At 32.5% G+C, this 72,089-nt stretch overlaps 1 protein-coding gene and 2 long non-coding RNA genes across 5 annotated transcripts; all 3 read left to right on the top strand.

Moving 5' to 3' along the window:
* The first annotated feature begins 4,059 nt into the window (after window positions 1-4,059).
* Window positions 4,060-7,128, top strand: LOC148610042 (uncharacterized). Its single transcript, XR_015914743.1, has 3 exons — window positions 4,060-4,353; window positions 4,745-4,818; window positions 7,018-7,128. It is a non-coding gene; the product is annotated as an uncharacterized LOC148610042 (long non-coding RNA).
* A 27,579-nt stretch (window positions 7,129-34,707) lies between these two features.
* On the top strand, window positions 34,708-47,343 carry LOC148610041 (uncharacterized). 2 transcript variants are annotated; one of them, XM_088541968.1, is made up of 6 exons: window positions 34,708-34,834; window positions 35,665-35,724; window positions 38,248-38,550; window positions 38,844-39,050; window positions 43,802-43,895; window positions 46,556-47,343. In XM_088541968.1, the coding sequence occupies exons 1-6, from the start codon at window positions 34,771-34,773 to the stop codon at window positions 47,088-47,090; spliced, it is 1,263 nt and encodes a 420-aa protein (XP_088398094.1). In that variant the 5' UTR covers window positions 34,708-34,770; the 3' UTR covers window positions 47,091-47,343. The 2 variants fall into 2 exon arrangements, with proteins under 2 accessions (XP_088398094.1, XP_088398093.1); XM_088541967.1 differs by having other exon boundaries at window positions 38,203-38,550.
* A 20,060-nt stretch (window positions 47,344-67,403) lies between these two features.
* LOC148610040 (uncharacterized) lies at window positions 67,404-71,050 on the top strand. 2 transcript variants are annotated; one of them, XR_015914610.1, is made up of 3 exons: window positions 67,404-67,748; window positions 68,738-68,811; window positions 70,935-71,050. It is a non-coding gene; the product is annotated as an uncharacterized LOC148610040 (long non-coding RNA). The 2 variants fall into 2 exon arrangements; XR_015914609.1 differs by having other exon boundaries at window positions 68,735-68,811.
* Window positions 71,051-72,089: the final 1,039 nt, after the last annotated feature.

The raw sequence follows: 72,089 nt of genomic DNA, 5'->3' as shown, positions 1-72,089 counted from the left end.
TAGTGAAAGAGTAGGCGGAGTAATGTATTATATGCTGTCAATGACTGTTTATCATCAATGATTATGCCAAACAAGTTAAAAGTTCCACTTTCTTATTGGATAAAATGTGGTCATTTGTCATTCTTAATTATGCAGTAACATTTCCACCAGTCATTGTCACGTTCTGATAATGACCAAAAAGACGGCCATTACTGCAGATTTGGATATTTTCGCCGTAGTTTTTGTTTATTTGGCGGCTGTCGTAAAAGTGCCAAAATAGCAGAATGAATTCAGCAAGAATTCTTCTCATCATTTTAACTGTCAGTTTAAATTATTTATTTTAACGACAAGCGCAAACTGTTTGTTTGTTTGTTTGTTGGAGTTTAACGTCCGAGCAGCAATATTTCAGCTATATTCAGACGATGAACATGGAATTGATGATAAAATGAACATTAAATAATGATGAAATGAAAAAGGGAGAGGACACAAGGACAATGGAGTCGACAAATTGTGATTGCCACTGGAAATAGGGAGAGGTGGGCAGGGTCGGGCAATTTAGCCTCCTGTGGCGGAGCCCTATGGTTCCTACTCCGGGAGAATACCACAGTATGGTTCTTTAACGTGCGAGGAACGTGGCATCTTTCCCAACACGGTGCATCACTATGGTTTGCGGTCAGGTTTTCCGTATTATAGCCTGACAACCCCAGCATGTAACACGCCAGGGGTACCCCATTCCACCTCCTGGGGCACACATTCCAGCTGCTCTGTGGGCAGAGCGCCCTAGCCCCTGACTAGGGTTCTGAGCACTATTTAGTCGCCTTTTACGACAAGCTTAGCGCTGCTGCAAGCCTATGAAAACAAAAGTCATTAATATTCACAATCTAGTACTAGTTGCTTTATTATTATTTAGGCTTATCTTTAATGGCTATAACAACACTCTTAGCGATAATATTATTGTTACAGATATCATAAGATTGCTTTCATTGTTATAAAACTATAGTAATTGTCAGACTTATGTCATGTGTTATTTATCCATTGAATGTTCATCAACCGAGAAATAAGAGCAAATCAATTACCGTAACTCTCCAATGACTGATTTACGATGTCTACATAGTAGTTAAATGGTGCAATTGACAAACTGTTCAATATCGTGATAAAGACTGCCCAGAGGACAGCTATATTGTCTTAAGGAGTCAACGGCTCGGTCAGTATCGCTATCTTAGTCAATATCACTGTGTTTTGAACAGTCTATATATCACGAATGTTGACTTTGTCAATGCATTAAGATTGCTTAGATAAAACAATTGCAGTATAAAATAAATTAAGCATCTTTTTACATAACAATATTTATAATATTCAAATAAAAAAACGTTCAGTAATAAAAAGGAACTTTCTGTTTTCATAAAGAAATGCAAACCAAAATGCTCTCCATGATATATTTTTAACAATGTTTTTTTACATCCATGCAATAATTTATTGCACGCATATGAATATACAAATGTACGGTCTGAATACATATGCAAACCATTTTCGTCCTCACTGAACGTCGGTAAAATACCTTTAAACTTTGGAACAAAATATGAAAACAATAGTATTTTTTACAGTTTCAAAATATACTAGTTTTTTTTATAAGAATAAACACATAATAACGTGGACCCATATTATACAAGGTACTGCTTTAGTTTACTATTTGGTTAGTTGAATAGCTGATCACATGTATAAAATGAAATTCGTCAATACGAAATTCACTATTCCTGACCATGTTAATGTATATCTACAAACACAATTTTGAGGAGAGGAAATAAGGTTAAATGTTTCTTATCATACCATGATATCATTCATTGCAATAAACCCTTCTTGATTAATAACTTTATACTAATGAGCTCGTGTTTGATTAATACAAAATACACCACACAACGGATTCAATGTTTTAAATTCTTTCAGAATATGGAATATGTAATGTGTCGTAAACCCAAAAATTAAGAGAACGGAATGTCACGTAAATATGACGTTTGGGACGACAGTTCACGAAAGAAACGCCATATGTTTTCAAGTCACAAGCGTTGTTAAATGTCAGCTCGACTGCTGCATATATTGTATAAAATTGATCATAACAAACTTCTTAAAGTTTACAAAACGAAGTAAGAGACAAAATGCCTTCCTCTATCTATGATTGTCATAGACCATAAGCTTTCAGCCAAGTTATAAAAACATATGGTTGATGATCATGATTATATATTGATATTAACTGGTATTACAATGAGCATAACTGTGGTCCTTTCGTCTTCTTACTTGAACCAATACTTTCAGGTGAAGGTAATATGATGTCAATTAAATGCCACAAAACAAACGTGGATGAGAGTACTTCGACAACCGATGAACGCAAGTTACCAGACACCACTTCAACACAAACTTTAGAATCTACAATGGACTTCCATGAAACAACTAGAATCACTATTCTACTGCAGAAAGATACTTATTTGTCGACCTCAAAGGGCATTATTGAGCATGAGAAAGAATGTAAAGTCATTTGTGCATATGTGTATGTGGTTTACATTTATATTAAGACTGATAGCAAGCAGTTACATTTAAATTTATTATAAAGAGTTTTCGCTAAATCGACACATGCTGCATGTAAATGTGTCAATACCGTCTTATCAACACCGGTTATATACTCGAGTTTCAATGCACAAAATCGTTATATTTCTCATTAAAGTGATTCCGACTTACACTATTAAAAATACGGTTTTTTTTTAATTATTTTAGCGTTCCCATATTTGTGCATGTTTTCTTTTTAATGTCTGGTTGATCGGCATTGAGTTCAATGAAATGCTGATTTTGTAATACAAGTGTTGCTATCGTTGTTGACATAATCAGGGCAGAATAAGAATCCAAATAAAATCCTACCACTCTTTTATTCAATCCTATTTTTGTCCAATTATTTGTGATTCGATGCGCAATTCTTGAACACAGATATTTAAGTATGCTTTTCATCACTTTGAGAAAATACAACTTAATCTGGTTTTGAAGACACTTTCTTTACGGCTAAAAGACATTCCAGATTTTAAACATTAAACCATAAAAAATTAAAAGCATATATGGACATGGATTTTTTCAATGAATCAATGTAAAACTATATGATAATGTCTGTAGTACAAAGTGTATTGTGTTTTTGTGCTAAAGTTCATGAAAAATACTAAATCAATTTAAGCTAACCAAGCCAAATTAAGAAGCAATGTGTAATTCATACGTCATTATCAAGATCAAGTTTTATGATAAACAGAAACACTCACACACGTACTAAATAACAAAACCAACAAAACAGCAAAGAAAAAAACAAAAACATTTTTCTATTACTGTCACTTTCACGGATAAAGTGTAATTAAATAGCTGAGCAACATACCTTGATACTTGTTTCGCGCGCGCGTGTGTGTGTGTGTGTGTGTGTGTGCGTTGGTCCCAGTATGTCATTGAGGACTCGGATAAGTATACACACCTTCATTTGAGGACTCCACTTACAACTGAGGACGTCCTCAGTTTGATTCTACAGAAAACATCATAAAATCATTTATATTCCTACAAAACATAAAAAACTAAAAAAATAACAGGGTCTCACTTGCAGTCCGTCATCTGTCAATGTACAACGAAGGTGTACGTGTCTACCATATTTTGCCATTTCCCGCAACAAAAACTTTTACACAAAATCTTATTGCGCATGCGTTGATTTTGAAAAAAGATGGCGACAGTCATGTCGTCGAGAGAAAAAGAGTTGTACGTATAATATTCCAGATGTTGTTTCACAAAACACCAGCAGTCTTTCACGTCATATGGCCATACGTGCCTATTATGTCTGCCTCCGCAGGGGCGGGTCCAAGGATTTTCAAAGAGGGGGTGAAATGATCATGAGAAAAATCATCTAAAAATGTGTTATTTTACGTTTTTTTCTGCAGTTTCCGAAAAAAAAAATTAATTTTGTGTTAAATAAATAAAAATTTTTACTTTAAAGTTGAGGCGTACGCCCATTACTTCCCTAGGTGGACCCGTCTATACCCATGCTCCGAATTTGGAAAAAAGTTCCATCTGTCATCTGAACCTTTCATATAAAATGGTCGTTATTTTGACCCTATTTTCTCTATGTGTACTGACAAAACAACAAATAGAACATCCAAATAAACCATAGCAGGACTTAACATTTACAAGTTTGCTATCGATGAAATTATTCTAATATGACACCCTTCAGACGCTTTGAAATCAAAGCCTTGTTTGAATTACGATAAAATATATTCCATACCTGCGTATTTTTTATTCATTTGACAATGTGAATAACAATTCAAAATCAACGTTTTCTACGCACGTGGAGGATATTTGACATTTGTGAGTAATTTTCTTCGTATATATTCAAGTAGATTCTTTTTTTTTGTTCACTAAATATAAAAATAATTAATTTGTTTTCATGTTATTTAAAAAAAAACAGAAGGGTCGCTCCAAGACTTGAAACTTGAATATAATGGCTGTCAGGCTCCGCTTCAGACCTAAAAAATATGTTTTTTTTGTCCTATTAGAATCGAAATAATTTATGTCTGTCATTTTTATTGGTATTTAAACATGGGTAGGTAATATATTCATGAGATTTAACGCCCTCGCTACCGCTCGGGATTAAATATTTATAAAATATGACAGACATAAATTGTTTCTTAAATAATATGCTGCATAATGAGATGACCTTTGTAATCAATAATTAGATATTTTTTTTTTCTTCTAATAGATTGTAGAAGCACATGACTGAACTACATTTTGTGAATTTCAGAGATGTCAGCCCTCTCAAGAGGAAAACACGCTGTAAGTATAGACAACAATGCATTTCTGACATTGTTAGATTGCCTTAACAAAGTTGATGTTGAACTATTGGAGTACCCTTGTCATTCCCATGTTAACTGTTGGGTCCGAGCTCGGATCTCACCAACTATAAGTGGCGTAGCATGTTGCATACCTGTTAACCCTCCCACCTTAAGAGGGAGACTTCCTCTTAGCAGTCATTTCTCCCCTTAGAGTAAGTCTCCCACGAGGGAGACATACATCTCCCTCTTACACATATTTCTTCCCCAAAATCTCCCTCTAACTTATCTTTTACCAATAACTTCCAATTTACAGACATAATCCAGTGAATTGTCTTCTTGGTACAACCCTTAATTAAGTCAAATATAGTGTAATAGGTAATTTAACTGAAATTGTGTACATTATATGGATTAATCGATTTTAAATGCTCATCTAATTCAATTATTTAATTAAATTATATTAGCATTTAAAATCTATTCTTAAAAAAGGTTAACTTACCTTATTTCATAATACATGTACTGATATGGTTATTTCTATATAACATGAAAAGTTTTGACGAAAAAGGGTCGCTACGCAAAATCTTCCTCATAGATGAATGACAAAGTGGGAGATCTCCCTCTTACATGCTTCCAGAGGTTAACAGATGTGATGTTGTAACCTTGTATGTTGAAGTATCTTGGAGAGTAAATCATCATCCATGCAAAAGTAGGTCACTCTGACATACATTTGACTATCAGTGAACTTGGTTTAGTTTTAGATCTGAGCTCGTAGTGTATCTCACGACTATAAATGGTAAGATGTTGAAACTTTGTATAATGATGCACCTTGGTCCTTGCAGAGTAAGCCAGAATAATCCAGCATTCAAGCATAAAGTACGTTGTTGTAACCTTGTACATGTACACATATTATGTCTCTGTTAAAGTTTTGTGTTAAGATTTACATGTGGGAAGTACTACAAGGTTCATCAGTAATAATAAGGTCACTTTGACCAACTTTTTCCACTTGAGCCACTCCGTTTAGCACCATTTCTCAAGTACTAGTGAAAGACAGTGGTTGTGCTAGGTATGAAAAATTGTGCATTTGAAAAACGTAACAGCAATGTTTTTTTTTTGCATGCCAGTGATTGAAATTTGCATGAAGTCTCCTGAAGTGCCTATTTGCCGCTGATGCTACTGTATTGTTGTAGATTGAAGTTTAGTAATAAACAATTCTTGCAAATCTGTGTTATATTTATAACCCCCCTCCCCCTCAAAGCTGGTAAGTTAATGTTTTTGTCTCATCTGAAGAAATTAAACATAGCCTACATGTATAGTTTTATGGTTGGTTGGCTCATTCGTTCATGAAAGATTTACCTTTTGACATGTTTGAAAAACCTTCATTTTAAGTAGATTTCTCAGAAACAGTACCGATAAGTCCAATCTATTAATAATATTTTGTACACTTACATGTGTATTTATCATCATATTGACTACAGATTATAGTGTCTCTGAGATGTTCTTGTCTAATGTTATTGAAATTTTCACAATTTCAACAGAAAGTGTTCAATGTCTTCGACATTAAAATAGACATAAGGTTGAAACGAGATTTCGCTATTTTTTCAATATGCTAATAACCAATGCTTATAACATGCATGACATGTATAACTTATCTAAATAAATACATTTGTGTACATGTGTGATGTATGAAAGGATGATATTGACAAGCCTGAAGAATTCTAGGTGAGATTATTTGTTCGCATTTTTGTTTGAAAATGCAGCGCCCTATAGTATTCACTTTGTCCGTCTGTCCACAATTTCATGTGAACACTAAAACTAAAAAAACTATGCAAAGTACAGCATCCAGTTGTACAAAACTCTAATGACTTCATCAATTTGTCATTAACTCATCATTAGCCAATCAGATGTAACAATTTTGTCATTAATGAGTCCTTAAATTTTTTATAAGTTCCGTACAACCCAGTGCAGAGCTGAAACTCTACACAGTCACTAAGTACCATTTGAAGATTTGCATATTAAAAATTTGTGCAAATCCATCAAATATTTTGGGTTAAAACTTGGACTTTTTACGAACGGGGCCTTCCCGACTTCGTCCGATTTCTAGGTTTTTTTTCAGTTATTACATGTAAATTGTATATCTAGGTATGGTATGCTGAGTTGAATCATGGTTATTTCAGATCTTCTTTTCTATGCATTTTTAATATAGATCAGTAGAAGACATGGAAGAACAAGTCCGGATAGTGACGCACAATTTTGGTGTGAGATGGGGCTCGACAAAGACGGATTTGAAAAAAAAATTAGAAGTAAGTGTATAGGTAAGTAAGTTGTAGTACATGTAATCATCTTCCATGAACAAATGGTACATCCTCCAACAGTCTGTAGAGTTCAGTTGTATTTGCTTGTGTTGTCCCAATGATCGATTATAATTGAAAATCAATTGCTTTGATGATAGATGAGAGGAATGTGTAATGGAATAATTGGATGCAATATTTGGGAATGTCAAAACATTCTATTTTCAATACTTGAGTAGTCGATAGCAATGCTTGAATATATTCGAGGACCCTGTGAAATTTTGGTATTGGGACTGGGATTGCCTTGTTTCAGGCAACACAACAAAGACAACTTGTATTTTATCTATTCATTATAATTCCGTATCTTACCAACATGTGGACCAAGATTCTAGATAAATTTTACATTTTTCAGTGGAATTTTGTTAAATCATGATCAAATACTTCGCATGCTTTGTGCAAACCATATTTTCTAAAAATATTGGGAGTCAAAGATTGTTAACGCCCCGCCCACAGAAAATTTTAGGGGCCAAATGCTAGTGGACGAGTGGTAATTTCAAACCCTGATGCTGTCGCACATCTACTTCTTGTTTTACGACTTAGTCATTTTTATCCCATTTATAGTCATTTATAGAGTTTGGTTTGTGTGTACATATGTGAGTAATGGTCAGGTTAAAGTTTCGGTTAAGGTCCATATCTCAGCAACTAAAAGTAGTAGAGGGATGATATTTGATTAGTGGATGCATCTTGGGTAGTAACCAACATCCATACCGAATTAGGTCACCTTGGCCTACATTTTATGCATGAGTGACTTGGGTTAAAGTTTTGGTTAATGCCCATATCTCAGCAAGTACATGTGTAAAGGAATGATAATTGGATAGTGGATACATCTTGGGTAATAACCAACATCTCTTCTAAAGTTAATATATTCACCTTGATCTAGATTTCACATTTTAGGGAATAATATTGCTCTCAAAATAATATAATCAAAAATGGGTGAGGGGATTTGCTCTCCGGGCAACTGCTCCATTTTTCTTCCATAGGGTCAATGGAAAATTTTCGTAATAGTTTTCTCAGAAGCTAATTGTTGGCTTCTACAATTTTGTATGCAGCCTCAAGTAGGGGTCCCATTGGTTGGGATTCTTTTTTTGGGTCTGTCGGACATCTTTTTGTTTAATGAGCCGGCTTAGATTTTTTTTCATCTGGCAGGGGTCCTAGAATCTGTTCTTGTTAACACTTGTTTTTTTAGATATTATACTTTAAAACAGGCGTTTGTCTTATCTTTTGTGTTTTTTTTTCTAGGTGTTGGTGTTTTTACAACAAGATCTTTCTTAAAAGGACAGTTTTTGCTGGAATATTTCGGAGGTAGAAAAAGACAGGAAGAACTCACCGCAAAAGACTGGAAAAAGCATAACTTTCTATTCGGATAGGTTTATAATAACAAATCATACTGGTGAGTATAAAAACCTAGTCTACATCAGCATGATCAGGCATAAACAATTTTCCTAGAAATTTTTCACATTTAATGTATAGGAAAATAGTTTAGTTGCTGCACTGCTTGAAATTATACTACAGCAGTCTATAGTACTTAATCTATTATACATGTGGTATTGTATCGTGTAAAACAGTTTTATGCTCCTTTATCATCTACTTCCTGTTTGTAAAAGTTTTAGCTGCAGATATATATGCTATACCTCTGGATTTCACCATCTAGTTTTCAGGTCTGCTGTTCCTACCCACCAATACAATTTCGTGTCCTTTAGAGCCAATACTGAAAATGTTTGTTAAAAGTTTTTGAAGCAACTACCTACCACAGCATCTTGATATAATTTGGTATGCAGATTTACCTATTTTGGGTCTGTCAGTCGTCTTCCTGTTTTTCGACAATATTGTAGCAATTAGGACCAATATATTGAAATTTTTTGTAACAATTTCATCAACAGCTTTTTATGTTTCATATGCTGCATCCATACATTTTGTCCATATTAGGTCCCATATCATGGATTTTATTTTCAGGTCTGTTGGTTATCTACTTTCAGATTACATACTTATTGCCTTTAGCCAATTTTTCTCATGATAATACAAGACAGAGGGGGTGTCGCTAGTCCTGCCAGTGACTCTTTCACAGATTTATTGTTGTAAAATTAAAGATCCTTTTTTCTAGGATTGATGGATCAGAATCCAACCATTTATGTAAATTCGTGAATGATGCTGAAAATAGCACTTCCATGTGCAATACCAAGATGAAATTAAAGATATTTAACCAGTATCCTAGGTTGTGCCTGTTTGCCAGCAGGGATATACCCTTAGGGGAAGAACTGCGATATGACTACGGGGATGACCCAGACATACTGTTTTGGGACATCAGGTACTATTAAATTTATACCCCTGCCATCAAAGTTTGGTGGTATATAGGAATCACTTTGTCCATCCGTCCATCTGCAAAATTTGTGTCCGGTCTATAACCTTGCAGTGACTTCACCAATCTTAATGAAACTTGTTTTTTTTTAGTTTGTCTCAACGAAGTTGTAGGAGAACTATTGGCGAACCCCCTGTGTCTACGTCCGTGTGCAATTTCCGCTATATAGATGACATATTATCTTTAAACAATCCTAATTTTGGGGATTTGATACATAGCATCTACCCAAACGAATTTGAGATAAAGGATACTACAGACACTGTGAAGTCAGCCTCATATCTTCACCTACACTTAGAAATCGATGGTAAAGAAAAACTATTGACCAAACGTGATGACTTTTCTTTCATCTGTGACAACTTCCCCTCAGCACCTGCGTTTTGAGTGTTCATATCACAACTCATACGTAATGCCAGATCTTGCCGAAACTACTTTTTATATCGCGCTATAATTCCAACAAATAGGCTTATGGAACAGGTTATGTTGCTACAAGATTAAAGTTTTATGGTCGTCATCACATTAACTCGTGGATCGTTATGGTGTATCCATCTGCACCATGAAAACTGACTTGTTCAACGTGTCATAGTTTTGCTTTCCCCTTTCGTCTACCCCGGAGTCCGAGTTGCTTATTTGCTTTTGTTCCTTTGTATATATATGATTATAGTTCCTTTATGTACTTTGTTGTGTATATCTGTTTTCCATGTCGGGTCTTTTTCCCTAGATTACATTCTTTTGATTACCACTATAACTGTCGTTCCCCTGATTACCCTTTCAACAGATTATCTTAGAAAAACTAATATATGTGTCGATGATTACATTCCTTCAGTACCTGACCATATTGCTCTTATCTAATAGACCATTCAACAGAAAATGATGTTGAATCAGGTGCAACATTTTAACCAATTACTCAAAAAGGCCTTGGTGGTTCTGTTAACTCGGTCAAACTATAAATCTGTGATATTCTTTTATAGTCGCTCTACCAAAGACAATGGTTCTGACTACCGTCTATGTACTGGATTCCTAAACTCAACATTCGTAATAACAACGCTACATAGCTAAATCTACAAAATGTTCAACCAAACCTCTTCCAAAACTAAGATACTCAGTCCAAATCATCTTCCAAATATTCCGAAGAAGATGTTTTTAAAATGTTTGAATGTTTGACCGACGGCATATTTGTTCAGTGTGATGGTGGCACTTCTCAACAAACGGTTGGCGTTCCAGTGGGCACAAATTAAACGCTCACCTATTCCTTAGCTCTTATCGGGCTGATTTTTTACTCTAATCAAAAGGAAGGTACATCGTTTAGCTAGATCCTTCAATCTCATTTTCCGCTATATAGATGACGTATTGTTGTTACACAATCCTAGTTTGTGAGATTCGATATATCGCATTTAACCCAACGAACGTGATATAAAGGATAATATAGACACTGTGCAGTCAGCCTCATATCTTGACCTGCAGTTAGAGATCGAAGATACATTTTTGTAAATACAAATTTTGACCAAATTATACGACAAACGCGATTACTTTTCATTCCCTACTCTCAAATTTCCTTTCATGTGTAGCAACATTTATTCAACACCTGCATATGGAGTTCTCATATCACATTATGACAGAGTTTACCATTGCTAATGCAGACGTGTTGTATCGCGCTAGACATCTTACAATAAGGCTTCTGGGACAGGGTTATGTTGCTACAAGATTGTAGTCATCACTACAGAAGTCTTATTGTGGTCATCTCTTTCGTCTGTATAATACATGTATAATCACATTTCTTCAAGGAGTTGTAACAAAACTGAATCAAATTGAAATCATACATATGAATTGCTAGAGCAAAGTGTGACAAACGTAACGAAACCTAAACAATTGCTTCGATTATATTACTACTACCAATCTTATAAATTATAGTAATTATAATACTAACAGTTATAATAATGATAAATAACGATGAAAAAAATAAAATATTGTGATAACAATCATGTACTATTAAGTGTAGATATCACTCTTATCACTCTTCATCAATGAAGGATTAATCAAGGGAACCAAAATTCTAGTGGGCAAAGACCACACATGGAAAACAAACAAACATAAATTAACTGAAATAACACATACAAAGTAACAAAAGCAAATGAGCAACTCGAACTCCACTAAAAACTGGGAACATGGACCAGATGCACCGGTATGATAAGCGTCCTCTGCTTTTCTAGGAACACCCGTCGACTTGCTCTTAAAAAGACGAAAGATAAAAGGAAAATCATGTTACGTTGAACAAGTAAGTTTTCATGGTGCAATACACCGTAACTATCCACGATTCATGATCATGATGAAATATGAAACTTCTGTAGTGATTACTTCAATCTTGTAGCAACATATTCCTCTTCCAGAATCCAGAAGCATAATTGTAAGAAGGCAAGCGCGATACAAAAAGTCTGCGTAGTTACGGCAAGCTCTTGCGTATCGTTTGAGTTGTGATATGAAAACCATACACAGGTGCTGAAAGTATGTTGTCACAGACGAAAGAAGGGTTGACAATTCTGAATGAATTAGGTATTATTAATTAACTAAGTCGTCACGATTGTCGTGAAATTAATCAAAATAGGAAGCCACATTATTTATCATTGTAGTTTCATATTTATAATTGCAGAATCATCCAAAACTTTATACTTAGCAGTGGGAGGAGCTGCTGTTTGGATTTTAATGGCATTATTGGTTGGCATATCTATAGCAAGATATATTAGGCAAGTATAATCATCGAACCACAACGCAATGATTAACATTCTTACTTTTAGTACTACACGTACATGCATTACCATTATTCGGTTAAGAATAAAAACCAAATGGTTCAAAAAATGTTTCCCCTTTACCTTGCTTAATTCGTAGAATCAAAACTTTTGCAGCAATACCATAAAGAACGGTTAATTCCTGAAACAAGTAAAAATGTAGAGAAAGCATTATCAAGTTAATTAATTGTATAGATGCAGTTACCCATTTTACTGGAAAATGTTGTTTACTTAGTAGACTACTGGAAAAACCATCATTACCAGAAAACACGGCTGAAAACCAAAATGACAATGATGATTATGACCTAGAATACAACACCTTATATATTTCAACGCAAAGATTTCCGAAGTGCACTTCCGACCCGAACGACCCAGATATAACCACTTGTAACGTAGCTGCTCGGCCAGAGAAAAACTGTTGTAATACAAACATAGAAGAAGTATAAAAGGCTTATAAGAACTCAAAAGTATTGACGGTAACAGGATCAAATTGTGTTGATATCAATTTGAATGAAAGTGTTCAATCTTTAGCCTCTTTAGACCGGTCCTCTAGATCTTCATATTCTCAAGTCAACAACCCGGGTTCATCATTACAACACTCAAACGATGGTTGTGATACTAACACAGTGTCCATTGATCATATGATCGCTCCTGGAACTGACGGGAGTGAAAATACTGTGGTTGACAAACACATCCATGATGGTAGTAAAAATGATGTTCACGCTATCATCAAGAAGACTAAGCAATTGTAATTTCAAATACCAACACGCAGATTGCACTCTAAATACATTAAATGGGAAAAATTTAAATGCAGTTCCTTTAAAATACAATATTACAGCTTAATTTCATAGCTAGCACAAATCAACTCGTAAAGTTGGTTAAGCATAATAATCTACTTTAGTATTAAGAATTGGTAAGAAAAAGTGCTACATGTACATAGAGTCTTTAAAAAACGGATTCATTTTAGTTTACATGCAGAGATCGACATAGAATACATTCTAACTTATTTGTGAATAAACAATGTAGATCTAAATATTCTGTATTAGGTACCAATATTGGATGGCATCGACAATCTGAGCTAACAAGTAGGTTTCCCGAGGGAATAAGGAAGTCTGTTCAAACACGTTAAAATTGTCTCTGCATGAAACGTTCATCTCACTGTATAATTTATAACATAATAAGTCAAATAATTGTTTGTTCACGTACAATATTGCATCAGAATTGGTAAGAATAACTTTTGTTTCTCATGCATAAATAAATTCTACATTATCTGACGTTTATTTCAAACTGAAAAGTCATAAGCTACTTTCTTTTTTACAGTGAACATTAAAAATATTCTTAAATGGATAGTTTTGAACATCAACACAACATTTGCTGATTTATTGAAGTGCCATAACTAAAATTGTATAAACTTCTGGTTTTCTCATAGCCATGTAAATAAATGCAGACGATCTTTCCCCTTAGTTTTACATAAATTATAAATGAAAGTTTGCAATCTCCTCATTGCATTCATAACCGAAATCTCGATTCGATGAATACTTTACATGTAATACCTTTTAATTATGGAGCTAAAAATGTACGTGCACTTTCTATAGAATTCTTATATATTTTGTCGGTAGACATGTAGTAGTAGAATTTTACTTGTTACAAACAGACCATGTAACACATTTTTCACCTGTATTGGGAAAATGGAGTTCAGAAAAGTAACAAAACTGGTAAAGTTCTTTCTGTTAATGGCCTTCTACAAAAGATGACCGTAAAATTCAAAATTCATAATGGGATACTATATATGAATTCGGAATTAAGATGCAATAGACTAAAAGTGCAAAATCAAATCCCCCCCAAAAAAAACAAAAACAAAAACAAAAACTAAAACAAAAAAAAAAACAAACAAAAAACAAGCAAAAAAAAAACAACAAAAAATAAAAACATATCTTTAGAAAAATACAAAATTATAATGTTTCAGTGATTTGTAACCCATGTAATTCTTGTCATAATTTCAAGACTAATTCTGATCGAAATTCAAAATATTCATACCGTCAAACAAGCAGCAACTTTTTAGATACAACACAAGACAGATTTATGGTTTTCCACAATTTCTTTGCAGAATGTGGTAGCAGTTTAGGTCTTATTATTGCTATTATTTTCTACGTCTACCTCTGAAAATAAGCATTGCATTTTGTTTTGCAGACGAAAACAATCTTATTTTGGGCTTTTTCTGCTGGTACAGCAAACTTTTTTGTCATGTATAGTAGACAATGTATTTGCTACATCGGATGTATTAAATCAACTAACAAAACTGATCACTTGACATTTATCAGATGACTGATATCTTCATAAACTAGAAAAATATAAAACAAGTTTGGTCAAATACAATTGAATGCTTTTGTCATGATTCAAGGAATGAACACATTCAAAAGCTTGATTATATCTCATAGTGAAATTATTTTGCTGATCTTTAAATTTACTTAACTGAAAAAAAGGAAAACAAAGTGCTTCTTATCTATAGCTATTATGATGGTACGCATGATTTAATATACGAGGTATTCAGACAAATTTTACTTTTAAAATCTTACATCTTACACTCCAAGGATACCGCTCCCTCCGGGTATGAATTACAAATTTAAATCCGGGGTAGACGATGAATGGAAATGTATGTCACTGTGAACTAATCGATTCTCATGATGCAGATGGATACACCGTAAGGAATCACGAGTTACATGCTGACGACATGTTAAGCTTCTGTAGTGATGACTTCTATCTTGTAGTAAGTTAACCCTGTTCCGGACGCCTAATTGTAAAAGGTCTACTGTGGTACAAAAAAGTCTAAGTGGTTACGACAAGCAGTTAATCGATTCCAAAGTCTTGCAATTTGAGATACTGTAAAATTTTGTGAATTATGATGCAAGTCATTATTATAAATTTTCTGCTGACATTATTTTATCTTACTCTCACTCAAACAACTTAGTATTATACGTAAATGTAATTATTATTGTTTATTCGGACCAACGACAAATACCAATTCTTATTTCGCATATGTAAGATAACCTTGTATTTGTGTTTGCGTTTCTTCTGTTCATTAGTTGACAAGCCAACAAATACATACCATAAAGCGGTTTAGACAATGTTAAGATATGTACTACTCTTCGTATACAAAAATCTTATTCGAGCTGTTATGTACTGTTTTGAAAAAAAAACAACTTAGATATCCAACAATGTGATAGATAAATTCTGTTGAATATTTTGTATGATTTATTATTTTATTTGTAGAAAAAATAGTCTACTATTCCATCTTTCAAGATTTATTGATTCACAAGCACATACAATTTATAGTTCTATTTTTTTCAATCTTATAAGGCAACGCTAACCAGTTACAACTTACCTGTAACCAAACCGAACGTAGGGAGACAACATCAGAAAATATAAACAGAATGTGGAATGATAAACAAGGTATTATTTTGTTTTGATACATGTCCTATCGATGCAGTATGAAAAAGCAATATGTAATCGTATATTCCTTATATAGCAAGTACTGAAATTTGCTTTTTATGTATATCAAATGTATACTCGCATGGACAAGAAATATATCAAACCAAATTAATTACTAATTGCAAGTTAAATTCAATTAAAGGAACTCAACTACATTTCATAGCCATGTTTCGATGTTAAATTATTATATATTGTATACCATTTTATTTTTTGGAACTTCAGATGCTATATATATTGCTATTGCTAGTGGGATTGGTTGCTTTATACTTCTTGTAATTGTTTCAACTTCATCTAATTATAAAATCAAGGTACGAATTATTTATTTTGCGTGAAGCAATTAATTAACTAACAATAAGAAATACTAAAATACTGCAAATACTATTGCCAAATGAATACTTTGAAAATGGATGATACAGTGAAGAGTCATAACAAAAAGACCGAACTGATAAAAAGGAACGTGCGCGTAACAAAAATGAAATATGTATTACTGAGACTGAATTGCTAAAAGAGAAAAAAAAATGTTTTCTCTCACTTTAAAGATGTATGACATTATACATTTGTACTCAAAAATCGCATATCGGAAAATAATTGCAATATCGAATATAGGAAAACGTTTCCACAACATTCAAAACATTCAAAGTATGTGGGCTGAGATCATCCCCTTGCACCCTCTCACTCATCAACTCAATTATAATTTTCAGGTACTCTTGGGCCTACCATTTACGAATACGTTTTTCGCAAAAAATTAACTGAAGCATTTTTCTATACTTTTTTAACAACTCGTTGTGACAAAAAGCAATTTCTTTTAGTTTTGTTTTTAATTTTTCGAGTTAAAGTAAATTCAAATATATAGAATTCATCACGTAGCCCAATTTCTATGACAGTACCACAGCAGTTGCAGTAACACTTACAGTCATATGCAACATATGTATCATTACAAAATAGCAAAATGGCTGAAATTGACATATTTACCATATGAAAACACTAATTTCAATGGGGAATTGATAAAAATGGGATTTTAGAGTTTCCCATTTATAGTCCTATAAAATTCGACTCTTTGCGTTATATGCACGATGAAATCGTCTCAAATTATACAATTGTAGAGGAGTTGCAGATTTTGGAACTAGAAAGAGACGGTCAGGCGAACGTACCATCCGATAGATAATTCAATTTGCTTACATCTTGAAGCTCAGAAAAGCTAATTTTCTCGCAAGAATTGTCCTTGAAAATAAAAAAAATATTACTCCTTGCCCCTAGAAAACAGATCTCAGTATTAAGCAAAATGCTCATTCAGAACGTACCAACATTCTAAATCTCAAGTGTAGGCATTTATAACAACAATATTGATCTAACCCATTTGTGCTATATTCTCCTTTTTACAACAACATAATAACTGTTATACCAAAACGATAAAACTAAGCATCTGAATAGAGCAGATGAGTTGGATACACCAGTTTTAAGTATCAGTTAATATAAAATTCAGACACTGTCTATGGTAAGGTAAAAAATCCATTGATCATATGATGCCTTTTTGTTTGGTCTACATATGCCATATTTTCCTTTGGCAATAATACTTTCTGTATATTAAAAAACTACACTTTAACTTCCCACTAAAACCAACCAAATCAAGAACGATACCTTTTGCAAAGTGCTAATTGCTTGTACAATCTATAAATTTTATCTCAAAAGCACTACCCCCAAATGAAAAACTAAGACTGGTTATGTAATCTATTACGGTCTCTGCACAAAAAATAAAACTTAAATTGTTAGATTTTTGACATGCATGAATCATCTTCAGTCTGATTTTTATAAAATCTGCTACTTAATATTAGTAATGCCAATAACATGAGATTTACAGTGTTGGTTTTCCCTGAATAGGCATTTTGGTTCATATCTGTTTTCCAGGTGTCGTCTTTGTCCCTGAATTACATTCTTTTGATTTCCGCTAGCATCTGGGTTCCCTTGATTACTCTTATACATGTTTTCTAGGGATTAAAGTAATATTTGTAATTCGTCGGGAAATTTCCTACAAAAAATGACTTTTCGTAGTTCCATGATGTAAACAAAGTAAATTATCTATCGAATGTTAAGATATTTTAAACTTTTTTGTCATGCAAAAACTTGTACATTCGAATTTATTTGAGTCTAAATGGAAAAATAAAAAAATCTTTGTATGGCAATTTTTGATAAATTCTAACTATTAACATTAACACAAATAAATCAACAGAACCCAAGGAGTATAAATATGACAGCATGAAACAGTAAATACTAAATGAACCAACTTTAACTTTAGCATTAATACATAAAATATGTCAATTTATGCCATATTTTTGGTGAGGGTGTACATATATTGCATATATTAAAAGCCGAAAGTTCTATAGAGACTTTCATGATAAGAACGGAGACATTTGGCTACGTAATGATACCTATATGTATTTAGTATATTCCTATTTGATGTCTGAAGATGGCTTAGTCTGTCGAACAATAGCATCAGAAACATCATGACTTTTCGACTCGGTAGGGTACAAAGATAGGCTTATACTAAAAATGATTTCCGAGTATTTTCGTGACATTTTTTTTCATAAATGGGAGGTATAAAGATACCTGAAAATCATTTACTTATTTAGTTGATCAGTAGGGCCGTGTTTAGTAGACCCTCAATGCCAATGAGACCTAGAATGCAATTGGAGAAACATGATTTGCCTTTAGTAATTGTGAGAAAAAAAAGTGAGAAGTTGAAAGGGCTTAGTTAAATTACCTTTCATTGCATGTTTAGGAGACAGAAAAAATCAAATTCAAACAGTGCACAAGATACACCTTCATACGACGAAAACGGTGTGCAACAATTAGGCAACATTCGACATGAATCATGTGGTGTTAATGGGAACCGAATAGCTTATCAAGTAGAAGAAAACAATAGCGATATATACTTGAACGTAGTGGCATTGTGTAAAGGAAATCACAATCAACATTGAACACAAACACTGTAGAAGGGGGTTACATAACAGAGGAAGTCAACGTTTCGCAGCCTGGCCCAATCGACATTCATAAAAACTCAAATAAAAAAGAGTATTCAGAAACACCAAATGATTCGTTTGGATTAATGTATCACCATGAACAAAACAGTGAGTCGTCTGCTTTAAGACCTGTCTTTGCAAAAGGTGATGATGCATGTGAATATGCCGTCGTCGAAAAGCAAAATATCAACTTTAGCAATGATGTATATGCCGTTGTCGACAAGACTAGAAGAAAAAGATAAGACCTTTTAAAGAGATGGCTGAAACAAGTCATCAGTTTTCTTAGTTTGATTATTTTGTTGCTACATTTACAAATTCAGGTTTTTTTTTATTCTTTTTCATTAATCATCTATGATGACACAGATAAACAAAGTAAATAAGCAATTTTCGTCGGTTGATTAAGGTATTTTAAAACTATATAACTTAAATAATTACACATCAAAGACTCATAAGGTAAGATACAAATTTGACAATATTGTCCTGGTATTTGTGGTCAACAAGTGAACTTTGTTCACAGAATTTTTAGCATTACATATACGTAACAAACTCAATAAAGTCAGGGAATAAAATGTTTTGTAATATTTTGCCCAGTTAACAATTTCAATATGACAATATATATTAGTCTTGTATTGTATTAGTTCTTGTCATGGGAATCCTGATTTTAGCAGAAAGCCAAATAATGCAATCCAGGGATAAAAATTAGATAGACACACACAACAAAGAAAATGATATAACCAAAACAACACGTAAAAAGAAAAAAAAAACAAGTAAATGAGCGACTCCACTAACAACTGGGAGCAAGGACCAGGTACGCTGGTGGGTAAAGCGTCTTATACCTTTCAAGATTCAACAGTCGCATTGTTTATAAAAAAGCCAACCGGGGTATACAAGAGAGGAAAGGAAAGCTATGACATGATACTCAGTTTCTCAAATATGTTTTCATTACTGTGAAAATATAATTGTTCGTGGTACCAATTTTGTGGCTTTCGTGGGAGGTCCATGCCACCAATTTAATAAGAATCTAACGAAATAATAATTGCAGACTATCTGTTTAGAAGTTTCGACCTATAACACCGTGACTTGTTCATCAAACACACCTACTTCTTTAGGGTGTTTACTGGCTTGTTCAAACTGAATTAGTTAATCAATTTGACAATGCACTACTCAAAGATTAGTATATATTCCATAAGAAACATATTTGTTTAGATTTTCAAATTTTACTTGTGTTAATCAGCAGCAAAATGTCATCAGTTGTGAAAATCCAACATCCGGTTGCAGAAACGCTGTTCGTTTCATGTCTTTGAAATAAATTGAACTAAAATGTTTTCCCAGTTTTAGGGGGATCTGGCATCTGTTCACAAATTAGGAACATCACAGTAGTTTTAAGTTAAGTCTAACTTTTGAAAGCTAGCCCATTTTACTTTGTTGACGGCGCACTTTTAATCATAAATAGTGAAGATTTCTACAATTATTACCAGCAATACGTCATTTTTTGGGTTACGGCGGTTTTCGCATTGGAGTTACAATTGGCGTATCTTAGCAACTAAACAACAGGCATCGATATTTCCGGTCCACAGCGTCTATTGCAATGTCATTCGAAAATAGTGTTACTGATATGAATATTCAAGACCTCTACCTATGACAGGTTCCCGATCTTTTACAAGAGAGAGGCATAACTTGTTACTTGTATAGAAAACTCTACTTGTTCAAATTGTGTGAACTTGCCCATGACTTAGATTTGGAAAAAATAACGGCAACAAATGACTACGAACCCTCACAAATTAACAGAAGAACAATAACGGAAGATGGTATTACACTTGTTGTTTATGAGATCAGACGTGGACCACTGACTTAAAACTGTTACCAGATGTTGTACAATGTGATGATATCATACACTTACTGAAGAAATGTGATTGGAAGGACAAACGTGTTAAATTTTACAAATATGAGCAATGAATATGCTTTGTTTTGTGCCGGTCACGTGTCTGACGTGAAGCTGTCTCTTATACATAGTACACGGTCTTTTTATATTGTATTAGTATCATGTGCTATAGAAACTAGACAACATGCAGACCCAAACACAGTATGGCTAATAATTGAGAAGTCGGGCAGTGTTGTTCGTGTGTTGTGTAAGTATGTTCGTGTTAACTTGTTAAACTATGTAAGAATTTCACTTAAACTTTTTAACTAATCTAAGACTGAGTAAAACATAATATTAACACAATAAAGAGCAATATACCATTCACCCTCATTTTCCCAACAATAAAGAATCGAATTATAGTAATATTTTGCAATATATGGCAAGCCAAAGTGGACAAAAATCAATATTTTGTAATATAAGAAATTATTTATTTAATATTAGGAAATCATACTACAGACACTGTGAAGTCAACCTCATATCTTGACCTACACTTAGAAATCGATGGTAAAGGAAAACTATTGACCATATTTTACGACAAACGTGATGACTTTTCATTCAGAATTGTCAACTTTCCTTTCATCTGTAATATTGCAAAATCAGTCAATATTTTTGATATTACAAAATGATTTTGTAATATTAAAAAATCGTAACCAAATACTATAAATCCATTTTCTAATATTAGAAAATCAATTTCTAATATTATAGTTCACTTTGAATATTAAAAAATCATTTCTTTAATGTTAGAAATTAAATTAAATTTAAATATTATTTTTTTCTTAATATAGGAAAAGGGTTTTATAAAATTAGAAATCAAATTTGTAAAATTAAAAAAGCATTTTATAAGATTAGACAACTCATTTTTGTCCACTTTGGCTCGCCATAGCAATATCAAGCATTGCTTTTCTCTTTTAAACTAGTAGAAGTTTGCTCCTTGTCCAAAAGCAAAATCACTACACACCTGTGCATCATAATAGTAACAGATCATACATAGATAATAACTTATATGTACATACTACACTACCATGACGATACATGTATTAATATTATTTTTGAAGGGCAGTACTAGGTATACATTTGTATCTAAACCTAACACTTACCCGGTCATATATAGATACATGTAGCTGAAAGTCTCTGCTTATGATGCTAGTTGGGACATGAATGAGATTGATGCATTTATGAAATGAAATACAAATTAAAAAATTGAAAAACTTTTTAAGAGACAAACACTGACTTGTCCGCAATATCTTTTTATCAATAAATCATATTGGGATCAGATTTTTTTTAACAAGAGATTTGTTGCATACCATTGCACAGCTTGGAAAAAAAGGCTTTCAAAATCATCACTCTAATGGTACGATGTCCGTAGAAATTCATCACAAAATTTACTTTAATAATAAATAATACTGAAAATCCACAATTTTACCTTGTCTGCTAACTGACAGCATGGAAGCAAATTACTCACACATGTAAACAATATTCATACTTTTGTAGTAAATTACATATATGATTTTAAAGTACACATTCTCATCTTTATTTTGACTATTTTTCATCAGAATACACACAAATAATGCATTAACAATGCATAGGTCTAGGTTCAGTGTGATTTTGGTACTACATACGGTGTGGCCATTTGACCCGTAGGTGGTTAGTGAGACCTTAACAGATCAAACGAAAATTCGACCACAGATAGATCTCATCATGCTAAACACTTATACTAATTCCAAATCTGGCTGAACCTAACAGTTTTGGAGATATATGTGAAAAACTACTGTTGAACCCAAGTTCTAAGCAGTTATCGCAAAGAACATTCATACCAAGTTAGGTTCCTATTGGTCAAATATTTTCAGAGGAGAAGAGTTTAGAAAATTATTATCGACGACGAATGCCAAGTGATGGCAATAGCTCACATGGTCCTCGGCCAGGTTAGCTAAAAATCAAATACCATTCCTTCTGCCTTTTTTAAATTAAGTGACCATGCAGTCCCTTTGTAGTTATCTGATGTCTGTTGAGAATGAACTTTCGCCAAATATTTTCTCGACAACTGTTGTACACATAAGATATCCTTTATCATATAGTTCTTTGCTTTTCATTTCAGTGAGCATGGGACATGTAAACACTGTGTTGCACTCTTATTTGCATTGGCTAACTTCAATTAAAAAGACACAAAGATCGTTGTTGGTACTGATTCTGGGTGTAGGTGGAGTAAACCAAAGAAAACAAGTAAGAATTGACCAGACTTCAAGAACACCAATCTCAGCAATTTCAAAAAACTATAAACCCATAGCTGATATGAACAAGGAATCTAAACGTGAAATTGAAAAAAAGATGTTTAAGTTGTGTAAAATTACAGGTGCAATTCTTCTTCAAACCTTTGAGAGTGACATGGAAGCTGAGCTACATGAAACAATGTGATGGACATAGCTAACTCTGTATAAAAACACTGAAAGTCATTTAAACTTGTTTCAAACAAAAAAAAATAATAATAACATTCACACTGCTGTTATTATAAGCACAAAAGGATAAATTACAAGGGGCAAAAGAGAAAATCAAGAATGATTTAATTATAGGAAAGGTCGATTAACTCCATCATTATTTTCATCAGTTGCAAGTTTTGGATTTTCATATAACTCAGATAATTACACTCTAAAACTGAAAATGAATGAAAATACACTTGACCACACCTACAATACAGTTTGGAGTTGACATTGAGCCACTTGCTAGATGTCTGTATTTTGACAAGTATTGTAGAACACACAAAGGTGCAGATATCAAACAGGCAGGTTTATTTATTGATCCTAAGCACCCTCTACTACGCGCTTCTCCTGATGGCATTGTTTCTTGTCATTGTTGTGAAAAAGGATTATTAGAGATCAAATGTTCTTCCAAATATAAAGACAAGTATCCATGTGATGTGTGCTGTGATAACTCTTATCACCTTTACTTGGATGAGAACAATATGAAACCATATTGGGATCCACAAAATACACATGGATGATTTAGGGTTCTTTTATTGATAAGGCAGATTGGAATCTGTTACAAATAAATTAATTGACCCTGTAATACAATAAAATACTTTAAGTACAGAGAAAAGAAAGGTAACTCTATTTTTTAAATAAAGAACATATTCTGTCAACCTGTACAATATTGTTAGAATAAAATATAGATTATGTTTTCATGTATTTGTCTGTTTTTAAGATTCAATATATCTTGCGTCTACATGTATGAATTATAACTATTCATGATTGACATAAATCTCATACCAATATAATTTTGTAACTTCTGACATAATAGTATTCTGTACAGATCTCTTATACTCTATTAATTGTATGCAACATGTAAGATTTAAAATAACAGCAAAACATAAGTTTGCCAAACATTGCAACAAATGGTATGTTAACACAAAAAAATTATAATAAAAACACAACTTACTGCTTACCTCTCAAATAGATGAGAAGGTCAGATTAACTGTCTGGTATAATACAGTATGACACATACAAAACCTGAAGCAAATATATGTTTCATAACTGATGTGTTCATGGAACAATAATAACATTCATTACAAACACGAAACACTTTGAGTACATCATTAAATAAAAATATTACTTAACATATTAAAATTTAACCATTTAATCAATTATTTATATCCTATTTATTTATAAAAAAAATCACATTCATTCAAGATTTGTCTCTTTTGAAACTTTTGGTGTAATAGCTCAATTATTAACTATTTTAAATATTTATAATCCTTTATATCATTTTGTCTCTTTAAATGGTTTAAATAGATTTTACTCATTTACTCAGTTCATTTTCATACAGCAAATTCATTCTCAAATTCAAAGTAAACATTCAACCTCATACTAGCTGCTCAGTTAAGTTATTTTAGTGGGATAAAGTGCTAGAAATATAGAAACAAACCTCAAATACAAGTCCCAGAAACTCAGCAATACAACTAAACTTCCAAAGTAGATTTATGTTGAAATACTAGGCAGAAATTATAGACTAAGTTATAAAAATCTCAAGGAAATCAATATGTCTGCCATCCAGCAAACTCAAAGAGAATAATCCTCACATTCCAAAGGAAACCCCAAAGAGAATTTTAAAGTACATGTGACCTGAATTGACCAATAAATAAAAGAGAAATAAAGAGTTCTATAAATAGCTCATCAGCTGATAGGTAAATCCATCAGTCAAAGTAAATGATTATTAATTACACTGATACAAGTAACAACATTTATACATTTTAATATAAATGTTAGTAAGTTTTAATAAACATATAAACCATTCGTTTATTTATCTCAAATCATATATCATATAATAAATAAAATACAATACATAAATATATATAAAGAGTAACATTAAATGAATATTATATCCACAGTCAATTCCTGGTTAAATTCCACTCTGCCACAAATATGGTTTCCTTAATGTGTAATTCACCTTGGTATATACACTGTACAAATTCAAGGTCAAATGGGTGTTTGCAAAATGAAATGGTGTGACTGTTTGTTATACAACAAAAGACATTTGTGTTGAAAGAATACACTTTGACGAGGATGTGTATAACAAAATTATTAACAAATCCATTAGATTCTTTAACAAGTCTGTAATTAATAAATTATTTGCAAAATAACCAAAATTACATGTACATGTATGTTGTTTTTAATGAGGCTTTTTCAGGAATGATCAGTGCCCCATAAAATTTTTTAACCCTTTACCTGTAGAATATCCTTAATTTTCAGAAACATTATGTGAAACAAGGAAATAAAGTTGAAGGGTATAACAATACATTCAACAACAGTTATTAGCAGTTAAGACTTAAAATTTTATGTTTATGCAAATTAAAGAACCTTAGTGAGTACGCTCATATACACCATGCGTCCCCGTGTTGGATATTCAAGTAAATGTGTTCGTAAGAGAAAAACATGTAGAAGAACCCTGATATAAAAGGAATTAGAACTTTTTTTTTTCAGACATCAATAAAGATTGCAACAAAATAAAATTTTAAAACAGATTTTTTAAAATATTTTTTGCTTTATCTTCTAAATTCTAATACTCAGAATGGTAGTTTAAAAATCCAGACTGTGATTTTTTTGAGTTTTAATTAATCCAAAGAATATATCTTCTTAGCGGAAAACAATTTACACTTGACCTGTAACTTATCATAGTGAACTTGTTTTACCTACATGATATAAATCCCATAAGTGGTAAAGGCTGAGGAAGTTAATTACAATACATATTGACATTAAGTATGATTACTATATAATGTTATGTAAACTTGAATATTATAATTTCTTCAAAGCTTTCATAAAATAGTACCAAAAAATACTTAGGTGCAATATAGATTTTAAAAAATAACTTCTGTTCAAAATTTTATGAAGATTCATAGCTTTTCAAAATTCCAAAATCCCGGCATTAATTATTAAAACGATTATACTTATTTGTAGATTTTATAAGACCTTATTTGTTGATGAAATGTACTGAATTGAAGTATTATTTTCTAACGAGATGCTTCAATAAGTTGCAGAAGAAAGCACATACTTTCACAATTTGATTAACACATGATTTGATTTTCAATTGAATCGTCCCCTTTAAAATGCGAAAGTTCTTCAACCTTTCAATAGCAGGTTCTACATGAATCCTGTGCTTGGCTATGCTCTTGGTCATCCTGACATCTCTTTCTTTCAATTTTTGTCCTTTACCCTATTTGCACTTTGTAGTAAATAGTGAAATTCTCAATGTAGATCACTTATGACGATGGGGTTATACTGACAAGAGCTTTCTACTTGTTGTTATGTTTATAATTACTGTAGGTTAGTGACTGAGCAGTTGATTTTAGCTTTTCAATAAAGAATTCGGTACAATCAATAATTGACAACCGGAAAGATTTTGGCGTATGTTTCTTCACACTTGCTGTTGAAGGCCATTTCAATGATGAAGTAAACACACAATCCATAAAATTTATCCATGTAGTACAAAAATGTGAGACTCTGGAATTTGAGATGCTGAATAGATCAGATAAAACAAATGTGAGCAGTGACATTCTCAATCTCACCAGAGTCAGTGTAAACTCATGATAATGTGAATGTTTTCTGCCTGGACCGGTCTTGCTCCTGTTCGGGTCGTCATGGTACGGAGCCTGTTCACACGTAGACTGACCCGTCCAGTATTTAAGCTTTCGAGTTTGCTCACTAAGAATACCTACAATAAAAATCAAAGATGAACCATTCATTTGTAAGCATAACATTCAAGTTGAAGTTTGAATTGTTTTAATGGTTGCTTAAATTATATAATTTAAATTATAACTTGGGATGAAACATTTCCAATTTGAACTAAATATGTGTAATCATTGAAATATTCACCATTGAACATCATCATCAAAATCAATGTAAAGATCAACTGCATAGTTATGTACATACATGTATTAAGGAATAATTATTTAAATTATGGTAAAGAAAATTGACACTGGGTTCTGACAGTTCACGCTTAAACCACTTACAATGCATTGCGCAATACTAGTAATGTAATATTGTATAAATCATAAAGCTTTCAAGAATTTTAATTTGCACAAACTTAAGCTGTTGAGCATGGACATGCACACAGGCATGGGCATGGGATTGGGTGGGGGTTCCATTTTATGTATGATACATTTGTGTTTAGATTTAACTCGATGGAAGTGATAATTAATTGTCATTTCATATATCTCAGAACGATAAGATGTAAATTAGTGTTTATTCAGTATGTCAACATTAAATACTGACTATACTCAATGTGATCAGCCGAATAGTGTTACATCTGCATAGACCAATAACAATTGTGCCAAGAATGCATGATAGTGTTGCACAGTGTGATAAAATGTATACAAAAAATATCAAAAAATCCCATATAAACTTAAAACTAAGATCCAATTATCTCAATAAAGTATAAAGGTTGTTACAGTTACCGGAGGACCATTATCACAAACAATCGTGTAAAATGTAGAGTTTTTAGTACAAAGCATTTTCAAATAATATTGTGTAATAGTGTAAAAACCTATAAAATATGAAAAAGTCCTTTAACTGTGTATATAATTACAACAAACTACTGTGAATATTATGAAATATTAATCAAGATGCCAATTACAAAATATGGGATGAAATGTTAAATCTTGACCCTCCCCCTTTTTTAAATAAAGTCTCATTACTTACACACTCATATATACACACTGAATCTGGAATTTTCTCCAAAAGGTTTGCAAACCGTTCAACCTTTATAATAAACACTTTTGTAAAGTTTGAAGTTTACTGAACAACATGTTCCAAAGTTAAAGCATGACAGAGATGGGTGTACATTTTTTACCATAATATGAACCTTCTTTGAAGGCATATAAAAAGTAAATCTGCCATTCCTTCTAAATACATTTAAATAATAATGGAAAAAAAACACGATTTCCCTTGGATTCTTGTTTTTGGTATCTAGAAATACAAATGTATACATGTACATGTATATATTTAGCCATCTAAATGGTTTAATGTACCAGTAGTCTAAAGTCTAAAAGGCAGATGACAAATCCTCTTTTCAATCCACAACATTCTTATGTACATTGATATGTTGAGAATTACTGACATGTGGCATATAATTTAATTTGATATGTGTATATTTTCAAGTACAAATATACATTTTGTACACCAGGCTAATAATACCAGAAATAATACATACTATCTAAAGTTGTGTCTCCTTGCTAATTTACATGTACTTCAAGTTTTCACCCCTTCAAATCTTAATAATATGCTCGGAAATTCTTTATCAAACTCGAAGTACTCAATATACATGAATCTATACTCTCTGCTTTTTCTGACTCATTCTACAAATTTGATAAACTACTGTGTCATTATCAGATTGTGTTTTTGATCTGTTGGTGGCCGACTTCAATTGTAGCTTGATTTAAACATATATTATTATCTATTATGCACAACTCGCGCCCCTTTCACATAACACAGACATGACAGAAAAGACCTGATTGAATAAAAAAGTAAAATAAATATTGACATGTCTTAACAGAAAACCCATGCAGCTGTAACCATAAACATAATTTAAATGTAATTGAATCATGATCAGATGATCAGCAGTGGAGGGTACAGAGTTTTAGGTAAAGTGGTGGGGGGCAAAAAAAATTCTTGACAGGATAATCTGTGAGGATCATAAAGTGTGTGTTTTTCATGATTTAATACACATAACTTTTCAACATCTTTTTTTCTAAGGAGGGTGGGCCTGGATCCGCCACTGATCAGCTACCTCGAAAATTCATTTTTTTTTTCCATACAACTTTAAACACAGGGTGGGCCTGGATTCGCCATCGATCAGCTACCTCGAAAATTTATCAGTGGCGAATCCGGGTCTACCCTGACTGACTAACTGACCTTAAATTTATATACTTCCGGGTTAATTTAGATGTACATTGTGTATATAAAGGAGAGATATATACGTACCACCGGCATAAAGTTGAAAGTACTGCTCAATTCCCGTTTACAAACGACTGCTCTACTTCTCTCAATTACTGGTTGTCCATAATTATTCCTAGGAAAGAGAGTTAGGAATGGATTTTCCAGTGTTGGTTTACCATCAATAAAGTGCAAGGATCTTTTTGATTCATAATCTAACGGCCGCATTATCTGACTCAACCATTTTTACCTCATCTTCGGACTTCTTTTGTGTGCAGGAAACGTGAAACATTCCCTATCACTCATGTAGACATTCTTCCCACGCTTCCTTCCATCAGATTTACAACCAGGAAAACAACACAAAGGCCTACAAAATCTTTTCCGTCTTGTGTAGAAAGTGACGTTTTACATGGCGTCAGAAAAACAGGAAATAACGATGCATGCACAAAACGTCAAATCACGTGATATAAAAAGAAAAATAATGATTTGGCCGCCGGAATGGAGATGAATAGAAAATCAGCTATTGAAGTGGTCCGAAGAAAGTCATTTGTTTTTATCACAAGGGCTTGCTTCCGAGAATATAAACACAAAAATAGTGATCCCATACTACGGAGTGGTGGTCTCATTAACTCAATCCTTGTTTTTAAAAAAATCAAACATAGTATTATTTAATGCTCAGAATTCTCTTAAAAAGATGAATATTAAATAAAAACACATGTATCCCATTCAAAATTTTCTACTGAAATCACAACTCCATATTTCCATACAGTGAATCTACTGCGACCTAGACATCACTAGACAATCGCGTGTCTTCGAGATTTATCATGTCGTTTGCGATAATACTAGAGCACAAATTTCCCCGTGCTTTCTTGTGTAATCCTGAATCACACGATAATAGTGACGTCAAGGTCACACTAGTTACATTTTCTACCAAGCGATTATTTGATCATGTCTTTAAACAGCAATACATAATAATAATACATTCAGCTTACAGGAGCAACTAATTAAATTAATTTTTGTCAAGCGGAAAATTTAGTATCAACGAACCTACAGTTTTTTATGGAACAACAAATAAAAACAATTGAAATAGCTATTCATTTATTTCGCCTCTAATGGAAAACAAAAAAAAAAATTCGATATTGTATTTTTACCCTAATGTTGCAATTTTCAGTAATACTTTACTCCGGCTTTCGGCTTTCTTGAAAAGTAAGAAAAGCCTTCTATACTATAAAAGCACTTTGGAAACAAAATATGTCAAGAAGCTGAAGTATTTATTGACTACCAAATAAGAAATGCCGTAAAAGAAGTAGACCCCCCCCCCCAAAAAAAAAAAAAAAAAAAAAAAAAAAAAAAAAAAAAAAAAAAAAAAAAAAAATCGAATAAACACTAACTGTAACTGTAATACATCTTCTGACATTTTTGCAAGAAAATTCACCGTGAAATCAGTTTTTTGAGTCTATAAAAAACCCTCTCTTTTGAAAATAATAATAATAATAGTAATAATAATAATATCATTTTAATGCAAATGATAATATTTTAAAAGCTGACATTCATAAACAAAATTACGAGAAAAGTTCATCGTGTCGTTTATCAAAGGTTTAAATGATCTTAAAATAAGACAATGTATCACACAATTTTTTTAATGAAACTTACTTTTATGGCTAAAATCATGTATGCATTCAATAAAGTTATCAAATTAGAATTATTATAATTTAGGCTAAAAACCACTAATTCCACTTTCCATAGGCTTCTATGCTAATTTCACAATATTCAATGGCTTCTCTGGACTTTACCTTAACTTTAACCTGCAGAGGACTATATATCAGCATGATTCTACATATGTCAGCTCACAATCCTCAGAATGGCATGTGGGGTTAGCAGACTTGCAGTGCAGTACTGGTCACCGGAAGTGAAGGGTCTATAAATAGCATGGGAAATCCCAGTGTTTTCACAAGATAGGGGTATACTTAAAAATCATTATGGAGATTAGGCTTCACATCACAAGAAGCAAAATGCACTTATAAAATGTACAGAAATGTTTTTCCTTTCAGAAACCGTTTAAATTTTTTAAATAAGATGAGAACTTTTTCCACAGCACTATGAGGAACAGGGGTAATTTCTGCGTAGGACTATTTTTGCGTACGTTCCAAATGCTCATTGGTTGAATTGGTGGTCTGTAACCTTTATATTGAATATAGATTATTGCTGAGAATGGTACAAGTAATTATGCAAAAACTGTCAAGTCAAACAAATATTATTTTTTCTGCATGTCGGAACAAATTTATCTTATGTACATAGTTTTATGCAAATGCTGGATAGAGTCAAATGCTGAACACCGTTTAACAATGAAAATAGAAAGCTTTAAATCTTAGGAATTCTGATAAAGTATCTTTTACCAACTCTTAAAGGTTAAGTAGCTATAAATCTGGCAATTCCATCGGTTAGGTATATTTTCTCATGGCAGAGTATATTTATATTTAATATTAAGGAATCTTTGTATACAACAGAACACGTTATTTTGAAACATTTTCCTCAATGTACCCGTTTGAAACATTTAATCAATACATTATTTCCTAGTTCACATCTTTGTTCTAGAAGTTGAACCCCTTACTTCAAGTTATTTTCTTTTCACATCAGCATCACTTTGTAGCTTTTGTACTAAAAGTCATTCAAACGTTATATGCATGCAATAACCAAACACGCTGCTTATGTCATAATTTTACTTTCGTTTCCTTGAAGAAAATGCTGACGTTTCATGAAAATGGGAGAAATGAAAACGAGTAAATCCTTGGGGAAATACACATTAAAAACATATGCAATTACAAAGACGAACAGGAATAAATTTTAAAAGGGACGAGTGGCACAACCCCAGTAAAACATGGAGGAAGACACAAGTGATCCAAAATGTTCTTGCCTCTTGCTCGACACCCTTTGTAGTGGTCATTTCCGATTAAAACGTAAAAATGAAATCTATGCCAAATGAAGTTCATAAATCCTTATGAAGGATACAATATAAATGTACTGTTTAACACAAAATCCAAGTTAACCTACAGTTTATTTGAGGAAAATTAACAAAAATGAGGGCTGAAAATGAAATTCTGAAATTCTGAAAATTCCCCTGTTTAGAATTTAATAGTAATTATAACCCCAAAAAGAATATATAAGAACCTAAATGGAGATGATTCTAAGATCATGTGTTGTGATGTTTTGTTACGTTTTCTAACTGTTTGATGTATTGTGGATGTTGTAAACATATTTGAATGCATTAAAAATAAATTTCAATCTAAGGTGCAGCATATGAACAGAATGTGTGGCTGTGGTTTGCCAGAATTTAACAGAGATGTACTATTTGAAGGTTGAACTTACCACATAATATTCAATTAATCGATATTGTTGTAGTGATATTGGCTATAGAGCTTGAGCTTTTAAACGGTCTTCCGTTATCCAGCTAATTAAAGAATTGCTATGGCAGGAGCATTGAAAGAACACGTTGCTTCAATATACAAGTGAACAATACGAAAAAAAGGAGTTCGTAACAGATTCAAATACTAAGTCATCTGCACAAAAAAGTAAATCGACAAGAGATGAAGTGCAATCTGTCAGGTGTGATATGAAATGTTCATTTTGTAAAATCGAAAGACACACAAGAAGAGAATGTCCCGAAAGACAGCGAAGACAAAGGAAACTGCTTTGGAAAATTCACTCTGTGTTGAACCCAAGATCATTGGTTCCAGGGTTACAAAAACTAAAAATACAAGCACACTAATAAGCAATACTTGTTATCCTGATCTAAATGCAGACGAGAGTGTTGGTGCAAATTTTTTTTTATAAGAAAAATGATATGTGAAAGCTTTAAAATAACAAAATGCAATAATTTAACCTGTGACGATTTTTTTATATGATCCTTCGAGTAGAATATAGCATACTTATATGTAACTGTGATCCTGTTGTGATTGGTATCTTATTATGACTTTTGAAGAAACATTTATTTCGAGGACGAAATGCTTTTAAAAAGGGGAGTAAATCTGGATCGGTTACTTATGCCATTATACTCCATATATACGTCCACGTAATTGGCGTTGTTTCCCGTATTTTGGATGACCTGATGATGTGATGTCGTCAAGGGGGTTGGAGAAAACGCACAGCAACGTATATAATTCTAAGCTCATGTGTTGTGATTTTTGTAACGTTTTCCTACTGTTTGACGTATTGTGGATTTTTTTATGGACGATAATAGTAAAAGTGTTTGTTTTTACACATGTTGGTTTGTTGTAACTTTTTACTGATAAACCCAGGAATCTATTTGCATCACAGTAGTAAACAGACGTTCAAAGAATTAAATACAAAAGATAAAAAAAAACGGGGTTAAAAAGAGTCCCTCCCACCCTTTGCCAACAAAACAAAATAAACAACAAATTAATAACAAAATAAAAAACAAAACAAAAACAAAAAAAAGCAACATTACTTCTGTTTATATTTTAGCAACAAATAGATTGGTGAATGGGAGATAAAAGGGTAGCTGAGAATTACATTTTTTGTTGGTTCGGGGTCTATTTTGGGGGTTATTTCAAACCATGTTGTAATAGGCTTTATCAGAAAATCTGTGTAATAAAATGGTTCCACGAAAAAGGAAATGGGCTTTGAGATGAACGCTCCATATGCTCAGGCGCTTAGAGCATTCCCAAAGGAAACAGTGTAATTGACAATCGTCACCCTTGTCGCAGTTGTATATATATATGAGATAATTATAATCTCCAAACTTACAAAACAGTAGTTGTAAAAAACAAATGATCATAGAGACTGACATCATAGCGAATGTACAGCACCTTAAAGGTCTAGAATGTCTTTATTATTTTAATGTATGAGAAGGATTATAACACGTTAAATTTCAAACCTAAAAAAAAAACGACAGCGTTGAAAAAAAATGGTCATTGAGGTTGACATCATAGTGAATGTAAGGCATTTCCAATCGTATGGAAAGTTCAAAATACAAATTTGAACCAAAGCTAAAAAATGTCATTGCACACATTATAGCCATATTTCATACTGTTAGATCTATAACCGTCAGACAAACCCGTTGTTACATTGCACCATTCGTTTTTTATTGCTTCTTAGTACATAGTTTGATTTGCATCCATTTTAGTCCTACCAATAAACGATCAAACCTGACGTTTACTAGTAGTAAGAAACAAACTTAAAAAGAAACTATTGTTTAATCGGAACAAAACTTCGATGCAAAATCATTAAATCACCTAGACTCGAAAGAAACATACATTATACTAAAACTAAATTGGAAACTTCTACTCCATCAGTAATTGTTTTTTGTCGAAGACTAGACAATAACCCTATTTTTATCTTTTTTTCTCATGAATTGTTACGTTTTTCTCTCATTGTTTGTAGTATTTAACATTAACAGACGAACGTTATATTTGTATAAAAAAATTAAACTCAATGCTAGATTTGTATTGATGAAAATAATGTTAAGTCAAGTTCGTTCCAATTCGATGGTTTGTGAAGTTTATATTTAAAACCCAACCGTGTATCGTTTGAATGATACCGGTTTAATAAAAATAACTTTAGAATAACTTCCTGATTTAAGTTGATCGGTTTATCAGATATAACTGACAAATGGCTGCGAAAAGACGTTTGGAAAACAGAACAGCGATACCTTTATTTTGGTTATTGATATTTCGTAAGTTAAATAGTGATTTGTAAAATTAAGTTATGCAACAAGACGACTGCCTTGGATAATAATGTTAAAAACATTTTTATTGCTTTGTTATGATTAGAATTGCAAAATGCGAGAAATGTTAACTTTTTTAGGACTACGTAATTCAAAATTGTAGTGATCAGAGAGTGGATCCCACAGAAGCAAATCTCGTCAATCTCCTCACTTAATTTTATTCCTCAATGAACATCGTTGTATGATAGCCCGATGTTTGAAACAGAATATCAGCAATTATTACGACGTTTTGTGTCTTTAATTTTGGGATATAAACTTGTTTCACAAGAGAGGACAAAACTTTGGTTCGCCAAAATTACTTCCCGCCGAGAATCCCTCCTTGGCAAGTGTATCAAATAATCACAATGTCATTTGTGTCGGTCAATCAATTATTGAAAATAATACAGCTACCTGTTCACATGTCCGTTTTAATCATCGCCTTTTCCAATAAAAGTACAATTTAGCAATTCTCATGTGATCAGATCACCGATAGTTACACAGGGATCATTGATTTGTTGCTTTCGAGAATTATAGTGTTATAATATTAAAAGGTAACCAGCCTTCATTTTTATCATAAACAATATCAACATTAAACGTTGTGACATTTTTGTATTTGCATGAAATCGGACGAATAGTTATTTTTGTTATATTTTATGAGAAAACATCTTGTAACCTAACACTTGTTTCATTGTTATTTTGCATAACGCATTCGTTCCAAATTTAAAACTTACAATATACTTTAAACATTACATTATCCTCTCATTCAGACAAAACATTTACATAAATACATTTCTTTTTAGGATTAAATATTGGTGAATGCAACGTTTGTGTAGAAGAAGCGAATAGATTAAACATTCCAGGTACATTATTCGTTAATTTGGAAGAATATCTGTGAAAATTAAAATAAAGGATAGGCTTTTAGATAAGTTTCAAATACACGATTTAATCGTGCAAATTTGGTACACACCCAAGAAACTCATATTCTATTATTATATACCTCTCACTCTACTACACTCCCTTTACAAAACAAGTCTTGACACTCCTGTTTCTGACCCCACTTCATCTTTATAAAGACTTGTTACCATCATTTTGGATATTGGTTTCCACAGACTCTTTAAACCAGTTTGTGTGAAAAGTCATGATGAAGAGAAACGATCATTTCTTCCACTACCTCCGTCAACAAAGGTATAGATGCAATTAAAATGGCTAACATCCTCCATCACAAAAACGTTACCAACAAATTCCCCCATATTTCAAAGACAAATCCATACCAATTATTTCATATTCCTATACTTCACCCATTGCATCCAAAATTTTCAATTCTAAAAGGCTATTGCAGAACCTCGAGATTGAGGACTTCAAGGCTAATCCACCTGACTGTTCTTGCAAAAGCTCTTCAATCAAATATGGTCTTTCTGGTCACGTCCTTACAGGAGATTTAACCATTATCGAAAACGAATCTCTACATTGTTTTTGTCTGCAAAACGTTTTATAACCAATGTTTACTATCAGAGGTAGACGTAGAAAATGATAGCAGTGATAAGACCTATACTGCTACCACTCTCTCCAAAGAAGAGAATGTGGAAAACCAAACATTTGTGCTATCCGCTTTTGGTCTCTCTACCAAGGACGAAGATTGTGATTTACCGTCTATGTACTGGATTCCTAAACTTCACAGCAATCCATACAAAAACGTTTCATAGCTGGATCTGCAAATTTACTTGCTGACCTATTTCTTCACTCTTATGAGGCTGACTTTATAGCTGATTTGATCAGAAAGAACGAATATCGTTTGGCTAGATCCTTCAGCCTCAGTTTCCGCTATATAGATGACGTATTATCTTTAAACAGTCCTAATTTCGGGGATTTCATACATCGCATCTACCCAAAAGAACTTGAGATAAAGGATACCACAGATACTGTGAAGTCAGCCTCATATCTTGACCTACACTTAGAAATCGAAGGTAAAGGTAAACTATTGACCAAATATTACGACAAATGTGATGACTTTTCATTCAGAATTGTCAAATTTCCTTTCATCTGTGGCAACATCCCTTCCGCTCCTGCCTATTGAGTGTTCATATCACAACTCATACGTTATGCCAGAGCTTGCCGAAACTGCGCAGAATTTTGTATCGCGCTATAACTCTAACAAATAGGCTTCTGGAACAGGGTTATAATGCTACAAGATTGAAGTCATCACTACAAAAGTTTTACGGTCGTCATCATTAACTCGTGGATCGTTATGATGTATCCATCAGCACCATGAAAACTGATTTATTCAACGGGTCATAGTTTGCCTTTCCTCGTTTGCCTGCCCCGGACTAGACTTTTTATGAGCAACTCTGTGTGTGTTTATAGAAAAGCAGAGGATGCTTACCCTTCCGGTGCACCTGGTTCATGCTCCCAGTTTTTAGTGGAGTCCGAGTTGCTCATTTACTTGTGTTACTTTGTATGTATGATTTTATTTACTCTATGTTCTTTGTTGTGTATGTCTGTTTTCCATGTCTGGTGTTTGTCCCTGGATTACATTCTTTTGATTATCGCTATAACCTTGGTTCCCTTAATTACTCTTTAACAATAATTTAAAAGTTATACCTAATTATGTTTTCATTACCATCCTAAAAATATTTTATGCCTATTTGCGTCTAATTATTTGTAGACTGTCCTTAAATTGGTTATTTTGTACAGCATGTTAAAATAAGAAATATTTTTAAATGAGATCTGAATATCGGCAACAAATACCGAAGCGTCAGAAGTGGGAAGATTCAAATACGTCAACATCCAAACACATAATCTAACCACATGAAATAGAGACGATCTACAGCGAACCGAAAACAAAAAAAAAGATTGCACATAAAACTGGATATAATGGATAAGGTCACACAAAGCACTAATGCACTAGCAAAAAAAAACAAACAAAACAAACAAAACAAAAACAAAAACAAAAACAAACAAAAAAAAAAACGGAGGTGACATCAGATGCTCGGATGCAACTAACTATAACCCATTAATAATAAACGTGTCAACCACTATTGACAAAACGCGTAGTCATTCATTTTTAACTAAGTATCATGTTGTAAGCGTAGAAGATGACAAGGAAATATCAGAAATTGACAAAATTAGATCAACGTAACTAAAACTCACCATAAAACATACGGTATTATCAATTAGTCTTCTTTTAAGTTGAGAATTTTATCCTGGACTGGATGATATCAATTACATTATTATCTTTTTTTTTAAAAGGCTATCCTTAGTAATTTTAAAAAATGGAAGATTTATATATATATTTATATATATTGTATGAGTCGTAAGCATATTATTTGAAATTTATACAGTTGCAAGATTTTGTTCAAACGACATGATTTCATATGACACTATAGTTTTGGATGGACATTACGCAAATACATACCATAATGTAAACACCTGTAGATGTGTAGCATCAGCTCCATTTGGACGAAATATCAACCAGATAAACTATCAACAATTGGATGCCACTTATTCACCATTACAAGTCGATTACAGTTGTGGAAGCATGATAAAGTTCAGTCAACTACAAAACACTCAAGAACGGAGATGCCAAATTGGAGGTTTCATGCTCATAAATAATGATGATGATGTTCGAATAACGTTACTCAAAGAAAAGAAATCGGGAGATACTAGATACTGTTTTAAGTTATCATTAGGTAAGCATTATATTTATGAAAGTATGGAAGATAAATCCATCAATAAATCTTAAATGCCTAAAAGATACATTGGTTAAACATTTAGTAACATGGTAGTAAATAAAAAAGGCTTCAAAAGATCTAAAATCAAATTCCAGAACATAGATGAAAGCATAGTCAAAACTATAAATAACCCCCCCCCCCCAAAAAAAAAAAAAAAAAAAAAAAAAAAAAATCACAAATAACACAATAAACATAACAAAATGACTATAACATAATACAATATAACTGTACAATTTGATGTCTACGATTAGATCCTGGTAATGTTTTCAATCTGACGTGTAATCGCAGTGAACCCAATGAAACAGAAACTACAGAGCAATATACTTCTATGTTCAAGAATATAACGCATGTTTCGGACCCTTCTTTATCTACCGATGATATGATGACTGTGACTTTACTGTTTACTGGTGTCATTAACAACAGTCAACATGTAATATTAGTGAGACACAATGATAAAGGTAACTATGCATATTCATAAGTGTACAAGGTGTAACATTTTGGTCATTTTTGGTGTTGGGATAATGATAACAATAATTGTATTTCATTTTTCTTTTGAACCTATGTCTATCACTCAATGTATCGCTATTTTAATCGTCTGAGTATTAGTTAGTGCCATTTGCTGTTTCGGCACCTTTCTCGTCTCATGCAAAATTAGATTCTAAATCATTGCATTTTGGGTAACTGTTCCGTTTTTTCTTGTTGTATAAATTTCTAAATGTCATTGTCCCGGATATAAACTTCCTGAAGAGTAGCTAGAAAATAAACAACTTAATAATCCATCTTACCGTATAAGGACAACTCTATTACTATGCTCAACGAAAATAGTGCCTTATATTTCATAGACATAAATATTACCCGCCATTACTATTAAAAGTTAACATTCTCATTTCTATGATTTTCTTTCACAAACATTATACGTCATGTAGCATATCAATCAAAATAAGCAATTCTGATATTTTTGTCTAGGGAAAAATGCCAACAAACGGTGTGTCGAAGCATTCATATATACAGCTTCCATTGCGCAGCCATTTTAAAACTATTGTTCAAAAATTATCTGACTATTGGTGATATTGTAGACGAAAAGAACGACATGACAAGGAAATATTGGACTTCTATTCGAATAGCATCTATTCGTGGCTATTTACTTGGTATGCATCGAATAGTCCGTAATATTTTGCATATCGATTTTGAGAGCGGCATTAATGGGCATTTAACTTTTACTTTGTTTTAACTTGTGTTTTATATTTCATTGACTCTGTCCTTGTCTTAGCTTTAGTGTTCTTTAGTTTTGTAGATCTTTACTGCATGTTCTTAATTGACAAAATTTCGTAAAAAGAGTAACAAATACATGAATGGACAAGAACCTTCATTCATTACACACTTTTATGCAAGCTACATGTTTAATTATTATCCTTGCCAAATGGCAACTTTTTGTTGTTTTTTTGTGAAAGGCGGAAGGTAATTTATTTTTTCGGAAATAGTGATAAAAGTACGTGGTGAGTGATAAGAATGGAGTATACCCGTAACATAAGAGGTTCAATATAAACACACGGATATTTCAGTTGTTCACTAATTAAGAAAAAGCAAAACAATCCTGTCATAACAATAAACACAAATTACAAAAAAGTATAACAGCTAAATCATATTATGCATATACATCGTTAGTTAAAATGCAAATAATAGACATTATCATTATACACTATTCAGAGTAATGTATTAAACTATAATAAACATACAGTATTCATACAGTGAATATCCGTAATAAATGTGAATAAACTTAAGCAGCACGAATACACAAATCAGGACTTTGGTCATTTATGAAAATAAATTCAAGCATGAATAACTCAATTCATTATTGAAGATAATCAATTCCATAAATACAACAAAAAGTAAATTCTAAGAACCTGTCTATCGGACTATTGTTTTAAAACTAGACAACTGTTTTGAGAACTATGGAAACAGGGAAATAAAAAGGATATACTTTATACGAAAATCCGCATAGACTACACATATGTGAGCATAATATGCAATTATATCACAAAATAAATAAAAAAAATATATCTAATAAAAATCATGATTGTCTCATTGACCCCCTGTAAAGATAATTAAGAAAGTTCACATTTGCATCATTCTTCATTGCACAAACAATCTGCTTCATTCCTTCACATATGTTTTTGTCTTTATATAAAAAAGGATCCCAACTTGATTTACTCCAAAACCGATTTATAGATATGTTCCAAATATCAATGATCAATAACACTTGTTGAACTATGAAAAAACATAAAAGATTATAAGTTCTCTCCTATACTCGCAACTAATGACACCACTGCATTACACCTCAAAGCTGCCTCTTACATCATTTATATACTAGATCTTACATATCAGGTCACTCGCTGAGACATACATGAACATCATACAACCTCATACTGCTCCATCGGATCAAATTGATACAGGGAAGATAACGTAAACTTATAGAGGGTCTGAAAAATTCCCAACGATGTAAGAACTGTCTTTGGTCGTTCCTTCCTTCCGTTCTATTCACTACACTGATTCATCGGAGCTACTAGTTTTAGACTGATAGGTATAAAAGTGGTCACACAAATTCACTTTGCAAACATATGTATCATTTTAAAAATATTGGACTGAAATATGAGTGTCACAGGATATTGATATTGCCATTTTTTTTATTTTAACAATAGTTCTGGACCATAATTGAAATTACCAGTGTTCGTACCCATACAATTTGTTGAATTATATCATTTTTGAAATATTTGACTGAAAGAGTAATCAAGGGAACCAAGGTCATAGCGGTAATCAAAAGAATGTAATCCAGGGACAAAGACCAGACATTGAAAACAGACATACACAACAAAGAACATGAAGTTACTAAAATCATACATACAAAGTAACAAAAGCAAATGAGCAACTCGGACTCCACTCCACCAAAAGCTGGGGGCATGGACCAGGTGCACCGGTAGGGTAAACGTCTTCTGCTTTTCTAGAAACACCCGCCATAAAATGTCAAGTCCGGTTTAGACAAACAAGGAAAGGAAATCTATGACACGTTGAATAAATCAGTTTTCATAGCGCAGATGGATACACCATAACGATCCGCGAGTTCATTATGATTTTAATCTTATAGCAACATAACCCTGTTCCAGAAGCCTATTTGTTAGAATTCTTGCGCTATACAAAAAGTCTGCGTAGTTTCGGCAAGATCTGGCATAACGTATGATTTGTGATATGAACACTCCATACCCAGGAGCTTAAGGAATTGTGGCACAGATGAAAGGAAAGTCCGTCGTAAAGTTTGACCGATAGTTTTTCTTTATTATCGATTTCTAAGTGTAGGGCAAGATATGAGGCTGACTTAACAGTGTCAGTAGTATCCTTTATCTCAAGTTCTTTTGGGCAGATGCAATGTATGAAATTCCCGAAATTAGGATTGTTTAAAGGTAATACGTCATCTATATAGCACAAACGGAGATTGAAGGATCTAGCCGAACGATATTATTTCTTTCGGATAAATGTGTCTTAGTCACACATATGATGCTTATTTAGACATTTTTTTTTCCATTTGAAAAATAATATCAGACCATTAAGGCAATTTCAAGCGTTGGCACTCATTCAATTTGCTAAAATATTTCATTTTTGAGAATATGGTCTCAAATGTATGTACCGCAGCCATCCACATAATGCTTAAATTTACAATTTTAACAATTTATACAAAAGTATTAGACTCATAGGTAGCCTGCAAGTATTATTAATCATGGGGTACCAATTTTCGTGGATTGCATGGGTTTGGTGAACCACGAAATTTGGTTTCCAACGAAAAGAAAATATTCCAGTCACTTGTATGACAGAGTTGTCAAATCCACGAATTTAATCCATGACCTGATGATTTTCTCCTAAATAACGGAAATTGTCACCCACCAATGAAAATTATCCCACAGTATGTTAAAACTGTTCGAACACATTCACTTTGCAAAAATATGTCACTTTTTGACGATATTAATATTTCCATTTTTGATATTTTTAATAATAATTCTGGACTATTATAAAGACTGTTCACACCTGTATAATTTGCAGAATTTTGTCTTTTTTGAATTAATGAAGTAAATGTGTCGCAGCCACACATATGATGCTTATTAAGACATTTATTTCCCATTTTAAACAATAATATCAGACGATTATTGTAATAAAATGTGTTTGTGTCCTATAATTTGCAACAAATATGATAGTTTATGTAGAATATGGACTGAATATATACACATAGAAGTAAGTGTCTTCCATCTTTTAAATCTGAAATATAACAAGAATATCTTTAAATACGTTAGTTACTATCATTTATAAAATTATATTCATTCGCAATTCACACATATATCTACATTTTCAAGAATTGTTTGCCTAATTATTTCTCATGCAGCTCGGATTGGCAATAATACACAATGCAGGCATCGCGTGATTTCGGTAATTCCCGAACTCGGCTGCAAGATTCTATAATCGATATTGCATGCACGGAACTGTGCGCATTTCATAATACATTACATATGTATGATAAACCGTTATATTACTTTTTTATTTTGGCAATAGGGAATGGGCATTGGACAACGGGACATGAAGCGAAGGATTGGGGGATGGGGCAAAAGGGGAATGGGGCTATACGGAATTGTGCAGACATGGGACAACGGGGCATAGGGTAATTGGGCATTGGGGAATGGGGAATAAGGCGATGGGTTATAGGCCAAGTTTAAAGTTTATCCAATACAGGAACTGTATATAAAAAGTTTTTGAATGCTTGTTTTTTTTAACCTTTGAAATGAGTGTTAAGTGTTATGTAAATTTAGTTGTCAATAATCAGTTTTAAAAAATAGGTAAAGTTTAGTGTCCCTACAAGAGATAGAGATATGCAATACGAGAAAAGTAATGCAGACTTGCTAAAATAACCTTTATAAATTTTCAAAATCTACATTTCTGAACACGATAAAGCTGCACTTTTTCAAGATGTGCGTATACCTATTAAAGACCGTTGGTGACTTCTGTAAATATTTACATTTTTATTCAGGTTATACGATGGTGCATTTGTTGCGTTTCACCATTTCTTGAAGGTTGAACTTGATTATTTTTGAAATATCATGTAATGTAAGCACAAATATACCTGTTAATCATGTCATTTATCAATAATACAAATTATCGTCGTACATTTTAGATATTTTTAAGACATTATATATAGCAATTGGATGTGGAACAGGTGGATTATTTATAGCAGTTGCTGTCGGAATTTGTCTCTTCTATAAATTGAGGTATGAAAGAAATATGTATTCAATATAGTTATTATATAAATAGTAGTGTTTTATCGAATGTTCCCAGTGAAATAAATTTCGTTAATTCACACTGTGAGCTAAATTCGGTAATTTCACTCTCTTCACTTTCTGCCGCCAAAACGTCACAACTTTGAAATCAATCTGCCGTTCATAAAATTTCAAATTTATGTTGAAAATAACAACGAATAATCTGGAAATCTATATAAAAAATAAGACAATCTATTTGGTTATCACACATAACCAAAATATGATCAATCATGCCAAGAACGCATTAAGAGTCACAGTGACTTTCCTACAAGCATGACACTCTGTTGTTACCAATCTGCTTAACAATACAAAGGATTGACAAAGTCATTGGGACATTTAAACTGACAGATTGCTATTGAAAGTGTTGATGAATACTCACCTATAAATATTTTTATAGGTAGCTCCTGGTTATTTAAATCTGAAGCAGGTACCTGGGCCTGAGTTCACATTTAATTAATTATATTTTGTTTTGTGTTTTGTTTACAAGGTTGAAAACCGTGATTTAAAATTGTATGTTAAAGTATTTTTATTATCTTAACTACATTGCACAGAAGTCTTATAGATGTACATTTTTATAAAAATGAGACCTCAGTTAATATTTACTCCCGCCTTCATAAAACTGGAATAATTGTAATACAAAATGCAAACAGTTTGAGGTTCACATGAATTACAACTTTTGAAATAGTGCTATGAGTTTATTTTATTCAGTTTCTAGTAGGAGTAGGCTTAATAGTGAATTAAGTGCTTTATTAATTGTGAAGGATTTCCCTTGGAATTATGATGTTCCAGATTAGGTGTCCGGGTTTTCATAGTTTGGGATTAAGTATGTTAATAATAATTATCATTGTTATAATTTGTGATTTAGTGCATTGAGTTTGATTGAAATTATAATTTGGGATTATAAGTGCATTGATTTTTAATGAAATTTAAGACTTGGCATATTTGTTATTTACAGACTGTCTTTAGATTAAATGCAGTTCATTCCATTTTTAAATTTAGATTTAAATGCTGTTTTCCTTAAAACTTTTGTTGATTATTAAAGTGCAATGACTTTCATTCAAATGTTAAATGATTTTCGTAATCATTAAATGTAGTTTGGGTTCTAGTGCAATGGTTATTTTTAAATCACAGATTTGGATTCATTGCTTTTTTCATTGGAAGTACAGCTTTGGGTTACGTGCAATGATAAACATGTCACTGGAATTATATGGAGAATATTTCTTAGTTTCGTTTTCATTGTAATTGTTGTTCTGGATTAAGTGCTATTATTTACAGCTCTGATTGGAGTGTTTCATGTGAAAAATGATTTATTTTGGAATTATACTTATGGCTGAAACGCATTAAATTTCATCAGAACTATATATATATACATTCTGTTCTTGTATATTTTAAATAATATGAAAACATGTACAAGACTTTCATAAGATTCCGAACAATTGTTCAGGTAGATACTTTGAAGGAGTATATTTCAATGCATACATAAAATAACCAGTATTCATTGGATTCAGCTTTTAGATGTGATAATTCAAATAAATAGTAGCATAACATTGTAACTTTCATTTCATAAAAGTGTTACTATTGTACTTTAATTTACCATTACATATTTCATATTTGCTATCCACTTTGGGACCTGTAGGTTTAAAGCTTTTTTTACTTGGAAAACTATAAACAATATTCACAACCAATAGTTTTCCACATTAGTGTTTTTCCTGTGTTAGCAAGTACAAAAAATACATTGAATATGTTTCTATCAATTGCTAAATGCAATAACTAAACGACAAAAAATACCAATTATGTAAAAAATAAGGACATTTCCTTAAAACACATTGTGAGTAATATTCACAAGCTGAGAAAATTTCATATGATGTGAAACATATCGAGTACTGGCCGCCATACACATGACCAGGTTAATTTTCATGGGTGCGTGGCTACCTATTCATCAACTCTTAGCAACAGTAGCAACTGGTCAGTTTTAATGTCCCAATAGCTCTGTCAATCCTTTGTATTGGTCAACAGATAAGTAACAAAAGAGTGTCATGGTTGTAGGAAATTCATTGTAACTCCAGCGCGGAACAAGTTTGGCACACTCGTTAATTCAAACGTTCTTCGGCACTCGTGATCATATTTTGGTTATTCATGTCTTCCAATTAATTATAATATTAATATTAAACTTGACGAAACTTAAAAACAAAAACAAATAATAATACATAAGTGAATAAATTCTAAAATGTTAAAAATATGACTTCATATTTATAATAGATCAATCAAGTGGGCTTGCAAAATGTAAAAATGCAATATTCAGATATTAAAGAAACGTACAACATTTCTGTATCAAACATGCTTGAATAAAATTAAAACATTTGGAAAGTGTGTGAACATTTAGTGGGGTTTTGTGATAACATATTAAAAATTGAGTCTGCAAGAAGCAATTCAAAACAAGAATGATTGAAGTTATTTGTCTTTCAATGATTTTCTGGCACATTAATATTGGATATATATGTATCTTTTTTACCATTTTTATCTTCATTTATCAACTCTTTGTTTTTCATAATATAATATACAGTTATAATCTAATTTGATCAGAACCAAACTATGTCTTAAAATGTTTATAGGCAAACAAAACGAACGACGAAAAAAGATAATGAGCATGCTGATGAAAACGATGAATATGGACTGCAGTACAACACATTCTACGTATCCAGTAATGATAGCGATGTACACACAATTGTCAACAATGGACTGAACTCGCCTAGTGTTAGCGGGAGCGAAATTGCATATCAAATCGAAAGAAATGATAGCGAAATATATGTTAATAACATGCCAACCCAACAATTAGAGTCAGACAAAATTAAAAATGAAAAACATTATATCAACATGGAGAGAGACTATACAGCAATTGTTGCGGACAGAAACTTGTCGCTACCAATAGAGTCCGATAGCAATGACAACAACGGGGACGAAAAAGATTCCGGACATGATGCTTTCCTTAACGAAACACTAAAACATAATGAATTATCTTCCATGACTCACGTCATAGCGCCAGGAGTAGAAGCATGTGAATATGCAGTTGTAGAAAAACCCAAACGTGAAAAATGTAGAAATGATGTTTATGCCGTAGTCAACAAATCTAGAAAAAGGAAATCGTAATTCATTTCTGTTACAGTAGTCACAAGACTAATCAATATAAACACGATTGTAAAAATGCTTCAATTTCAATTGATTTCTACTAGAACTTTTATTTCATATTCTTTTTATAAGTGGATATAGGTTAAGCTAACTTAAATACTTTTAACTTTAAACGCGATAAAGAGTGTAACAAATAAATAAATATTGTATCATAAACATGTCGTATGTGTTATACTGCTGCAGCTGGAAATTTAATAAAAAATTAGTTGATCAGTATTGTTGCATTGTTAGTTGTAATGACTTTTGTTACTTATTATATGGCAAAACGTAATTATTGATCGCGAACAATAATTTTGTTATACATTCTTTAAAAGGGTTGACTGCTTAGTCCCTCGATGAATCAACACTTTAAAATGTCACCTTTATAAATGCGATTGGTATTGTTATTGTAATTTATATCATTGTTAAACTTCAGTGAATTCGCGAGAAAATATCATAGACGAAAAAAGAAACATGCTTTAAATACGTAACCGATATTGCCAAGTGATCATGTAATTCAATGCCAAAAAGACAAAACTATGTTAACATCTATATAAATAACCAACAGAACGACGTGTTGACACTAAAGGCATGCAAACAAAACAAACAAAAACCCCGAAACACAACGCAGTAATGTAAAAAAATCTTATAAATCATCTTAAGTATTCGGAAACTTATAATAGTGATGAATATGTTTGCATATCTTTCTTTTACTTGCAAAAGAATTGAAGTTATGTAGACCTAAACAACACAATTAAAGTTTAAAATGAATTGAATTAACTTTTAATATTTCATATAGGGTTTTGAATACAAGTTTGTCCGGACAGACCGATATGGAGTGACAGTTTTGAATATAATATGCGACCTTTAGCTGTCTTAGATGTTATTGCTCTTTTATCGGACTTCATCTTCAACGAGCAGCAAAATAAAGCAGAAATTGCTCGTTAAAACCTCCGGTACTCATTAGTTCAGAACCTGTTTTCCTTAGGTTTCTTGTTTGTCATTTTATATGTATTTCATTAGTCATTTTGTGTTGTGCAATTTGTTGTAAGTGTATTGTAATTTGGTGTTTCGTTGATGTCTTGGTACCATGGGTATTTTGCTTCTGGTACATGTAAGCCATTGCACATCACAAATTCATCTCAACAATTATAAACAAGGTAGGAAGAACAGCCGAAAAACTGGATCATCAATAAAGTAATCAGTCATTATTATTGTAACATCTCTATGTTTGCAATGAAATAAACATGTACTGATTACCATTATTTTAGTCGGATTTTTATTTTTTTTCCACCGTATAATGTAGGAAAATAGTCATTGAATCTAAGTTTTAACTTTTCAACTTGGTATTTAAGAGATCGCTAGCGTATTCTATTTATGTTGTATTCACTACGACTGGTATGTAAGTACAAAAAAACACTATTAACTATATGCATTGCAGATTTCGATATGCTGTACATGTGTTTCAAGGAATAACCTCTGATCAACAGCATTAGAATCAAATATAAAGGAAGATCTAAATCCACAAATCAATTGAATACAAGTACTCAGAACAAGAACTTTTGAAATAGGAAGCGAAATCCATCATGGAGATGTTATAACATGTGCAATTAAGTATCAGAGTGTTAGGTATTTGAAATTTGTAATACTGCAAATTTCGATAAATATGATAAATCCAATCTGGTATATTTTGGGGTCACACAAGTCCGACTACTGGGTTAGTGAATATCCTCGGAGATATTTTGTTCACCAGCAGTGTTCAAAAAAATTTATACGATATTCAATATATAGTAAAGCCGTCTTCATGCCAAATGTGTTAATTTGTGGCCCGCTTCAGTGATGACCTTTGATTTATATAACGACCAACTCTTCCAGAAAAGAGGGACCAAGCCCCTCCCCCCCCCTCTATTTGGTTTCGCCTATGCTACTTAATATTTATATAAAACGTATTTAATAAAACTTCATCTTTGAGGAAAATCGGAACAAATTCATAGTAAAAAATATCAAGTATTGTTTACATGCAAGTGCATTACACTTAGATCAATACGATTATGGTATTTGTAATTACATTGAAGATATCTGAGTCTTTAAATGTCAAAGTACAATTTGAAATTGTATATTTGTATATTTGTTAACTTCTTTTAGATCCCAGTTCTATATTGAACGTTACATGCAGCAGAACTGTCGCAGATGAAAGTTATATGTCACCCGTTATTTCTTCAACGGAAAGTTCAGAATCTACCAAGTACTTTGTAGAGACAACTAGGGTCACTTCTAATCCACAACTGGCAATTCTCTCATCCAACTCAATCGACGAATCAGGAAATGTACATGAGATTAATGTTATTTATTAAACGTTTTTATACTCTAAGTTTTAAGGGTAGTCCGGGTTGCCCATTTTTAAATTTTGCTTCTTCCAGCGTGTTATTTTTTTTTCATGTTGTTTGTTTTATTTATCTTGCTGTCTCGTTTGATTATTATATTTTTTATTTTGATTGCCGTTCTAATCACTGCTTTCCCTTTAACTTTCTTGTACCATAAACTATTTGTAATAAGATTTTATTTTTTTTATATAAAACAAAACATTGTTTCAAAAGCGGCTTAGCAATGATAATTTGTGATGAGGGCCAAAATGAGTTAAATTTCAAGTGAAAAACGATTGGTTTACACAAAAGTACACATGTTTGTTCCAAATCGTAACAAACACCTTGTTATGTGTTTAACAGTAAACTGACATTAAATGTAAAAGATGTAAGTTTAGATATCTTTTTGGAATTAAATTTTAGACGTGGCTTCATTTTTTATAATACAAGTATTTTCTATGCTTTATATACAAATCAATATACTATGAAAGCACTATTGTTCGTGGGGTGCCAATTTTCGTGTTTTTCGTGGGTAGGCCAAACCACGAAATTTGGTTCCCAACGAAAAGGAGATTTGTATACTAAACGCCTCAAAACCACGAATTCAAAAATCTACTTACTTGTGTTTCTTCCCTAATCCATAAAAATTTGTATTCACAAATCCAAGTACTTTCACAGTATTTCAGCTACTAGTATATTAATTTATAAAACAACTATCAATATTGTGCATTATTCAGGTATTTCAGACAACAACAATATCATTATAGCTACTATTGTGGGTTGGATATTGGCTGTTGGGTTTTGTGTTTCGACGATGGCTTTATTATTTTTAAGGTAATGTGTTGATTTTTCTTAAATTTTAAAACATCAAAACATGCAAACATCAATGCACATTTACAACATTTCTTTTATCTTATTGCATTGATGTCGATATACAAATCTATTGTTTTTTCTCGACATCAAGTCTGAAAAGAATTAACTAAACATAATCAAAATTGTGATTACTATGAATATGTTTCAGCAAAAACTCATTTCAAGAATTACTGTTATGTTGTTTTTTTTTTTTTCGCTCTATGAAGAAATAATCTCCATCACATGATGCACACTAAACAACATGTGTAGCAGGTTACTTTCAAGTGTGATATTATGTCAAATAGACTGAACAAATATAATTGTCAGTCCTTATAATTAAATTTAGTAATTCAACAAGTAAATCATATTCACATTACAAAAGGGTTAGGGCCTTATTCTGCCTACTGAAATAAATCGTCTTGAAGAGTATTCAGTAAATAAAACAGTATTTTTCACTCTTTTGCAATTTATTTCACAGTGAGATCTAGCGTTATACAAAAAAAAGATTGAAACTGAAAGCGTGCATTTATTCATTCTTTTTACAGGAAAAAGGATATTTTGACAAAACTTTCAAAATTCAAGCAAACTATCGCTTCAAAATTACGAAGTTCAACTTTACCTGTACATGTATGATTAAACACCTGGCCACTTGTTTTACTTAATTACACCGTTTGTTTTCAATGCCTGTTTTTAGCATTCGTAATAACACCCTCAAAGTTCTACATAGTAATTTACTTTTGCGTTGTTTGAGAGACTTTTAAAGTGCTGGTACATGTACATGTATAAGCATTAGTGTATATACAGAAACCAGCAGCATACTCTCTACAGATAATTTTGTTAGTGATAAATGTACCAACGCAGTTCATTTCCTAATATGATCCGGCAACACTATTATCATACTCTCTCCTGAACAACAACAATGAAATGATTAAGAACACGTGTTTCAAGGAATAACCTTAACTTTGTTAGTAATAAATGTAGCAACGCAGTTCATTTCTAATATGATCCGGCAAAGTTAGAAACACTATTTTAATATCATACTCTCTCCTGAACAACAACAACAACAATAACAAAAAATAATCTGTGTTTATTGACCTAATGAAATGATTAAGAATGTTGAATCTAAAAGCACCTCTGTCAAGACAACATTTTTTTTTACCGAATCAAATATCTCCAATACATGTTTATGTACAATTACACATACCAAACATGTCCCTGCATGTATTTGATATTGCAATTATGTATGTAAAATGTTTGTTCAATTTTTGGGCATTTTGTGTGTATAAAATCCTGTCTGAATTGTCTGTATATAATGTAATTTACAAATTTCTGGTATATTGCTTTCGTATTCAGTGAACACTTTTTTTTTTAAATACGCCAATACTGACCCGTATTTATATCAAAGCTGGTGCTGTCCGCGATGAATTACACCGTTCATTGGGTGCATGGATGTACACATAAATTATTAAAGGTCATGTGTAAATATCTTCATATAGTTAAAGTATTGGTTAGGACAGGTCTAATCTGTTATTTGGACCAAACACTCCAATCGTGCTGTTTGTTGTTAGCAGTTCAGCTTTTGATAATATTTTTAAATATGTTCATTTTTTTAAAGTCAGCTGCAACCTGTGTTACGTTTGTATTAAATTAATGTCTTTGAAAATTTTGCTATCCGCCTCTTGAATATATGGAATAACAAAGGAAACCGCATCTTGTGTCGTGGATTTGGAGAGGCGTGACAATACATATGGATTGTGAGGTTGTATAAGCGTGGCCTGGCCGCGAACTATTTGATGTCTTGTGGTAGGAATATCCATGTGACATTTTAAAGAAAATAGTTTTTGAACCTAATTTTAAGATTTGACCATTTAATTGTGCATTTGAGCAAAAATACTATAAGCATAGGCTTGATGCACGGAAACTAAATAAAAGAAGACTTCATCCCCCTCTTATTTTTTTTCCGGAAGAGGGAGATTTGTGAAAAAAACTACGCTAGAAATTGTGATAGATTAATTTCATACATCACAACACTAAATAAGTATTTAGAAGTAAAAACTAATTTTGATCCAGAATTAAAATGTGTCATTTCTGAGCTCCATGACTTCCATTTCCCATCATTGTAACCGACGAATACTGAAAATTCCGAAAGCGGCAGGGTTTTAAGCTACCGCCGAGAGAAGGACAAAACAGTAGGAGATTACCAAAATGTATGATGAAATAAAACAAAATTTATCTGAAGGCTGGATATTTAAAACCTATATATCGTTGAATTCATTTCAAACTTTCCTACATCAATTTAGTACAATTCATAATCATAAGTTTAAATGAAAAAGTGTCATTTGTTAATTTTTCTCGTTTATATATCTAAAAACTTCGTAAATTTTATATGTATTAGTTTTGCTAAAAGTAATAAGTTTATCAACGATGAATTATATAAATGTGCTTATCATGTTTTACCTATTGTACTAATTAAGAAAATATAAAACACCGTGCAGCAGGGGTCTGTCTATCTGTCTGTCTGTAGTTAAGCACAAAAAAAATCAATGACTTTTAACTGCTTATGTTGGAGATATAGTCTCTTCATGCAGTGCTACTATGTAATTGAAGTGGCAACGGTCAGCGGAACACTCTCGAAGATCACTGAATTTTATATAAATCTGTTTTTAATTATGTCAGTACTTGTTGAAAAAACCACTACTTTACGGAACGGGAGACAAAATTTATTGGTGACCTATAGCCTTTGATGCGTATATTGAAGTAAAGATTCTAAATAGGGATAAATACGTGACTGTACGAAATCGTGACTACCCAATTTACGTCGGACACTGGAGATAACCTTGATATTAATTACAAAATAAACATTATAACACATCCACATTAAACAGAAAGGAACAACATATCATAATTTATGAGAATCTCTGACTAGGTTTTACAATCCGAACCCCAAAATGGGGTAATTATATAACTCAAACAAATAGTGTAAAATAAAACACTAAGGTGTAATTGTTTTTTACTTTTTTTTCAATATACGCTTATTGAATACGCATAAAGTTTTCTTTATTTCGTTTGTAAACAAAAATAATTTTTACTGTTTGATTGTGTTAAAAATGAAGATAAAACAAATTGTTATTTTTTTTCTACTGGGCGCTACATAACCTTATGTATCCTAAGCCTTTGGTCTTTGAAATGATGGACAAAAAGTGTTTTATCATAAAAAAAAAAAAGCCTGTAACTTGTGAAATATAAATTATTTGAAAAAATGGAGATGCCAATTATATTGTGTCTGTCATACACTGGCATAGCTTAAGGTTTCCAAGAACATTTGCTATTATATGTATGTCATCGTGAACATTAGTGATTGAAAGACGACTAATAAATAATTTGTAATTTTGGCATAAGTGTAAAGAAATGATTTTATTAAAAAAAATATACATGTTTGTTATTTAATCTTCTTATCATTATTATATAAATTACTCAAAAGAATGAATACATGACGTTAAAAGTGATAAGAACCATTCGTATGGCTCATAAAATCTTTGCTTTCGTTCCTTTATCTCGATCCATAATGTTGTCCGCATACATCACTTGTATTCATAAAATAAATAATGAAGGTAAAGAAACCAGTTTACCTAATGCTTCACAAAATATTTTTAATACTCACATACGTTTCATTGTTTTTTACCTAAAGAAAATGTAAGCATGGTTCCCGAGGACACACAGAAAAAAGATATGCTGACATAGAAACACGTGAAATGGAAAATAGATATAGTACACTACAACGACCCTACCACAGTCAACAGGAGTATGAGCAAGTAGCATAAATGGGATAGTTGAGAAATGTCGTTATCCGTGTCAAAAAAAGAGCAGGATTTCTTTTTTGGCTTTATCTTTTGACCTGTTAACGACAATGATATCATGTATGGCTTGGTGGTTCGTTTTATTTTCCCATTCTTTCATATATTTATAATGTACAGGCTGCTTATTCATATAAGCAGTAAACATCAAATGATAAAGAAAAACATAAAAAAAAACTGACTACTTTTTATTATCATATTTTTACTTATTTCATTTATTTATTAATTGATTTATTTATATTTATCATATTCATGGAATATTAAATAATTAATTGTTATTCGTTTTCTATTCGTTTTTATTATACCCCACTTACAATGCGGGTCATACAATGAATAAAGTGATCATGCTATCCGTCCGTTCGACCGGCTCCATATATAAACTGCAACGCCTTTCAAACTGCTGAATGGTATTATAGAAAATTTCCAATTATTATTAATCACATGATTTCATTTTATTTTGTTTTTTTCCATAAGAATGACTTATGGAGTTCTAAGACGCTAAGCATGGACTCTTTCATTGGTCAACCAAGAAATGTCCATATTCTCATATGCAACATCACTCAAAACACTAAATGTTATTTGATTAAATTTATATTTAATCGGCTCCGAAAGAATTCAGGAACATCGTTTAGCCAGATTATTTGACATCTGTTTTTGTCACATATATTTTTTTAAACAATTTTAGTGTCAGGGAGTTTATATATCGAATCTACCCCCACAAACTTTATACAAAGGGCACTGTAGATACTATGAAGTCAGCCTCATATCTTCAAGAGAATGCAAAACACTCTAAAAATTTCGTATGTCATCGTTAACCAATTGCAAAAAAAAACTCGTTAAGCATTCGCAAAAAATCGTGAACTGTATAAATTTGGATTTCTTATTTCAACGATGGTTAGACGATTCATTTATGGACGATTGTGAGCATTTTAATATCGTCGTTTTGCGATGACTTAGCGGATCAGCAGGAATTTACACGAGATCTTTGCGCATGTATATGTGATTTTGTTAAATAAACATATTTTATTTGTGATAAACAAAATGGATCAGACACAAGTAAAACAACATACTCATGAAGTCTTCTCATGAAATAATAATAATTACTATAAAGTATAGGCATACAAATAGTCACTAGTGTTATTTATGTTTTACAAAGTTAAGGCGAGACAGTAAAAATATAACATTAGGTGATGTGGCGAGATGTAATGTGATGTGTACTTATTCAGCTCAAACAATAAGAATCTCTTAGTGCATTTAACGAAGGAGTTTATACGGTCCAACACAACCTGTTATTGTTTTTTTCTGATAGATTTTCTGCAAGACCAATAAGTAGATGTAGGTCTATATTGCAAAATTCATTCGCTCATTAGTTTGGTTCTTGCATTGTTATAAAGAGGGCATACAAAAAGTAATGGTGATCAGTCTCGTACGTATGACCACAATGACACGACAGACTTTGTATAATATTGACGCTATACAGATCAAAGATCAAAAGGATGAACAATTACGAAGTTGTGTTATCAATATATTTAAATGTCTTGGGCCGTAGCAAAAAAATATAGAAATAGTTAATTTAACACTGGTGTTCAGTAAACAGGATTTATTTTTTTGTGTGCCTGAATCTCCCTTCATGTTCTGTAGTTTATTCCACTCGACTATCGTTGATGGAAAAAAAAAGATTCACGAGTCACCGATTTTTATTTTGTACAAATGCATACAAAGTTTTATGAGTGAATTACAGATACTTTATATAATTACTAATGGTAATGATTTGACAATAAAATTGAGGACAAATAGCTCTTATAGCATTTATTGATCAACAAAATAAGCAACGCACACTTGTATTTAGTTACTAATGGCTACAAGGAAAAGACCAGGAAAAGGAAGGCAAAATCTCCTTCGCCTGGAACACTGACACCACCACCAGCACAAACACCTAACGAAACACAACCATCCGAAAAGACACCAACATCCCCCTTTTCGAATTTTCTGATAGCACAAAAGTGTGTCCAAAACAGCCATAACCAGTAAAGCAGTAATTCTAAGTACAACTAATGCCATAATATATATGGGCTTTTCTTCATCTTAACATGCTGATAAAACTAACATCAAATATTTTTGAAAACGTATGCTACAATGGAAAACGATAGTTTAAATACGATTAAAAGGAAACCTACCTCAATTACACTTTATAATTAAAACGGGGAATGTGCCGGAGAGGCAATGATATTTGATGTAAAAAAAAACAAACAAAAACAAGAACAAAAAAAAAAAACAAACAAACAAACAAACAAACAAACAAAAACAAAAACAGAAAAAGGAGGTTTATGATGCCCACATGTTTATTAACTCGAACAAGCGTAGATTAACATGCCAATCATTCACTGCGTATGAAATTTAATTCTAAATCTTGAATCAACAGAAATAGAACGGATATGATACAACGCAACAAATGCACAAGCGAAAACTTATATACAAATAAGAATATAATCTCAGAAATACGATTTAACCTGTCGAAAGTTAGTCAAAAACTACACAGGTTGTCCTAACCGCATCACACAAATAGTTATCCAAACATTATGGCGTAAGGCGCATTATTGTTGTTTTTACTTTAAAATGAATTTCTGAAAAACGAAAAAAATGATTGTTTTTTTTCGTTTTAGATACTGGCTGTTCCATGGGGAATATTTCAGATTTGTCTGTTGGTTTCAACAAACTATTTGTATAATGTAGCCATTATTCGAAACGACACTAACTAATATTCTAAATATACTGTAAATTGTATTTGATTTTGTTTTATCTAAATCGGAGAACTTTTTCCGGATTTTTAGGGCTATTTACTAATCTTTTCTTCATCTTCAACCTTCTGTGCAAGTGGGAGAAGAGAAGGGACGTTTTCCCATAGTTTTATCTTATTTCTTATTTACCTTATATTTCTTCATTTCAATAAATATGAGAACTAATTTCCACATTCTCTTTACTGAAATTCTCCATCACCTCATACACCTTCACCATTCCACCTCACCATTCCTCATCCCTCTTCCCCATCCCGTACTCCTCATTTTCCATCCCTCTTTATGCAAAATAATGGGAAGCTTTCCCCACACAATTACAGTATTACAAATCGTCAATAGAAGTAAAAAAAATACAAGGCGACCAATAATACACCCATTGCCGTTTTACCCTGGTTCCCAAGAAACGTTTGAGATACTTCAAGACTCGTTAATGAATATAACGAGAATAGGTATGGTGAATGGGTCAAAGAGTCAATAACCAGGGCCCCGTTTGGATGAAAATGACAGCACAAATAAAATAAAAATAATATAAATCAATTAAGTTTCAGTTTTTTGTTCATTTGTGATCATATTAGTGTTAGATAGAGTAATCAAAGGAACCAAGTTTATAGCGGTGATCAAAAGAATGTAATACAGGGACATTAACCAGACGTGGAAAACACAAAAAGTAACTAAAATCATACATACAAAGTAACAAAAAGCAAATGAGCAACTCATACTCCACTTTAAACTGGGAGAATGGACCAGGTACACCGATGAGGTAAGCGTCCTCTGCTTTTCTAGAAACACCCGCCGAGTTGCTCATAAAAAGTCAAGTCCGGGGTAGACAAACGAGGAAAGGAAAACTATGACCCGTTGAATACATCAGTTTTCATGGTGCTGATGGATACACCATAACGATCCACGAGTTCATGATGACGACCATAAAACTTCTGTAGTGATGACTTCAATCTTGTAGCAACATAACTCTGTTCCAGAAGCCTATTTGTTAGAGTTCCTTATAATTTAAGCCTTATAATTTAAATACACTGTTTGCAAGTTTTGTTATATGGCAATAAATAAAAAGGGCCGTAAAAGATTTAAAAAGGAATTCCAAAACATAGACGAAAGCATAGTCAACATAAAATAAACAGAAAGAAAACAAACAAAATCATAACAAAACGACTACCATAACATCAAACAACATAACTATACATTTTCATGTCTACGATTAGATCATGGTAATGTTTTCAATCTGACGGGCATTCGCAGTGAACCCGATGAACAACCAACAGTAAAACCAGAATGTACTGAGCAATATTCTTCTACATTCAAGAATATAACGCATGTTTTGGCCCCTTTTACTACTACTGATAAAATGATTAGTATGACTTTACTGACTACTAATGTCATTAACGACAGTCAATATGGAAAAGTAGTTAGACACAATGACAATGGTAACTATGCATAAACATACGAACATAAGGTGTCACATGTATAGTCATTTTCGAAGTTGAGTTGATTTAATGATTGAAATATCTTAATCTTTTTTTTCCTTTTGAACCAGTGTCTGTCACTAAACGCATCGTCTATTGACTCATTTTCGTATCAGCTATTTTTTTTTTTTTTGTTCATTTTTGCTCCTCCAGCACATTCCTCATCTCACGTAATATCAGGTCCTAAAACAGAGGTATCATTGCATCACCTAATCGATCTGTTTGCATTTTGTTTTTTCAATATCTGTGTCCATAGTATAAACTGCCTGAATGGTAACTAGAAAATAAACTACTTAATAAATCCTCTTATCGTGCACGGGCAACTACATTACTATGCTTAACGAAAATAATGCCTTTATTATAACGTTGATACAAATGTTGTCCTGGTATTACTATCAGAAAGCCAAAATTTTCATATCTAAAATTTTCTTTCATGAAATATTTTTCGTCATGTAACATGCATTGCTTGTATGGAGAAAACTTTCAGGTTTGTGGTTTATGGTGGGATGGGGAATGGGCTTGAATTGATTAGACTATTGTATGGATGATAAGTATTTTGAATGGAGACGATGGGAAAATTCTCTATGTGGAATTTGGAATTATCAATTTGGAACGCGGTGGGGATAATGGGGAATGAGGATGTGGTATATGGTGTAAGTGGACATTTATACGGGGAATACGTGTCACGAGGGTGGGGGTTTAATGAAAACCCACAGGTATTCCATTTGTTTACTAAGAACGGAAAACAAAACAACCCTGTCATAACGTTAATCACAAATTACAAAAAAAGTATAACAGCTAAATCATATAATGCATATACGTCAATAGTTAAAATGCAACTAATAGACATTATCAAAATACACTATTCAGAGAAATGTGTAAAGCTTTAATAAAGGTAAGTATTTAAACAATGAGTATCAGTAAAAAATGCGAATAACGTTAGGCAATACAAACCTGCCAAATCAGGACTTTGGTCATTCATCAAAATAAATTCAACCATGAATAACCATAAATCAATCTATGCTAATCAATTCCATAAATACAACAAAAAGTAACTACTAAGAACCTTTCTATCGGACTAATGTTATAAAACTAGACAACTGTCTTGAGTACTATTGAAACATGTGAAATATTATGGATATACTTTATACTAAAATCCGCATGGTCTATACCAATGTGAGCACGGTATGCAATTATGTCACAAAATAAAAAAAGAAATACAATCAAAATCATAATTGACCAATTGACCCCCTACAAAGATAATTAAAAAAAGGAACAAGTTAGCAAGTTGCACAAAAAGCAGGTTCATTCCTTCTGATATTGACTTTTTTCTCTTTTTGAAAGAGTACTCAAGGGAACCAAAGTTACAGCGGTAATCAAAGAATGTTATCCAGGGACAAAAACCAGACATGGAAAAACAGACATACACAGCAAAGAACATAGAACAACTAAAATCATACATACAAAGTAACAAAGGCAAATGAGCAACTCGGACTCCACTTGGACTTCTTGTTAAATACGAAACAATCGGATTTTATGTTTCAGATTTTTCCGAAATTCCGTAAATGCAGTATTTTATAATCCGCAAATGAACAGAATGTAACGTCAAGAGAATATAATTATTTGGACGGTTTTTATTATTAATCAAAAGATATTCCTTTTCAATTTGCATTTGTTGTGGACATGTTTAGAAAAAAAAACATTTTTTTTCGTTTTTAGACTGCTGCATTTCCTGTATAAACTATATCATAAAAAACATGATTTTCTCCTTTCTCCATGGTTGTAATAGGTCATAAGCTTCGAGACAAGTTGTAAGTTAGTTATATTGGTTATATCTGTTACATAAAGTCTTTCTTGAAACAATACTTTCAGGTCAAGGAAATCAAATGGACATAACATGCCACTGAATAGACGTATATTATGGTTATGCCACCACCAATGATCACAAAATATCAGATACCATTTCAACTAAAAGTTATTCCATCAAACAACAAGTTTCAAAACTCTTTTACAAACAGAAATTTATTTCTCGAGCTCAAAGGACAATATTGAAGATGAAATGTATACGTATGTTTAGTTTTTATTTAAATTTACCCTAATTAAAAACAATGGACCAGTTCAACTTCCGTTTCCGTAAATAACGTTGTGTTGCTGCAGCGTTCTCGTAAAACACGTTCTGACCAATGGAAAACGTCAGGAATGATAGCAATTGGAGAATGCAATACAGTTTCTGTATCGGTCCTTTTGTTTTTTAGATTATTCAGGGCTTCTTCTAGCATGGCTTAACATTCATTTGACTGCGTTTTAAATCGTGACATATTTAGTTAAATTGATTCCCAGGTTACTCTATTAAAATACGTTTGCATTTCTTGGCACTATATTAGTACATGTTTTCTTTTTAAATGCCATATAAATCGGTACCTTGAAAATCGATGTCCTTGAGAACAACCATTTCCCATCAATTAAAGTAAACAATTTACGAAATTAAAAAAAAATATTCTGTAGTGGAATCGGAAATTATGTTGTTAAAACTAGGGGCGTAAAGGATTTGCATCGCTCACCTGGTTTGATTACACAAAATCTTTTGTTATGAAAGCGACCATTTTTGTTTTCTTGGAAAAAAAATCTTCTGTTTATACCTAAAGAACAATCATGTCATTTTCATTAAATTGTATCCAGTAGTTTTGAGGAGAAAATGTTACAAGGTAATAACATTAAAAATAGCCAAAAAAAAGTCAACGAAAGGCAGTAATTCCAACATGGCTTACCAGATTTTCACGAAATTTTTGTCACTGATAGATTCTTTATGCTTAATACTTTAACTTTATATCATAATTTGTCTAAACAGAATAGTTTTGGAGATACATGCGAAAACTTCTGTCTGACCTCTATGTTCTATTTCTAATAACGGTGGCCAAATTTTTTGACGCATAAAAAATCCCCACATCAGTTATGTGCAGAACACTAATTAGTTTAGTTTTAATTGATATGGTAATGTTGGAAGATTTTTGGAAGACCTAACATAAAAAATCGAAAAAAAAATGTCAAAAAAGGCAAAACTCAAAAAAGGTTTCACGGATTTACATGACAAATTGATAACCGATAAATATAATCATGCTGAACACTTTTACTTTGTAAGATTGTTGTCTTTCCTAACGGTTTAGGAGATACATGAACCTCTGTCAAACCCTATGTTTTTTTAGTAGCAGCGGCCATGTTTTACGAAGGATAAAAAAAATCTTTACATCAGTTATATACAGAGTACCCTAAGAAACATTAATACCAAGCTCGATTCAAATTGTTGTTTCAAAGAAGAATTTGTAAAAAAAATATTAACGACGAACGATGGACGACGACGAAGGATGTCAATTAATGGCCATATCTCGCATGGCCCGGTAAGCTTATGATAAAATTAATGACATATCAAATACCTTGAAATGAATTTCTTCTTTCTTGAAACGAAGATATGACAGATATAAGAAGAACAATGTAAATTGTCTAATATGTTTTCAATTTGGTAAGCGGATTGATTTATAAATGAACACATATGGATAGTTTATAATTTCGATGTTTTACTAAATGATTTACAACTTGCACGGATAAGCTCAACTTGAAAATGCACATTCACAGAAAAAAAATCATAATTCGGTTATAATCATAGTTATCATGTATTTACTATAGATTTTTCACCAGAAAAAAAAGATTCCTCTAAGATACTGTGATAGGCTGGGCACTTACTGCTTTCTTTTGTGTTTACACTGTGGTTTTATTATGTAGGAGGTCATTTGTTAAAGAAGTAAGCAAATTATCATTAAACATTTGGAACAAAAAAACGTCGTAATAGAAAAATAGAACGGATATGGCAAAATGTTACAAATGCACCAGGTAATAACCTTAATACAAATTAGTGAATGAGATCACCAAAATGTCTCCACAAATTGTATACACGCCTATAAATAAGCTCATAAGACCCAGACAACAAAGTAATAAAATCCAAAATGACTGAACGATGACAACTCATCAACATCACACTGAAACGTAATAGAACGACACATTAACACATAAATGACCGATGTTTTCTAACTCAGAAAAGACGTATTAAATTTGCAGTGGGTTTAATATAGTTTTATAAGGCCTTAACCATCCACTTTAACTGAAAATACCAAAAAAAAAAAAAACGCACCATGAAACTCATTCAATAATATATCCAATTATTTCTATGGAATACCTCAACACAACTTTACAAGTAACATATTAAAGGATGACAATGCCATAAATACTACAAATAATGGAAATAGTCGGCCATTACAATGCCAGTAAGCTGATATTGGAGTAGTAAGGTAACTACTAAATAGGCAAGATGAATGTAATACTAAACAATGACTTAGTTTTTACTTAGTGATGCAATACGTGGTCGAATATCTCTTTTTGTGAAAACGATGGTTCAAAAAATAAATACTAACTTGCCAATCGTATCCTTTACCAATACATCTATTAAGAGGAGTCGATAAACCAATCAGATCTTGTTTAAAAGAAAGTGATTTGTAGTCAATATGTCCGTAAAAAAACCGGGAGGGCAATACATTTTGTAATAAAGAACCTATAAGTGATTTTATATTTTTGAAGCAATTTAAAGTTCTGTAACTATGAAAAAAAACTTAGTAAACATTTTTTAGAAGTTTGTGTTATCGATACCCCAAGTGCAAAAGCTTTTCTGTAAGGAATTTATTGAGTTCATTGAAATCTGAAATCTGAAATTGTGTCACAAATACGACCAAATAAATCTACTGTACGAGGGTCTTTCAGGAATATCACCATTTGAGAATGGAAAGTAATAATATGAGAATGAAAATCATCTCTTTTGTCATCAAGTTTAGTTTGAAGGTTTCTATTTTCTAGTATAATGTCTAAATCAAGAAAAGCTGTACGAGTATTATTATTGTCATACTTCGTCAGTTTAAGTTTGTGTTGGTAGCTATAGATAACTGGAACATTGTTTCCAAAATAGGAATGATTTACAGCCAAAAATCATCTAAGTATTTTAAAATATTATTGAATCCATGCAACATATTATGTTTTGAAGGATATTTAATCAGACTTTAGCTTTAGAATGCGATTCATAGCAGTAAAGAAATAAATTGGCTATAAAAGGAACGCAATGCAAGTAGTCCTTATACATTTGGTTTTGTTTTGTTTTTGTCTATTTGTTTGTTTGTTTGTTTGTTTTTTTTTTGGGCATTTGTTTTTACCCCTTTGCTTAAAGCAGACATGTAGTGTCAATGAAGCACTGTGGGGTAATTTGCATGGTTGCAAAGAATACTATATAGAATTCAACTTCAAATGACATCTATACAAGATACTCACTGAAACTATATATAGGTAATACATATCCATCTACAAATTAATTCTTAATTAAAACAAAGAGAATAAGGCATCATTGTGTTTTTTTTCTAACGCCGGGTTTTATAAATTTTGGTCATTTCAATTTTGTTTTGCCAACCTTTATATTTCACGTATGATTGAGAAATCTGCGTACTTGCACATCCGAATACAGGAAAGGTTTATCACCAGATAATTAGTTTTATCATTGTATTGATTAAGTACAATTTCCATTCATTTCAGGCTAATTTACATACATACATAACCGTTTAACTGCAGAGCCTTAAATTCCGTAACATTTACTGCCATTACTGCAGATTTGGATATTTTCGCCGTAGTTTTTGTTAATTTGGCGGCTGTCGTAAAAGTGCCAAAATAGCAGAATGAATTCAGCAAGAATTCTTCTCATCATTTTAACTGTCAATTTAAATTATTTATTTTAACGACAAGCGCAAACTGTTTGTTTGTTTGTTTGTTTGTTGGAGTTTAACGTCCGAGCAGCAATATTTCAGCTATATTCAGACGATGAACATGGAATTGATGATAAAATGAGCATGAAATAATGATGAAATGAAAAAGGGATAGGACACAAGGACAATGGAGTCGACAAATTGTGATTGCCACTGGAAATAGGGAGAGGTGGGCAGGGTCGGGCAATTTAGCCTCCTGTGGCGGAGCCCTATGGTTCCTACTCCGGGAGAATACCACAGTATGGTTCTTTAACGTGCGAGGAACGTGGCATCTTTCCCAACACGGTGCACCACTATGGTTTGCGGTCAGGTTTTACGTATTATAGCCTGACAACCCCAGCATGTAACACGCCAGGGGTACCCCATTCCACCTCCTGGGGCACACATTCCAGCTGTTCTGTGGGCAGAGCGCCCTAGCCCCTGACTATGGTTCTGAGCACTATTTAGTCGCCTTTTACGACGAGCTTAGCGCTGCTGCAAGCCTATGAAAACAAAAGTCATTAATATTCACAATCTAGTACTAGTTGCTTTATTATTATTTAGGCTTATTATCTTTAATGGCTATTACAACACTCTTAGCGATAATATTATTGTTACAGATATCATAAGATTGCTTTCATGGTTATAAAACTATAGTAATTGTCAGACTTATGTCATGTGTTATTTATCCATTGAATGTTCATCAACCGAGAAATAAGAGCAAATCAATTACCGTAACTCTCCAATGACTGATTTACGATGTCTACATAGTAGTTAAATGGTGCAATTGACAAACTGTTCAATATCGTGATATAGACTGCCCAGAGGACAGCTATATTGTCTTAAGGAGTCAACGGTTCGGTCAGCATCGCTATCTTAGTCAATATCACTGTGCTTTGAACAGTCTATATATCACGAATGTTGACTTTGTCAATGCATTAAGATTGCTTAGATAAAACGATTGCAGTATAAAATAAATTAAGCATCTTTTTACATAACAATATTTATAACATTCAAATAAAAAAATGTTCAGTAATAAAAAGGAACTTTCTGTTTTCATAAAGAAATGCAAACCAAAATGCTCTCCATGATATATTTTTAACAATGTTTTTTTTACATCCATGCAATAATTTATTGCACGCATATGAATATACAAATGTACGGTCTGAATACATATGCAAACCATTTTCGTCCTCACTGAACGTCGGTAAATACTTTTAAACTTTGGAACAAAATATGAAAACAATAGTATTTTTTACAGTTTCAAAATATACTAGTTTTTTTATAAGAATAAACACATAATAACGTGGACCCATATTATACAAGGTACTGCTTTAGTTTACTATTTGGTTAGTTGAATAGCTGATCACATGTATAAAATGAAATTCGTCAATACAAAATTCACTATTCCTGACCATGTTAATGTATATCTACAAACACAATTTTGAGGAGAGGAAATAAGGTTAAATGTTTCTTATCATACCATGATATCATTCATTGCAATAAACCCTTCTTGATTAATAACTTTATACTAATGAGCTCATGTTTGATTAATACAAAATACACCACACAACGGATTCAATGTTTTAAATTCTTTCAGAATATGGAATATGTAATGTGTCGTAAACCCAAAAATTAAGAGAACGGAATGTCACGTAAATATGACGTTTGGGACGACAGTTCACGAAAGAAACGCCCTATGTTTTAAGTCACAAGCGTTGCTTAAATGTAAGCTCGACTGCTGCATATATTGTATAAAATTGATCATAACAAACTTCTTAAAGTTTACAAAACGAAGTAAGAGACAAAATGCCTTCCTCTATCTATGATTGTCATAGACCATAAGCTTTCAGCCAAGTTATAAAAACATATGGTTGATGATCATGATTATATATTGATATTAACTGGTATTACAATGAACGTAACTGTGGTCCTTTCGTCTTCTTACTTGAACCAATACTTTCAGGTGAAGGTAATATGATGTCAATTAAATGTCACAAAACAAACGTGGATGAGGGTACTTCGACAACCGACGAACGCAAGTTACCAGACACCACTTCAACACAAACTTTAGAATCTACAATGGACTTCCATGAAACAACTAGAATCACTATTCTACTGCAGAAAGGTACTTATTTGTCGACCTCAAAGGGCATTATTGAGCATGAGAAAGAATGTAAAGTCATTTGTGCATATGTGTATGTGGTTTACATTTATATTAAGACTGATAGCAAGCAGTTACATTTAAATTTATTATAAAGAGTTTTCGCTAAATCGACACATGCTGCATGTAAATGTGTCAATACCGTCTTATCAACACCGGTTATATACTTGAGTTTCAATGCACAAAATCGTTATATTTCTCATTAAAGTGATCCCGACTTACACTATTAAAAATACGTTTTTTTTAATTATTTTAGCGTTTCCATATTTGTGCATGTTTTCTTTTTAATGTCTGGTTGATCGGCATTGAGTTAAATGATTTGCTGATTTTGTAATACAAGTGTTGCTATCGTTGTTGACATAATCAGGGCAGAATAAGAATCCAAATAAAATCCTACCACTCTTTTATTCAATCCTATTTTTGTCCAATTATTTGTGATTCGATGCGCAATTCTTGAACACAGATATATAAGTATGCTTTTCATCACTTTGAGAAAATACAACTTAATCTGGTTTTGAAGACACTTTCTTTACGGCTAAAAGACATTCCAGATTTTAAACATTAAACCATAAAAAATTAAAAGCATATATGGACATGGATTTTTTCAATGAATCAATGTAAAACTATATGATAATGTCTGTAGTACAAAGTGTATTGTGTTTTTGTGCTAAAGTTCATGACAAATACTAAATCAATTTAAGCTAACCAAGCCAAATTAAGAAGCAATGTGTAATTCATATGTCATTATCAGGATCAATATCACTACCAGTCAAGTCTTATGATAAACAGAAACACTCACACACGTACTAAATAACAAAGCCAACAAAACAACAAAGAAAAAAACAAAAACATTTTTTTTATTACTGTCACTTTCACGAATAAAGTGCAATTGAATAGCTTAGCAACATACCTTGATACTTGTTTAGCGCGCGCGCGCGCGTGTGTGTGTGTGTGTGTGTGTGTGTGTGTGTGTGTGTGTGTGTGCGTTGGTCCCAGTATGTCATTGAGGACTTGGATAAGTATACACACCTTCATTTGAGGACTCCACTTACAACTGAGGACGTCCTCAGTTTGATTCTGCAGAAAAAATCATAAAATCATTTATATTCCTACAAAACATATAAAAAACTAAAAAAATAACAGGGTCTCACTTGCAGTCCGTCATCTGTCAATGTACAACGAAGGTGTACGTGTCTACCATATTTTTCCATTTCCCGCAACAAAAACTTTTACACAAAATCTTATTGGGCATGCGTTGATTTTGAAAAAAAGATGGCGACAGTCATGTCGTCGAGAGAAAAAAAGAGTTGTACGTATAATATTCCAGATGTTGTTTTACAAAACACCAGCAGTCTTTCACGTCATATGGCCATACGTGCCTATTATGTCTGCCTCCGCAGGGGCGGGTCCAGGGATTTTCAAAGAGGGGGCGAAATGATCATGAGAAAAATCATCTAAAAATGTGTTATTTTACGTTTTGTTCTGCAGTTTCCGAAAAAGAAAATTAATTTTGTGTTAAATAAATATTTTTTTTTACTTTAAAGTTGAGGCGTACGCCCATTACTTCCCTATGTGGACCCGTCTATACCCATGCTCCGAATTTGGAAAAGAGTTCCATCTGTCATCTGAACCTTTCATGTAAAATGGTCGTTATTTTGACCCTATTTTCTCCATGTGTACTGACAAAACAACAAATAGAACATCCAAATAAACCATAGCAGGACTTAACATTTACGTTTGCTATCAGTGAAATTATTCTAATATGACACCCTTCAGACGCTTTGAAATCAAAGCCATGTTTGAATTACAATAAAATGTATTTCATACCTGCATATTTTTTATTCATTTGACAATGTGAATAACAATTCAAAATCAACGTTTTCTACACACGTGGAGGATATTTGACATTTGTGAGTAATTTTCTTCGTATATATTCAAGTAGATTCTTTTTTTTGTTCCCTAAATATAAAAATAATTAAGTTGTTTTCATGTTATTTTAAAAAACAGAAGCGTCGCTCCAAGACTTGAAACTTGAATATAATGGCTGTCAGGCTCCGCTTCAGACCTAAAAAATATGTTTGTTTGTCCTATTAGAATCGAAATAATTTATGTCTGTCATTTTTTATTGGTATTTAAACATGGGTAGGTAATATATTCATGAGATTTAACGCCCTCGCTACCGCTCGGGATTAGATATTTATAAAATATGACAGACATAAATTGTTTCTTAAATAATATGCTGCATAATGAGATGACCTTTGTAATCAATAATAAGATAGTTTTTTTTTCTTCTAGTAGATTGTAGAAGCACATGACTGAACTACATTTTGTGAATTTCAGAGATGTCAGCCCTCTCAAGAGGAAAACACGCTGTAAGTATAGACAACAATGCATTTCTGACATTGTTAGATTGCCTTAACAAAGTTGATGTTGAACTTTTGGAGTACCCTTGTCATTCCCATGTTAACTGTTGGGTCCGAGCTCGGATCTCACCAACTATAAGTGGCGTAGCATGTTGCATACCTGTTATTCCTCCCACCTTAAGAGGGAGACTTCCTCTTAGCAGTCATTTCTCCCCTTAGAGTAAGTCTCCCACGACGGAGACATACATCTCCCTCTTACACATATTTCTTCCCCAAAATCTCCCTCTAACTTATCTTTTGCCAATAACTTCCAATTTACAGACATAATCCAGTGAATTGTCTTCTTGGTACAACCCTTAATTAAGTCAAATATAGTGTAATAGGTAATTTAACTGAAATTGTGTACATTATATGGATTAATCGATTTTAAATGCTCATCTAATTCAGTTATTTAATTAAATTATATTAGCATTTAAAATCTATTCTTCAAAAAGGTTAACTTACCTTATTTCATAATATATGTACTGATATGGTTATTTCTATATAACATGAAAAGTTTTGACGAAAAAGGGTCGCTACGCAAAATCTTCCTCATAGATGAATGGCAAAGTGGGAGATCTCCCTCTTACATGCTTCCAGAGGTTAACAGGTGTGATGTTGTAACCTTGTATGTTGAAGTTTCTTGGAGAGTAAATCAGCATCCATGCAAAAGTAGGTCACTCTGACATACATTTGACTATCAGTGAACTTGGTTTTGTTTTAGATCTGAGCTCATAGTGTATCTCACGACTATAAATGGTAAGATGTTGAAACTTTGTATAATGATTCACCTTGGTCTTTGCAGAGTAAGCCAGAATAAGCCAGCATTCAAGCATAAAGTACGTTGTTGTAACCTTGTACATGTACACATATTATGTCTCTGTTAAAGTTTTGTGTTTAGATTCACATGTGGGAAGTACTACAAGGTTCACCAGTAATAATAAGGTCACTTTGACCAACATTTTCCATTTGAGCCACTCCGTTTAGCACCATTTCTCAAGTACTAGTGAAAGACAGTGGTTGTGCTAGGTATGAAAAATTGTGCATTTGAAAAAGGTAACGGCAATGTTTTTTTTGCATGCCAGTGATTGAAATTTGCATGAAGTCTCCTGAAGTGCCTATTTGCCGCTGATGCTACTGTATTGTTGTAGATTGAAGTTTAGTAATAAACAGTTATAATCTTGCAAATCTGTGTTATATTTATAACCCCCCTCCCCCTCAAGGCTGGTAAGTTAATGTTTTTGTCTCATCTAAAGAAATTAAACATAGCCTACATGTATAGTTTTATGGTTGGTTGGCTGCTGGTTGCTTGGTTGGTTGGCTCATTCGTTCATGAAAGATTTACCTTTTGACATGTTTGAAAAACCTTCATTTTAAGTAGATTTCTCAGAAACAATACCGATAAGTCCAATCTATTCATAATATTTTGTACACTTACATGTGTATTTATCATCATATTGACTACAGACTATAGTGTCTCTGAGATGTTCTTGTCTAATGTTATTGAAATTTGCACAATTTCAACAGAAAGTGTTCAATGTCTTCGACATTAAAATAGACATAAGGTTGAAACGAGATTTCGCTATTTTTTTAATATGCTAATAACCAATGCTTATAACATGCATGACATGTATAACTTATCTAAATAAATACATTTGTGTACATGTGTGATGTATGAAAGGATGATATTGACAAGCCTGAAGAATTCTAGGTGAGATTATTTGTTCGCATTTTTGTTTGAAAATGCAGCGCCCTATAGTATTCACTTTGTCCGTCTGTCCAAAATTTCATGTGAACACTAAAACTAAAAAAACTATGCAAAGTACAGCATCCAGTTGTACGAAACTTTAATGACCTCATTAATTTGTCATTAACTCATCATTAGCCAATCAGATGTAACAATTTTGTCATTAATGAGTCCTTCAAATATTTTGGGTTAAAACTTGGACTTTTTACGAACGGGGCCTTCCCGACTTCGTCCGATTTCTAGGGTTTTTTTTCAGTTATTACATGTAAATTGTATATCTAGGTATGGTATGCTGAGTTGAATCATGGTTATTACAGATCTTCTTTTCTATGCATTTTTAATATAGATCAGTAGAAGACATGGAAGAACAAGTCCGGATAGTGACGCACAATTTTGGTGTGAGATGGGGCTCGACAAAGACGGATTTGAAAAAAAAAAATAATAAGTAAATGTATAGGTAGTAAGTTGTAGTACATGTAATCATCTTCCATGAACAAATGGTACATCCTCCAACAGTCTGTAGAGTTCAGTTGTATTTGCTTGTGTAGTCCCAATGATCGATTATAATTGAAAATCAATTGCTTTGATGATAGATGAGAGGAATGTGTAATGGAATAATTGGATGCAATATTTGGGAATGTCAAAACATTCTATTTTCAATACTTGAGTAGTCGATAGCAATGCTTGAATATATTCGAGGACCCTGTGAAATTTTGATATTGGGACTGGGATTGCCTTGTTTCAGGCAACACAACAAAGACAACATGTATTTTATCTATTCATTATAATTCCGTATCTTACCAACATGTGGACCAAGATTCTAGATAAATTTTACATTTTTCAGTGGAATGTTGTTAAATCATGATCAAATACTTCGCATGCTTTGTGCAAACCATATTTCCTAAAAATATTGGGAGTCAAAGATTGTTAACGCCCCGCCCACAGAAAATTTTAGGGGCCAACTGCTAGTGGGCGAGTGGTAATTTCAAACCCTGATGCTGTCGCACATCTACTTCTTGTTTTACGACTTAGTCATTTTTATCCCAATTATAGTCATTTATAGAGTTTGGTTTGTGTGTACATATGTGAGTAATGGTCAGGTTAAAGTTTCGGTTAAGGTCCATATCTCAGCAACTAAAAGTAGTAGAGGGATGATATTTGATTAGTGGATGCATCTTGGGTAGTAACCAACATCCATACCAAATTAGGTCATCTTGGCCTACATTTTATGCATGAGTGACTTGGGTTAAAGTTTTGGTTAATGCCCATATCTCAGCAAGTACATGTGTAAAGGAATGATAATTGGATAGTGGATACATCTTGGGTAATAACCAACATCTCTTCTAAAGTTAATATGTTCACCTTGATCTAGATTTCACATTTTAGGGAATAATATTGCTCTCAAAATAATATAATCAAAAATGGGTGAGGGGATTTGCTCTCCGGGCAACTGCTCCATTTTTCTTCCATAGGGTCAATGGAAAATTTTCGTAACAGTTTT

This window comes from Perna viridis, chromosome 8 (assembly GCF_037379345.1).
Source record: "Perna viridis isolate PV_CMFRI_1.1 ecotype Kerala chromosome 8, ASM3737934v1, whole genome shotgun sequence".
NCBI lineage: Eukaryota > Metazoa > Mollusca > Bivalvia > Mytilida > Mytilidae > Perna > Perna viridis.
The sequence above is the reverse complement of the archived record's forward strand: the minus strand, read 5'-3'. Positions and strand labels throughout refer to the sequence as shown.

What these genes read in the sequence shown, in the direction of transcription:
- LOC148610041 (XM_088541967.1), top strand. Translation starts at nt 34,771, where the DNA reads ATGGCTGCGAAAAGACGTTTGGAAAACAGAACAGCGATACCTTTATTT. An exon ending in GAATAGATTAAACATTCCAG is followed by an intron (nt 35,725 to 38,202) that starts GTACATTATTCG and finishes AAATTTATACAG; the next exon opens with TTGCAAGATTTTGTTCAAAC. An exon ending in CTGTTTTAAGTTATCATTAG is followed by an intron (nt 38,551 to 38,843) that starts GTAAGCATTATA and finishes GTCTACGATTAG; the next exon opens with ATCCTGGTAATGTTTTCAAT.